The sequence below is a fragment of the Ixodes scapularis genome, unplaced genomic scaffold (assembly GCF_016920785.2).
Source record: "Ixodes scapularis isolate PalLabHiFi unplaced genomic scaffold, ASM1692078v2 PGA_scaffold1__304_contigs__length_218370807, whole genome shotgun sequence".
NCBI lineage: Eukaryota > Metazoa > Arthropoda > Arachnida > Ixodida > Ixodidae > Ixodes > Ixodes scapularis.
The window spans coordinates 92,963,495-93,024,442 of NW_024609846.1; the positions used below are offsets into that span (position 1 = coordinate 92,963,495).

A 60,948-nucleotide genomic window follows, 5' to 3' on the forward strand; every position below is an offset into this window, starting at 1 on the left:
GCTTTCATGAAATCACAACGCACTACCTCCTCTCTCGTCAGGTCTATCCGCCAGCCGACAAGTCCCTTACCCTGGAGCAGGCCCATAGTTGGCGCCAACTCCAGACGGGCACTTTTTCTAACTCCGCTATCCTCACCTGCACCTTCCCCTCAATGTACCCCACCTCGGAATGTACCCTATGGGGAGACAAAGGCACTCTGCCCCACATAATATGGGCTTGCCCACGAGACCCTTTTCCCTCAATCCCATCCCATGATGAGTGGGAGACCTCGCTCCGAAGCTCCGACCCTGAGGTGCAAAGCGCCTTGGTGGAAAGGACTGAGGAGGTCGCCGCCACGACGGCCACAACGAGGACCTCACTCCAAGGAATTCTCATATTTCGTCAATAAAAGTTTTTTTCTCTCTCTCTCTCTCTCTCTCACACGCGAAAATATAATTTTAGAGCAATATTGACGGCGCGAGACACGATTTAGTCGGTTGTCAGCTCCTTTCCACTTCTTTTCTCTCAGCATTTCGGGCGCGTGGAGTAGAGATTAATCGGCTTCACCTTCACGTTGAGGTGGAAAGAACAAATGACCATCTCGTTCGGGTCGAAAGAGTGAATGACCATTCCGTGACGTCATGGACTTTGCGCTCAGAATTTCAAATAAATCTCTCACCATCAGTATTTCTTCAATTTTTTTTTCGCATAGAATTATTTTTTGACACGCGTGTCCCAACCAAATTGCTAAAAAATGACTTTTTTTTTTCTTTTCTTTTTAGGGTGAGCACAGTGAAAGTAGCGTAGCGCAGAAAGTTGGCCTTTGATTGGCCGAAGGGCAGAAACTCTATGTATGTGGCCAACAAGCTTCTCTGCGCTGCGCTGCTCTGCGCTCGGTGTCAGATTATAACAGAGTTTCTACTGTCTGTCTCGGCCTGTAAGAACCCTGCTCAACTCCTGTTGTCTCAATGCTGGAAGCTGTAAAGTGGACTGGACACTTTCGAGGGGGTATTCGTCCATCCATTTGCCTTTCTTGATTTCTCGGGTGAACTCGAGGTCCAGGTGGTGCCATCGGCTTTCGTTTCAGCTGAAGGAGGGAAATAATCGCTTCTCTTCTGAAAGTCTGATGTGCCATTGCAAGCTCAGTCCGCTTCTGAAGCTTGCGGTTCTACGAGTCAGTTTGCAGCGACAGCCACATTGAGCGTATTTGTTCCACTGCCATTTCGGTTCCACGAGTCAGTTTGCAGCGACAGCCACATTGAGCGTATTTGTTCCAGTGCCATTTCGGTTCCACGAGTCAGTTTGCAGCGGCAGCCACAATGAACGTATTTGTTCCAGTGCCATTTCGGTTCCACGAGTCAGTTTGCAGCGACAGCCACATTGAGCGTGTTTGTTCCAGTGCCATTTCTTCACGCATACACAGCATGCACCCAAGTTTCAACACCGACGAAGCCTCTCATCCGGGACTTTCACTCTTTCTATCGGCCCAGCGAGGGGGAAACGCCGGTAGCCCTTTTCCCTTTTCTCTCTCGCTCTCAAAATGGCGCCACCCACGATAAAACGGTCTATAGCAGGGGTGGCCAGGCTGACCCGGCCTAAGAGCCGCAAACAAACCCATAAAGCTTCCAAGAGCCGCGGGAGGGGGGGGGGGGGGGGAGCAAACTTTTATCTAGAGCGATGAACGAAACTCGAACTACTTTCAATCTATCCGAGTCAAAAGCAGTCCAACTGTACAGGTACCAAGCAGTAGCTCAAGACTACCAAACCGCTACCTAGCTGTCTTTCGATTTAAAACTCGTTCCTTTTCTCTTTTTGGGGAAGTGCTCGTGTGACCGGGAGGGTGGTCGGGAAAGGGGGGGAGTCGCATGCGGCTCGCGAGCCGCAGCTTGGCCACCCCCAGTCTATTAGCGATGTGCGCGGCCAAAAGCGTCGCTGCGGTCAGCTTTCCACCATTGGCCACACCATGGGCATATGAGCACTGTCAGATTGTCAACTTTGAGGGCGTTAGTTTCGGATTGCGATGGCTCCTAGCTTCCACGGTGCTTTTTAAACAAACCATTGAACTCGTCGTCGCACCCGATGGTAAGTAGCCAGAATAATAACTGGTGACGTCACGGCGAGGCAAATCCCAGTCGTAACGTCACGGAGGGAAACCATAAGAGGGCGCCACTGAAGCATCTCGGCGCTAATAGTATGGGCTCCCGAAGAGCAACGCGCCTACGAAGAGCAACGTTGAGAACGGCAACGAGGATGTCAGCGGCGGTGGCGGGCGGCAAACACCACCGTTTTTGTTGTGTGCTAATTTCTAAACAGCTCGCTTGTCATCCACCTTCCCAGAGTGGAATGGTTTAATATTTTTTTGCATGTCAACGTATTCTTAAAAACATACAACACTTTAAGACAAGCTTCAACGAAATATATTTCTACTTGAACCACTTATAATGTTTCATTCAAGATAGTCCCCAAAATGTGTAACTACGAAACAGACTATGTACACTGTGCGACAATGTCACCGCGAACACGACGTTGGTCGATTTTTTTTCTAATTTTACTTTGAAATGTTATTTCGAAGTAATTTCCCTACACACCCTACCCCCCAAGGGGGGGGGGGGAGGGTGTACCCCCCCCCCCCCCCCCCCTAATTACAATCTCTGGGGAAACCCCTGTTAGAAAGTACCAAATTGTACCGCTTAGGGAAGTGGCCCAGATGAGCACTTTCAAAGACACTAATCAAATTGATGGCAGTCTTTCGATTCTTTGGGACAAACTGCAGAAGCCGACTGTCGCTTGTTCGCGCTAACAGTGTCGCGGTCCGTACAATAGGGAAGTTTTTGGAAAACGTAGGCAAGCACCTTGAGTAAGTAACTTTGAGTAAGTACCCAAAGCGCTTGCCACGCTATTCTAAAACTCCGTTGTGAACTAGATATTTTAAGGAATGATAAATCGGACAGGTTGACAGGCATATGATTGCGACTTCATTTTCTTACGATTTCAAACACTGAACCGTCGTGCACACAGGAAAAAATGAAACCGCAAAATGCTATCGCCTTGTTGAGGAAGTCGAACGGTGGAATTGCGCCATCGGAAATGCGACACTCCAATTTTGATAGTCCGCAGCTGGCCCCTAGCCCGCTCGGCACCACCGCCTGCAAGCTACTGCAGAGAGAGCAATATCCTTGTCAAGGCCTCATCCAGTTTCATCACTTTGATGACGCTGTAAATTTTCGGGTGAGCCCTCCCTGACACAGCGTTTATCTTGCAGTGCCATGTCTCCAAGGTTGTTTCGGGCTAGGGAAATGTGAGGTCTGCAAGGCGGAGGACAGACATTGGACTCCTGAACCGACTCGACTGTAAACGAACAATTCAAACGAACCGCACTAACTGATAACGAACGATGGTCGAAGTGGGAAGGTCGTTTTGCCACCCCGGGAGAGCGAAATGGGAAAGGATGAAAGGAGAAGGTCGTTTTCAGCCGGGTCGAAACGGGAAGGTACAAACAGGAAGGGTGAAATGGGAACCAACCTTTTGGCATACCCCGCCGACCTGATCTTTCACTCTGCTATAAACAGCGAACCAAAAAATGAAAGACGTTTACAACCCCTTGTAACGCCGAATTAGAGCGCCTCTTTTGAGGAGGAGGAGGAGGAGGGAAGGGTACTGTGGAGAGGGTATACCCCTCCCCGTTCCTCCTCACCTCCTCATATTCCCTGCTACTCCTCCCCCTCGTCCTCCCTCCTCCTCCTCCTCCCGCGCGTTGCATCATGGGAAATGCCCCATAATGCACCGCGCGGTAACGCCGACGGTGCATTGTGTGTCGATCTCAAGCGATTTTTTTTTTCATACAGTCAAGTTGATTGATGACAATAAAAATATATTTAATTATCTGGCTAAGGTTTGACAGCATAAATCAAGGGCCGACCATCTTAAAGATATACATAAGTAAATGCACCCCCAAATTATCTAAAAGACGCTCTGCAAATGTTTTCCGGGGTTTTAGAGCGCAGCTCTTAGGCGCCCGTTTCCGGCTTGAGCGGCGTCGCCGTCGGCGTAACCGTAAATTGACGTGACCCCCGTAAAGTCAGGGGGGTCACGTGACCTCAGGCGGGTCATGTGACCCCCCCCCCCCCGAACAGGGGGTCACGTGACCTCACGGGGGCCAAGTGGCCCCCGTGGCGGAGTAGCAGGCAGAATGACGGGGTGAGGAGAAGGGAGGAGGGGCATACCCTCTCCTCAGTACCCTTCCATCCTCCTCCTCAAAAGCTGCTCTCTAATACGGCGTTACAGGGAGTTGTAAACGGCTTTCATTTTTACCCTCGATGGTTACGTGTACCGGTGATTTGAGAGAGCCTTTCTGATTTTGAAGCTGATTTAAAGGGCATCTGACACGCCCCTCAAAAATATATATTTTTCATGCTAGGCGATAAAATGGTGTATCAGGATATCACCAAAAATTGTTTCACTTTAAAGGGATACTGAAGCGAAACTTGAAATACACCTATTATGGTCAGAAATAGGTTCAATATGATCAATGATATTCATAAATCATAATCGCGCGTTTGTATTTTGAACGGATGGCTATATTTTTCACCCTGATGGGCCCGATTGGGCGCGCGCTCAAAAATCGGCCATCGGAGAGCGCGATGCGTCTTGGGATATTGGGCGCATTCGTGACGTCACTTGTGCCAGACGGTAAAGGCTACGGCGTGAATGTTGTGGTTACGAGCGTTGCCACTTGGTGGCGCGTCGACGATTTACGACCTGTGACAACGTGGCCGTTTGAGATGTGCAAGGGCTGCACGCACGCTGCACCACGTCAAGTCGGCAACCACGGCAGCACTGACAAAACCAGCTCTGAGGCCGGATTCTCAAAGCGAACTCGTGACGGAGAAAGTGCGTACGACAAATTTGAGAGAAAACCCGTACTCTCGAAACGAAATTGTCGTAACCTTTGCGCAGGTTACGACAGAATCCTACGACAGCTCTGAAGCTGTCTTACGCACTTTTTACGATCAAATCAACAAGGCCGACAGCGTCGCTCAGTTACTTGGAATCGGCCACCAACGGTCATTTATTTTTCTACATGCTCTTCTCGTGCGTCCCGACTTCAACCAGCAAGAAAAAAGGAAGGAGTACTTAAAACAGACCACGACGATCAAGAACGTAGGATCCACAAACACACGAGAAGAGCTACAACGGCCACGATTCTGCCGACCGAGCGAGCTCGGCAGAATATAGTAGGCCTTAGCAGCAACATCGACTCGGCGCACCGTTGCTCCGGCGGTCCTTGGCCAGGACCGTCTGTCCATGGCCGGCTGGCCTGCTGAATGGAATATGCCCGCGCGACCCTTGTGGACCCTTACCGGATGAGTAGTTTGATCCCTGAACTAAATTTCAGAGGTCAATATTTTCCCCTTGTCATCTCGATCTCCTTGTTTTCCGAGACAGCGGTGACGAACGCTGTCGTCGAAAAGGGACTCTCATTGATTCTATCTCCTTGTTTTGTGTGATATAGAGCTCAAATAAACGCCATACGGATTACCTTCGCAACTCAGTATGTACACTTTGTTATTAGTATGCCATTTTTATTCTGACTCGACGCTACGTCACTGTCGAGCTATAGCAGTTCGTGGGAGCTACGCGATGTCGGTCTAACCTTTCTTTGCCGAGTGTCATGTCAGTATCGAGTTGCAATCGTAAAAGATCGGTCCAGAAGCGCTTACCGAAACGCGGTCTAACAGAGCGAATCCAGCACTTCGATCAAACGCGCGTGTCCGCTCCGAGTGTGAACAGGTATATTTGCGTGGCTCTTGCTGACACCCTCGTAGTTCAAACATATCCTTTTTAACGTCGGCTCGCAGCTCGCGACTCGCAGCAACTAATACCGGCCGTGCCAGAAGCATGCTCGGGTCGTGTCGTGCAAAGAGCCGCAACGAGAACGAGCTCACTGTGGCCAACTACGCTTTGGCTTTCTCCGCCAAGGCTTTGCAAACGCGTTCAGGCCTAGGCGAATTCTGCCGGCACGCCGTATTGCCGCAGAACGGCGCTGCTATTTTGGCACAAGTGATGTCACGAGAACTTCCCCCCATCCACCAGATGAGAATTTGAAATCGTTTAATTATGTTTAAAATTAGTTCTCCTGTGTTTTACAGCGCAATATTTATATTTCCGAGGTGGTGCCTGTCCCTAGCCCATATTTATGCAACAAGATCGGCGCTAACATTTCATTTCACTACCCCTTTAAAGTTGCGTAATTTTAGAGCGCAGCTCTTAGGGGCCCGTTTCCGGCTTGAGCGGCGTCGGCGTCGCCGTCGCCGTCGGCGTAACCGCGCGGTGCATTATGGGTAAATTTCCCCGCTAAATCTAGCGGAAAAATTTCCCCGCTAGATTTAGCGGAAAAATTTCCCCGCTAAATAGCGGAAAATATTCCCCGCTAAATCTAGCGGAAAAATTTCACCGCTAAATCTAGCGGACAAATTTCCCTGCTAAATCTAGCGGAAAAATTTTTCCCCTAGATTTAGCGGAAAAATTTCTCCTCTAAATCTAGCGTAAAAATTTTCCCCGCTAGATTTAGCGGAAAAAAATCCCCGCTAAATCTAGCGGTAAAATTCCCCGCTAAATCTAGCGGGAAAAATTCCCCGCTAAATGTAGCGGAAATTTCCCCGCTAAATCTAGCGGAAAATATTCCCCGCTAAATCTAGCGGAAAAATTTCCCCGCTACATCTAGCGGAAAAATTTCCCCGCTAAATCTAGCGGAAAAATTTCCCCGCTATTTAGCGAAAAAATTTCCCCGCTAAATCTAGCGGAAAAATTTCCCCGCTAGATTTAGCGGAAAAACCCCGGTAATTCTAGCGGAAAAATTTCTCCGCTAAATCTAGCGGGAAAAATGCCCCGCTAAATCTAGCGGAAAAATTAACCCGCTAAATTTAGCAGAAAAATGTCCGCTAAATAGCGGAAAAAATGCCCCGCTAAATTTAACGGAAAAATTAACCCGCTAAATCTAGCGGAAAAATTTCCCCGCTAAATCTAGCGGAAAAAATTCCCCGCTAAATAGCGGAAAAATTTCCCCGCTAAATCTAGCGGAAAATTTTTTTGCTAAATCTAGCGGGAAAAATTTCCCGCTAAATCTAGCGGAAAAATTTCCCCGCTAGATTTAGCGGAAAAATTTCTCCGCTAAATCTAGCGTAAAAATTTTCCCCGCTAGATTTAGCGGAAAAAATCCCCCGCTAAATCGCGGTAAAATCTCCCCGCTAAATCTAGCGGGAAAAATTCCCCGCTAAATCTAGCGGAAAAATTAACCCGCTAAATCTAGCGGAAAATATTCCCCGCTAAATCTAGCGGAAAAAATGCCCCGCTAAATCTAACGGAAAAATTAACCCGCTAAATCTAGCGGAAAAATTTCCCCGCTAAATCTAGCGGAAAAAATTCCGCGCTAAATCTAGCGGAAAAATTTCCCCGCTAAATCTAGTGGAAAAAATTCCCCGCTAAATGTAGCGGAAAAATTTTTCTGGGGGGTCTCGTCACACCCCAAGGTCATATGACCCCCCCCCCCCCCCCCCCCCGCCCCGAGAACAGGTAACCCTCAGTACCCTTCCCCCTCCTCCTCAAGAGCTGCGCTCCAATTCGGTGTTACAGGGAGTTGTAAACGGCTTTCATTTTTTTTAAATAAAAAAATAGAAATACGAAGCCAATTCAAAGTCCCCGCCAATGCCCTTTGACGTAACAATGTACCGCAAGATGTCGGGGCGATCAGAAGGGAGGCATCGCCGGAAGTCACGTGAGTTGTGTGGTGATTGTTGAGTGACCCACGTGCGACGTGGCTGGCACGAGACACGTGCGGACGGCTCGAAAAAAATGCAGGAGATGAAGACGTTTTTCTGCCTGGGAGCCTGGACTGGATGGTCGCTCATTTCACAGCTGTTGTGGGCACCCCAACCTTGGAAACTCGACAAGTTGTATCACTCCTCGTGCTTACCGCGACCGCGTGTAATATCTTTTTTTATATATTTTTGTTATTCTCCGCACCTCCGCGAGAAATCCAAGCAGACAAGGTTTCCTTTATTTTTCTTTTACTCACCTATTGTTGCTGTAACGGTAGAAGAAGAGGAGTCAGTGAACCTAGTAAACAAGTTCTGCTCATGTTCTAGACAAAACACGTACTTTATGCTCGACGTTTACTTGTACTTGGTACACTCACCAGTTCGTATTCTCTAGACGTCAAACATCTTCAGCCTGGAAAGTATCCGATGATTCGACGACCTCGGTGCCTGAACTTTCAGCAATGCGATCGGGCGTGTCGTATGTTACTCTGCAAACGTTCTAAATTTTTTTTTTTTTTCAAATCTCGATTGCTTGTTTGGCGCCCAGCATGGCTCTGTACCATCGGACTGATGGCATGCACTCGTACACTGGCTTGTACTCGCAACGCTTTCATCATTGACCTCCATCACGTCGGTCCACTGACTCTTCCTCCTCAACTTTTACAGCACGCAAACTAACCCACGGTGCAGTGATAAAAAGCTAGTGGAACTGGAACTTCGTTTTCTACAATCGCTCGTAAAGAAGACCAAAAATAATAAAAAAAAGTCTTAGCACGGTAGTGGGGAGCACGAGGAGTGAAACTCACGTGACCTCCGGCGAACACAATTTTGTGACGTAGGTCGATGCCTCTTTTCTGACCGCCCCGACAGATTGCGGTACACTGTTACGTCGCAGGGCACTGGCGGGCACTTTGCATTTTTTTGGCGTGTCAGAGGCCCTTTAAATACCTGCGTTTGTGACACATGAATAACTTTTCAAACGTGGAAGTCTGTAATTGCCTCTTTTATGTGATGAATTGCAATTTTATGTCTATGGTCGGGACAAAAACAAAATATACAGCTGCTCGGAGCGAAATTAAGATGATTACGCATGCAGACCTACTTCGTTCAATTTAACAAGAATTATCAACTCGCAAGGGTTGATAATTTGCTTTGATTGCTTATTTGCAAATTGAATTGACCGGCATCTTGCCAAGAAGAAATTTATCACTGTACAAGAAAGTGTTCACTTGGGTATGCGCTATTTTAGGCCACCGTTCTCGGGGTGCGTTTAAAGTGAACAGTCTTTATTACTCCTTTCTGTATCATTCTTCGCCTACATCACTCTGGGTTAAACAAACAAACGTCGTGATTGCTGCTCAGTGGTTCTGTCAAAGGTAGACTGAAACCTAAAACTTTCGAGATATTTTGAAAATATGTTTGCTTTTATATACATGGTGAAATGTATTTCGTAAACAATATTTCACGATACATAAGGCGACGATGTGCGCATTTTATGATTTTATGCACTGTAATGAATACCTTAGTTCAAGAGCACAACTACGCTTTAACTTTTAAGACTGCGACGCAAAGTTGTACCAATCGTGGGTATTTTAGGCAACCTAACTCACTTCGTGACAACCTTTCGATTCAGGTAAAATATATAGCTGAGGTTAATAAATTGATGTTGAATCAAAAACACGACCTTTTGTATGTTAATCTAGATTTTCTTTTACGGTTGCGTCGAAATTAAATTACGCAATTTCTCATTTTTGGTACCCGAAAATAAAATTGGGTTTGTACAAACAATAATAATAATAATAAATCTATATAGCTACTCGTTTCATGGTGGAAATAGTGCCTCTTGCCTAAACAACAGGGAAAATATGCCCCCACTACAGCGGTTCAAACCGGTTTGAACCGTTATTTTTACTCCCCGGAACTGAACCGGAACTGAAATGAAAGCCGTGAACCCGAATCGAACCAATAAAAATTTCGGTTCGACAATCTGCCGTCAGAGCCATTCTCGTTCGTGCACGCGTAATTTACCGGGCCGTGCGGCTTGCAACCGCGACTGCGCGAAGGCCTCTAAACCGACAGTGCATGCTCCCTCCTGTCGGGAGATGCGCGAAGCCCGAGTCAACTTTTGCTACAATGGCTGCCCTTGTCCAGTCTTTTTCCTCCTTGACCGCGAGTAGCACTTCTTACGGCTCAGGTGGCTGAACGCAACGGTCACAGCAGCGTTTCCATTACACCTGCATTGTCGCTAAACTCGTCGAACACAACGATTCTTCGTCTTATTACATAATGGGGGAGGCCGAAAGATTGCCGCGAAGTTTTCTCACAAACTCGTAGATTCGTTTATCTTCCTGACGTTTTTCATTGAATGGGCAAAAGATCCCCACCACTCCCTTGGAGCCGAACCAGAGCAGCACGAGAGAGTGTGCGGAGACGACCGTGGTTTGTACATGTGAAGTCACGACCAAGATTATCAGCTGCGACCAACATGTTTGATGGTCTCTAAAAAGCACGGCGAAGCCAACACCCTCGAAGTTGACAGTCTGATATCGCGAGGGGCGAATTCAAGGGAAAGAGAGAGTAAGGATGTCCTTACCCCTAATTAATTTATTTATTATTATTTTTTTACGAATCAATGCAGGACAAAACACCCTCCAATTTTAAAGCGGCCACGAGATCAACATCCCCAGAAAGCTTATTCCATAAATCAATAGCACGTAGAAAGGAGGCTTGTTTAAATATGTTTATTCGGACATGCATTTGAGTAAGCACTTTCAGGTGATGCAAGCGCTCTGAACGATGGCATTTCGACTCTACATAATTAAAACACTTGATTTTCAAAAGATCAATATATATATGAAAAAAAATGAAAACCGTTTACAACTCCCTGTAACGCCGAATTAGAGCGCAGCTCTTGAGGAGGAGGAGGGAAAAGTACTGAGGGTCACGTGTTCTCGGGGGGAGGGGGTCACGTGACCTCGGGGGGGGGGGGGGGGCACGTGACCTGGAGGTGTGGTCACGTGACCTGGGGGTCACGTGACCTCGGCGAGGAGTCACGTGACCCCCAGAGAAATTGTTCCGCTATAGGTTTTGCGGGAATATAGCGGGGAAATTTTCAGCTAGATTTAGCGGGGAAATTTTTCCGCTAAATTTAGCGGGGGAATTTTTCCGCTAGATTTAGCGGGGAAATTTTCCCGCTAAATTTAGCGGGGAAATTTTTTCACTAGATTTAGCGGGGAAATTTTTCCGCTAGAAATTTACCCATAATGCACCGCGCGGTTACGCTGACGGCGACGGCGACCCCTCTCAAGCTGGAAACGGCCGCCTAAGAGCTGCGCTCTAAAAAATTAGCCGCTGACAGATTTTTCTATTTTTAGGGGTTGCATGTCTCCTTTCTTATGGAACGCGCCGCAAGTGAGTGATTTTTTTAGAGCGCAGCTCTTAGGTGCCCGTTTCCGGCTTGAGCGGCGTCGGCGTCGCCGTCGGCGTAACCAAGGTCACGTGACCCCCCAAGGTCACCCCAAGGTCATGTGACCCCCGAGGTCACGTGCCCCCCTCCCCGAGGTCACGTGACCCTCTCCCCCGAGGTCAGGTGACCCCCCGGAGCATATTAAAGAATGAGGGGAGGAGAAGAAGAAGAAGGAGGAGGAGGAGGAGGAGGAGGAGGAGGAGGGGTCTATCCTCCCCTCAGTACCCTTCCCCCTTCCTCCTCAAGAGCTGCGCTCCAATTCGGTGTTACAGGGGGTTGTAAACGGCTTTCACTTTTTTTTTCAAGCTCATTTGAGAGAGAGGCAGTGGCGTAGCCAGGATTTCATTGGGGGGGGGGGGGGAGGTTCATCGGCATTCCCCCCCCCCCCCCCCCCCAATGACGCAGGGTGAGCTCGGCGGTACGAACGCTCATGCAAAGATTAGGGAGGAGCTGTTGAGATAAAACGGGTAAAGCTGCATTGTCATTTTTCAAAACGGAGCGGGCTTCAATTACAGGAATACGGGCGTGGTGGGTTCTACGTTCGTCGTACTTGCGGCCCACCAACTCTAAAAGCTTCCTCACAGCACACAACTCCCTCCGCTTTTTGAGGTCGCACTGAACTACCAACGCGTTAAGGCTGCAGGCAAAACACAAATATACTGTCACAAGAAACAAAGCAGAAAATTTTTTTCTCGACCCTGAAAAGGACAAATAACCACACACAAACACTAGAGGCCCATAGGGCGAAGGTGATCCTGAACAATCATAAAACCAAAATCTACTATCTATATTACAGGTTTAACAAATTCGTGCACTTTTTATGGGCTGTTCGCTGTTCTGACGCACAAGAGTTTATTCTTTGTTGAAAAATATTTTAAAAATTGTCGCATTTGACATGCCAGACGTCTTGAGTACGGAGATATTTCAGGAACTTCACATGCCGTTTTTAGAGCGCAGCTCTTAGGGGCCCGTTTCCAGCCTGAGCGGCGTCGGCGTCGGCGTCGGCGTCGCCGTCGGCGTAACTGGGGGGGGGGGGGGGGGTCACGTGACCCCCCCTCCCCCAGATCACGTGACCCCCCGGGGTCGCGTGACTACCCGCAGGTGACGTGACCCCCCTCAGTACCCTTCGCTACTCCTCCTCAAGAGCTGCGCTCCAATTCGGCGTTACAGGGATTTGTAAACGGCATTCATTTTTAAGGGGCTTTTTAGAGAAACCGTCGTGCTGCGTCATTTCTGGAGCTCCAGTGGCCAACAAGGCCATCTCTTTGTTTTGAGGTACCGCGTATTCGAACTCGGCGTGGTGAGCGTATGAGAGTGTATTATGTGCCGCATGTATTTAACCGCCCACCAGAATCAATGCTCCTTATAACGTAGAAAAAAAAAACAAAAAAAAAACAACTTAGGAATGCGTTACGGAACTTAAAGGAATAAAGTCAAATTTTAAAGTGCATTGCTTTTTTTGTTTGTTCGTTTTCCTTTCTTTTTTCCTTTTTTTTTTTTTTAAACGTTGCGATTGCATTGTGCCAAAGCTGTTTGTTTACTGTGTGTAGGTTTAGGTTAATATGCACTTAGGTTTCAGAGAACGGGTGTGCACCCGTTCTCTGAAACCTCAGATTAGATAACGAAGATTAATTGAAAGTAATTTACATTCTATAACACGTGTTATAGAGTGTGAATTGTTTTCAATTAATCTTCTTCGTTATCTAATCTATCTGATTTCGTCACCTGCCGAGCCAGGTACACAAGCCCTTGAGGCTTATTCCGGCTCGCTATTGTATTTTGTAAAATGTTTATTCTACCAATAAAGCTATGTTCTATGTTCTTTGTGCTACAGAACCAGATGCCGAAGGAAACAGAGTCTTATCTTTCCTAGGCCGCTTTATCTTGCAGTGTAGTCCAAAGGCAGCTGCAGCATATCCACGGGGTGATGAGAAGTCATCAATCCGAACTCGTCGTTCCGTCACTCGGAGGAATGACATGACACACCACACACAAACCACACGTCGAACGTGGAAAGGAACTTGACTGCCCTAGCGTCCATGCGTAGTGAGAGTATGGAGGCTGGTCTTTTCGGAGTTTCTGACGTCCCGTGCAACGAAGAGATTAATCTAATAAGGAATTGCACCACCTCGACATGCAAAACAAAAAGCAAGACGGACTTCATCGCATCCGTAAGCGACCATCGAGACGGGCGTCTCGATAGAGGGAAATTTCTCAAAGTGATGGAAACTTCGCCAAAAATAGGGAAATTTTAAACGTCCAATGCAAGAGGAAGAAACGTGAAACGCCCGTCACGTCTGCGCTGCAGGCGGTCGCCCTCTGTCCGGACCGTCCTATTTCAGAACGTCACTATCGACTCTGCGCGTAACAACGGCGGAAGCTGAGCGCTCGTTCTCTTCACTACGACGGTTGAAAACATACCTGTGAGCGTCCACTTCGAATGAGCGACAGCTCGGTCTAGCCCTTTTGAATGTTCACCGCGACATTGTGAAGTTCAAGTGGAGGACGTCCTGGATATTGCTTTCCATGAACGCTGGCGGCTTCATCTTAATGTGTAGGAGCTTGGCATAAATGAGATGATCAAGAGGGCTTGTAAATTGCTTTCTGAACTATAATAGTCACAGCTATCTTTTTATTCGCGGTAATTTCTAGTCGAAAGCACGTAATTCTGATCGGTACAGAAGGTGTGCGTGAGCGCAGCGCCACCCGTTGCTTACAGTGCAATTGTTTTACAATTCATTTAATATTTCTTACATCACTTACATCGTTTTGTATTATCACCAGGTATTCGTTTTATTATGTTCACTTTGGTTTACTTAAATTGTGTATTTCAGTTCGGATAATTTGTTATACTTTGCCTTGAAATTGCCATCCTTTAACCCGCAAATGTTTCGAAATATCCGTTCTCTATATATCTGAGATGAAGTTCCGCATCCCATCAAATAAACATCAATAAAAATATTGCCCAGTTTATTTATCTGAGCATTTTCTACTCCAAAAACATTTTTCCCGGAAGCATAAAAGTTGTGTATAGTCCGCGCTCCCCCTTAGCTCCGTGCCCCGTGCAAAACCGACTGCGTGAGCCGGGGAGCGACGGGCCCCCGTTGGGGGGGGGGGGGGGGGGGCTTTAGCGTCTGGGGGGGGAGGTTGGAGGCCCCCCCCCCCCTACCTACGCCGCTGGTGGGGGGGGCATGCCCCCACTGGTTTAGAACCTGTGGGGGCGACTGCCCCCCCCCTGCCCCCTCCCCTTCCCCCCCCCCCCCCCCCCCGGTTCCGGAGCCCCTGCAAAACACACACGAGCGCTGACTGCACCTGTTTAATCAACGTGGAAATGGGAGTCCGCTTGGCGTGCCGTGATTGTATAGTGGTTAGTACCTTGCGTTGCTTGAAATGGGACATATATGCACACTACGGACCTATCACAATCAGCCAACCCCAGGCCTTGCCGCCACTCACATAAACGGTAACTTCTTATCAAACTAGTCAATGGACATCATAATACCAACTAGCCCAGCATTCTGTTCCGATCGATTTCAGCATTGTTTTGGGAGCAATATCATATGGCGACTATCATCAAACGAAGTTTCTAGCGCGGATGCGTCTAGATTGAAACACCGTCCACTCACGCTTACGGGAAGCCTTCTCTGGAGCCTCTCGGCTCTCGTTAACACAGGCAGTTTTGGTTCCTGCTTCGATAACCTGAAAAAGAAAACATCGCCAAATTGTAGAATGGCGGCGACTGTGATAAGACGGAACCTAGGTCTTGTACCCCCGATGAGATCACTTAATTATCGTCGGCCGCATGCTTCCGTGCCGCCTCTCACCACCGCGCGATTGTCGAGCTTCACCGCTGCGCACTGGAGCGCTAGGTGCAGCCGCTGACATGGGTGAGGGCCCGGGTTAGCACAACATGCTCACCAATTATGCTCAGTACTATTCCAGGTCTACTCTTTTTTTGTGTGTGTGGTAGGTTGATCTTTAATTCTAAAAAATCTGGGCTGAAAAAACAAAAAAAAAAGATGTGGGTTTATACTCGGGTAAATGGTACTCGAAGTTGTTCCCATGCAGCTGGCGATCGAAATACCAGAGAACTTTGACTTCACTCTAGTTCCAACGCCGCTAAGAAGCAGTGTCACTTGCACTAGTGTAGGTTTCCATAATACTTGGGGGTGGTTGTTTTAGCAGTTCATTATATTAAAGTCTCAAATAATTGGTAGGTTTATAAAACCGGGGGTACATATTTTTGTTGATAGACGAGCTGGTTTTGTGCAGGCATTGTACGGAACTTATATATACAGGCTAAATAAACTGTCGGCTGTAATAAAGTGGGAGCTCTATGTTCCTTTGCCGCCCTATCTATTCTTATTACAAAAGCAGAAGTGATATGCTCTATACTTCGTTTCAGCTTCGGTCCGAGCGCGGCCGATGTTATGAGCCGAAGGGCCAATCAAACAGCGAAAGAGGCACAACGTCATGGCGTGCTCTCTGCAGTTGATAGGACCAGCCGGTATTTGCCGTATCTCTGTGCGCGCTCCTCCTATCAAGCGCAGAGAGCACGCCATGACGCTGCGCTTTTTGCGCTGTTTGATTGGCCCTTCGGCTTATAACATCGGCCGCGCTCGGACCGAAGCTGAAACGAAGTATAGTATCAAAGAGGAACCCCCAGTCATTAATAGACGTTGACATCTGCTCCAAAAGGATCACTGAATGCTCCAGACAAATGTTTTGCCTGTTACAGAACCTGCAACAAAAAAGGTCAAACGCCGCTTCCATGACTGGGATCTCTGTAACTACGTATGTTAAAATTATGTTTTTGTTATCATGAATATTGCGCGCCTATAGTGTCCCGTGTCGAAACTATTTCATATTGTCAGCATCAGTTCTTTCATTCTCATTAGACGTGCTTTGTTGAAACATGCCAACATGGCACAAGGTGGATGAATGCATCCACCTTACATCTTTTTTTTTTATTTTACTCTAACTTTGAATGTAGTATTTAAATGCTTATCTATATGATTATTTATTTTGTTTTTACTCGTTTATATTTATTTACTTATTTTCTGGCCCTCAAGACAGCGATAGATGCCCGATCCGGCCCCTTAGCCAAAAAGTTTTGAGACCCCTGGTCTAAAGGGTTAGAGTGGCGATGTGGGTGAGTTGGTTCATGTTTAAGCAATATGTAAAGCAGCGCGCAAAACAACAAGACGGGAGAAAAGAGGTACACAGGACGAACGCTGAATTGACAACTAAATGTTGAAAAAACGCCCAACGAAGTAAACTACCAAATCACCATCGCGCCATCACGTGTCCAAGTAGGTTATCTCTTTCTGTGCAAGAAAGTTTGGCTTCGCTGTTGTTTTTTCCCTCCTTATTTATTCCATCAGCTCCTCTCCCAATGATCGTGATGTCGAAAATATGACTGAAAGAAGTGAAGCAATGCATGGGTAATTGACTCCTCCTCGCCCCCGCCCCCTTCGCTTTTCATCGAAGCGACCAGTCATGCTGCCGTGTTCTATCGTTAATGCACCGGCCTGCTGTCCAGTGTAGACCCTCCTCCAACAACTCAGCGGAATATTATACACCACGCTTATCGCACATTACACATACTTTTTTTTTTTGTGTTTCACAGCTCAATGGCTCCTACTCCCCCCTTTATCGGTGATTCTAGGGCAATGTTGGGCCGCTTTTCGGGGTTTATCGGTCTTTATCGAAAATACGGAACCCTTGCTATGACGGTTCCGTGTTTTTGGTGGTTTATTTTTCTTCAAGTACGGGGGTGTTTCATGGGGTTTACTATTTTGTCCTGATTCAATGGTTTCCGTCATAAATTTTCGGTATCAGACAAAACATCGGTGTCTGTCGGGACTCGTGTTTAACAAGTTAGGGCATGGAATTCCTTCACCTCCAGAAAACTGACGCGTGACCCAACTTCGAAATCGTCCTTGTACCGGCAAGACAAAGAAACGAAATAAGAAGCCTTGTAAACAATCTGTTGGGGGCTGTTTTTTTTTTTTTATTATTATTTAAGGACAGTTTTGATTCGGGGTTTATGGCTTTTTTCCGATTTTAATAAATTCGACTCGGGGTTTAGCTTTTGGGGTTTATCGGTATTTACCAAAAAACACGGAACCCTAGCTACAACGCTGCTCGGTTTTTCATGTTTGTTGTCATAGTTATCGCGTGGGGTTTAAAACGATCGCAATTCTTACGAATATCCGTGATATACGTGTACGCCGTATTTAGCGAAATCGAAAGCAATGCATGGTGTCTTATCTTCAATAAAAAAAAAACATACGAATAGTAGTAACAATCATACTTTATTTTGCCCAACGCTGTACACGCTCCTACATGGAACACACAATTGCATAGGGTGCTCAAAACCCAATACCTAAAAGCAAGAACTCAAACCATCACAAATAAACTAAGCAGACGCCAAATACTCGGATAACTTGGAATGTCCCTCGGTTGATATACAAAGACCACTCACTCACCAGTGAGCGATATTTGTTGATTTGTCACTGATAGACTCAGTGGCTCGACATTTTGGTGAAACACGGCTAGGGTATGAATGACTGTTTTTATTTGATAATCAACATGACATTTGTTTTGAAGCTAAAATACAAATAACCGCTTTGAGGGATTCGTGTGCGTTGAAGGCCGCAAAAAGGTGTCCTAGTTCGCGATTTTCCGGCACATGGCGAGGCACCATGACGTGCTTTGCAAGATAAGAAGAAACAACAACTATATTTTGAGTAATAGTAATTATGAAATAAATCGAGTACCAAGCGAATTGTCGACTCGTATTCGAAATTTTCGCTAGTTCATGGTCTATCGATTTCACTAAATAATTCCTTGGCCAGCAGTGTGTAAAACTTTCCAACATTCGCTATACTCCGGCGATTTCTTCAGGGTCCCCGATTTGCTTGAAATTTTGCTAAACTCGCCAAACAACATCGCTAAAATAGTATCCCAAATATTAGGTTAAAATAATTTTTTTTCACGAAGGTATTGCATTTACAATTTTGGTCCTCACCGTGTTTTTCCAACTGAAAGTCTCTACTGGCAACAACGAAAAAGTGACGTCAGTGGAAGTGCAGGGGTTCACTCTTTGGACTGTAGAATTTGTTCCCAACTGATTTGAAGCAGTTTCATGGAGTCAAATGAATGCTTTGGAAGCTCGCTCCAGACCCCGCGCTCCAGCACGGAACAAATGATTGGCATATTCTATTTTTTAGACTGCTCGCTCGACTGGCAATCCTGCCCGCCAACGTCACGGCACTGAAAAGTGCGGGTATATTTGAATGTTGGTTTTTGCATCATTTTCATTTGCCGATGTCGCAATAACTATTATGAATTTCGTGATACTTAACAGCATACCGGAAAGGGTAAAGGCCGGGGAGTCAGAAAATATAGTTAGTTGAGATAGCTAAAAAAAAATCGTCGGAGTACCCCTTTAAAACCGCGTACATACCGTCAAAATGTCCCTTCAAAATTTTATATATATATATATATATATATTGGTGGCTTTGCATTTTTGCTTTTTAAGTCGAATGACTACATATATGCCGCCGGGAAAATCTAGAAGTTTCTATGGTCTGTCGCAACATAAGATCGGCGTACGCGAAGCAAAACACCCCGAAAGGCAAACGAGCGCAGGTTGGGGCCGAAGCATCTACTGCTGATCTCATGTTGCAACAAACTATACGGTAAGAATCTGAGGGAGAGGAGGATATGATATCGCGCGGGGACAGCAGAGCGCCGAGCTTCGATAATGATTTGTGGGTAGACGCAAAACAGAACCAGCTGCCTTCGTCTCTACTACGACGCCTAGAACGCGTCTCCGATTGATGTCTTCAGCGTCGTCCTATTCCGCCCTTGCATCGGAAAAGGTCCCGAAGTGGCAACAAATGACGTTAGAAAAGCCGGAGTATCGTGCTGTCGGATGCCGCGATCTTGGTGGTTGAGCGTAGAAGTTTTGGAGAAACAAAAATATGCACGAGAGAAGCCGGGTGTCGCTGTCATCGCGGCATCCGAACTCCTGGCTGTCGGAGTTTCCGTAGACTGTCCAAACTGGAGCGCGTCTTGCAGCATGACAGGCGTCTGCCATATATATCCACCATCGCTGCTAATATGACACCCCCAGGATCTCGACCGGCGACATGACGCTTCTATTTATTTATTTCAAATACCCTCAAGGTAAATACATTGAAGCGGAGAGCGAGCTATAAAATATTTACAATGTGCACATATTCGTAAGAATATCCTTAAACAGGAGAGTATCAGTGATGTTCGCAATCGAGGCGGGAAGGCGGTTTCAATCCAAGGACGTTTGAGGCATGAAAGAATATTGAAATAACGATGTTTTGAAATTTCGAATGCCGACCATCAATGCGAGCGGAGATGTAGGATGGTGGGTTAATTAGTTTTTGATGAAGGAGAGCATGCATTTTGGTAGAATATTTTATGAAAAAGATACAAACGAAATATTTTACAGCGATGAATAAGTGATGGCAAACCTAAAGTATTTTTCATTGTAGTGACGCTGGCGGTGCGGTGATAGTTTGTCAGAATGAGACGGGCTGAGCGGTTTTGAATGGATTCAAGTATGGTAATTAGTGACAAGTGAGCAGGGTCCCATACAGCTGCAGCATATTCCAATTTTGGACGACTTAAGAGTTTTGTACATGGTTAGTTTCAGTGAAGACGGAGCGAGAAAGAAATTTCTTTTCAAGTACCCTAACATGCGGTTAGCACTGTTAACTACGTATTCGACATGTATCTTCCAAGAAAGGTTAGACGTTATGTGAACTCCAAATATTTATAATCAGACACTGCAGCGAGAGGTTTACTGTTAAGGTGGTAGGTATGACACATATTGAGAACGTGATATTCTCATTGATTTGCATTTGTCAGTGTCTAGTTCCCTTAGCCACTGGTTACACCATAGCGTTATCAGATTAAGGTCAGATTGTAAAAGGAAAGTGTCAGATATGACGTCATTAGGCGGAAATAGAGACAGCGTAGTCTCTACTCACTGTTCGAACGCCAAGCGCCAGCGTCCGGCGTTGGAGCTCGAGACGCTGCACGAGGAACAGACGACGCTCTCGGTACTCTGATTGGAGGGAGACGGTGGGCAGAGACAAAGGCCTTTGCTACGGTCAACACGACGAATCATTCTAATCAGAGCTTGGTGCTCCGACGTCCCGGAGCGCTCTCATCTCCTCCTCTCCCTCTGCTTTTCACCCTTTCCAATGTTTACAAATCCACAGCCCAGTGTGCGATCTCTACAGCCTACAGCACGCCCGTATTCGTGGCTTCCGAAAGCGTGCGAAGCACGGGCCATATACAAACGAACTTTGAAGATGGCCACCGGCCAGAAGCCCATCTCTAGAATGGTCGATCTATACCGTGACGCGGACAGCCCTGGAGTGCATATGTGCCACCTTGAGGAAGGATGGCCTTTGGCGCACCCGTCTTCTCTACTCGACGGATGGCGTGCTCAAATGGAAGCGTTAACAAGAGCCGACACGGGGCGTGTTCAGCCCCAGACCCTAACGCTCGAGTCCCAGGAACCGGTCACCACGACCACTCCGTCCGGACTGATGGTCAGCGCGGTCACCTTGTTCTCGTGGCCGGTCAGCGTACCTAGAAGAGGTGAAGGATGTGATTACACGGCGATCGCAAATGGCAACCACACTCCCGATAAGAGATTGACAAAGACAACCGCGGTGGCTGGAACATGTGAAATCGCCCCACGCCGGTCAGACCGTTCCCACCTTTCTATCTCGGGGGTGCTTCGACCCATACCAGAATATTAGACCTGCGCATGACGTCGTCGTTAGGAGATCCCAAACGGCAAACACGCTGAAGATCGCCGAGAGTCGCGCCGCAAAGCGTCGCCCTTGGCTCGTTGGGAGACTTCGAGACGGTGCAAAACGCGAGGGAGGCGGCACTGCGTGGATCTAGTAATGTCTTCTGGAAAGGGGGGGGGACATGCGCCGTGATCTTCCGTCGAGCTTTGACGCGCGTATCTAACGAGACTCCAAGATGCTGTGGAAGGTAAAAACCTCGCACTGGAGGCGGGGGATATCTGGAGGACCTTTCCTGCTTGCGGACAGGTGGAACATTTGGGGTGGTTATCATTTGAGCCCGTTCTCGTTTCGACCTTCTCACCTGGCCCTTCTCAAAACAACCATTCTCAAAAAAGATCTTCTCTCTTGGACCTGTCGCATTTGGTCCTTTCCCGTTTCGTCTTTCGCATTCCAACCCTCCTCATTTGGGCCTGTTCTCGTTTCGCCCTTTTCACCTGGCCCTTTTCAAAACATCCATTCTCAAAAATATCTCGCCTTGACCCGTCGCGGTTGAATCGTCTTTTTAGGGTAATATTAATACACTGATATAATTTGTTTGTGTGTGCGTGTGTGTGTGTGTGTGTGTGTGCGTGCGTGCGTGTGTGCGTGCGCGCGTGTGTGTGTGTATGTGTGTGTGTGTGTGTGTGTGTGTGTGTGTGTATGTGCCACACTACAGGAATACTCTCTCCGCTAAGGATTTTAACAGTGCGTCGAGGTCGTCGTGAAAAGCTACTAGCTGGCAATAAAACAGACCAACTATTTATCGCAGCCAGATCATATTCCGAAATGTCACGTTGTTTGCGGTCTCTCGACTTTGGACAACGCCACCACTTCTATAATGCAGTGGTTCTCTAAAGGAGGTCCGCGAAGGCCTCCTAGGGGTCTCTGCGAAGCCCTGTCTCATCAGTCAGGCACGGCAAGATTAGGTGTCTTTCTTCACGTTGAGGAGACACGTCCCAATTTTCGGGAGAGTACTCTCGTGTGTATGTCAAGGAGATAAGTCCATTTCATACTAGCATTAGTTATATCCATTTATTAAATCATTATTATGATAACCTATACCTTTCTATTCCTCTCACCCCGAACGGGGTCCTCCATCATCTCCGCCTTTGTACAAGAGGTCCGCGAAACATTAATGGTTGAGAACCACTGCTATTATCTATGCTATTTTTGTTCAAACAAAGTTTAAAAATTCAATGCTCATCGTTCTTTTTTTTTTTTTCTCATTTGTGTAGAGGAAGAAAAGCAGGCGTCAATGTACGATTCTTAGTGCGTACCTCTACACATAACATATATCTGATGGTATGTTGGGGGCCCAAGCAAGGTAAGGCTCATTAACAAAGCCGCAAACGTATAACGATGTTAGAAGCATGCCGAACTAGTGCCATTCGGTCGTAGTGCGAACGGGCGAAATGAGAATGGGTCCAGTTGCGAAAAACACAATTCGGATCTTATGAGAAGGTTTAAACGAGAAGGACCAAATGAGAATGGGTCGAAATGTGCACGGTTCAAATGCGAATGGGACGTTTTGAGATACACCCGAACATTTGCTATGCAAAAATATCGTAGGAAAACCTAGCCTCAATTAAAAAAAAAACCGAATTGTATACTGTGTGTCGATATAGAGTTAAGTCTTCTCGAACTTGAAGTGTAAGATCATTGTTGTCGGCCACTGAAGCCATGTGAACTGGGCAAAACTTTGAAGGCTCTGTGGTCCCATCTAACAAAACTCGTGCGTAAAAAAAAAAAGAAAAAGAAGTTTGATATGATCAGATAGGATATAGGAGGTATGTATATATCAGAAAATGTTGCTGAACAAGGCGTATTTGACACGCGTGGGAGAAGATGTGCCCCACACACTTTGAGCGGTGCTCGAGAGCACGAAAAACACTCGCGCAAAGCGGCACCATGTACCGCGGATGCACCTAGACGACAAGGCCCTGTGCATGACGTCATGGTTGGTGGATCTCCGACCCGACCCAAGCGGCGCCGAATCTGATCGAGAGACGGGCACGTCTTTGCACCGTCGCGTGCTAGCGTCACGCTCGCTGCGAGACGCTGCAAGACGCGCTGGTGGCGATGCTGACGCGGCACGTAATCTTCTAAAGGTGGTATTGAGCGGGCGCGCCTCACCGATGCGCCTGGTGGACAGCGTGTCCCAGACGTGGACGTCTTGGTCGTCCGAGCCGGCCATGAGCAGCCGCCCCGAGAGCGACAGGCCGCAGCAGGTGAAGGCACTCGACTCCCGTGGGTTCTGGTAGCGGCACACCTGCTGGTCGCTGCGGATGTCGAACAGGCCGCACGTCTTGTCCTCCGACGCCGTGGCGAACGCCTGGCCGCTGGCGTGGAACTGCGGCCCCCGTCCCACAGAGCGGGGGATTACATATGGCGCTGAATTTCGGAATGGGACTAGGCAGCCACGCTTCAAAAGCGACTCTTGCCGCTGTCTATGGAAAATGCTTTATTTGGGCGCCACTCTGGCAACCGTTGGCTCTCCTTAGCGAGGTTGGGCTGTCGCACTATACTACACACGCCATAAGCAAGGTGGCGCCTCTCAGAGGCCGTACTTTGGTGGGGTGGGGGGCTATGCAAGACGGCGGGACGAAGGAACCAAGACATCGCCGCCTGCTACGATTTTTCAGCGCCACGCCGCTGACCAATTGCAGGAGGTGGCGATGTCCCGGTCACTTCGTCCCGCCATCTTGCATAGCCCCCGCCCGCCCCCCCCCCCCCCCCCCCGCCCCACCCCCCGGCAGACTTCTATTGGAACGCAGATTTTCCTGCCTGTTGTCGGAAGAGATCGGCACACTTTTATCGGGCAGAATGCATACTGGGATGATGCGGGCAGGCTACAGCAACCGTGTCCGAGCCTGCATTTTTCGACACTCACACGAGGGCCTCATTCTCATGTTAAGGTCCGTTCACATTCCTGCAACCGAGTACGACCGAGAGAGGCTATACTTGTTGAAACCCCTTAAAATTTCTTAGGACGAGAAACACACTGGCACTCTGGCTCCATTTATGCGGTGACCGTGGAACTGCGAGCGAAGGTTTTGCGGGATTTCCGAGGTCAAATGTGCGTAACCCATATAAGAAAGGCTCGTTTATAACGTTGACAAAAGATTTTCGAGCCAAGAAAGAAAGGATAATACGCGAGAGAAATAGAAAATATTTCGGACCGCCAAGTTTACACTGCTACCCAATGGATGGCGCCAGTGTGTCCTCTCGTTCAGAGCCGTACTCTCGTTGTAAGAGGTTTTAAGGCACCCAGTTCTAAGAGGTGGCAAGAGTGTGAACGGGCCTTTAGCCTTCAGTCGTTGTGAGATGTCGTTGAGCAATTATAAGGGAGAGGCCCTCACTGAACAACCTATAATGTTGAACGCATCCTGACGTGTGCTTGTCGTCTGCAAAAGTCAATAAGTTGCTGCTGCCAACTCATACCTACGGGAGCATAAAAAAAAAGAAGGGGTGAGAGAGAAGAATACAAACGGTCAACTTAAAAGTCTCAGCAATATGACGTGCTCGTTTCGATCTAGACGAGTATCACACAGACGTGCTGTCGTGTCAAGACTGGATTAACACCCGTAACCTGGAGTTAATAGCACCAGCTTGACACCGTAGTGCTGTATAGGACGCCACCATAAGGCGTATCTTCGCGCTGCCCAAACCTTTACGCAAAACATTTGACGTTTGACGAGACTTACAACTACGACGCCACCCGTCGCTGGCTCGAGTGTCGTCTCTCTAGTCCTGCCGGTTTCCAAACTCGCGGGACTAGAGAGACGCCCGTAAAACAATAATATTTCCCGATTCAAGCCTCATTGTTCTTATCGTCCGTAAAACTAGAATATTTCCCTGTCCAAGCCTCATTGCCCTTGTATGCGCTAAGAGTGAAATTATCATTTGGGACGGGTTCGAGTGACACCAGCAGTGGGTTAGCAGAGCACGAATAAGGATACAGAGATATATAGTCGGAGTATCTGAAATGGTACAAAAACTTCTACACTGAAATTATGTCCTTTACCATGCACAAGTAAGTGTTCACGTAAAGAGCGAGAATTGTATATTATGTATAAGCCGGCAGAAACACTAAATAGGTCTAAGTTCAAATAAGCACACATATGTTTTTTGTTTTTTTTCGAAGGGTTAGCAGATTTTTTATTGCACGTCACTCCCTACTAAAATGCCTCCGTCCCGTCGCCGTGTGCAGTATCCGACGTTGGTAGTGTGCTTTTGGCGGTTTGTTTAAGCTGAAACCTCGTGCCTGCTACAAAAACGTTCTTTTAAGCATCCCCTAAAAGGTTACTTCGTAAAAAACCTATAAAGTTTTTTTTTTTTTTATTCTTTGTTTTTATGCGAAAGAGTTCCTCATCGTCCAGTTGCCTTTCTAATGCGCCAGGGAGCGATAGTGCTTGAGGCGAAGCATTTCTTCACGAGCCGAAAGACTTCTCGGGGCGTCGAAAAACCTTTCAAGACCTGAATTTTTTTAGAAAATAAACTTGCATTGGGAAAAAAAGAAAAACAAATTCTATACTACCCCAGACTTCTAGCAAGCTCAATATTTTTTTTAATGTATATTGCAAAATGCCAAAACACAAATGGCAATTTTCTTCTTTTTTTTTTTTTGAGGTTGCAATTTACGTTTTGAGATGCACGTCACTAGCAAAGCGAGCATAAAGTGTATACGTTGCGCTTTTACTTACGTAGACCGAGCTCACGTCTGCCGTGTGTTCCCGGAACGTCTGGCGGCACTCCTTCTCGCGAATGTCCCACAACTGCAGGAAACAACGGGAGAATCGGTGGCCGAGTCGGTCAACGTGTTCGCGCACCGCAACTCGGAGCACGCGGAGCGAAAGCTTGCGCTGCAGAACCCAGGGGTTCCTGGGTTCCATCCCCACCCCTGCCCGTTTCGATCTGAATGAGCCTCGTACCGGCGTGCGGTCGTGTAAGACTACTGCGTGGCGCACGTTGAAGACCCAAGGCTGTCGTACTGCGCTGGCTAAATTTATCATGTTAGAACTTCAGATTAGGCGAGTTGGTAGTTCATGCTGGTCGACGGTGCAGCGCACTAAAATAAACTGTCACTCAAGCTTTCACACCCCACACAACTGGAAGATAACTCTTACAGCTTACTAACAACTTTATATTGCCGTGATTGACTTTTAGAGCGCAGCTCTTAGGGGCCCGTTTCAGGCTTGAGCGGCGTCGGCGTCGCCGTCGGCGTAACCGCGAGGTCACGTGACACCCCCAAGGTCACGTGACCCCCCGAGGTCACGTGACCCCCCCCCCCCCCGAGATCACGTGACCCCCGGAGGTCACGTGATCCCCAGAAGTCACGTGCCCCCTTGAGGTCACGTGACCCCCGAGGTCACGTGACTTCCTGAGGTCTTGTGACCCCCAGAAGTCACGTGACCCCCTAAGCTCACGTGACCCCCTGAAGTCACGTGACTTCTGGGGGTCACGTGACACCCCTAAGGTTATGCCCAGGTCACGTGACACCCCGAGGTTACGTGACCCCCTGAGGTCACATGACCCCTTCAGGTCACGTGACCCCCGAGGTCACGTGTCCTCCAAAGGTCACGTGAGCCCCTGAGGTCACGTGACCCCCTGAAGTCACGTGACCCCCTTGAGGTCACGTGACCTCAAGGAGTCACCTATCCCTCAGTACGCTTCCATCTTCCTCCTCAAGAGCTGCGCTCTAACCGGCGTTACAGGGAATTGTAAACGGCTTTCATTTTTCTTCTATTTCGACTTTAATTTGAAGAAGAAGTAGAAGCAGAAGTCAATCACGCAATACAAAGTTGTTAGTGAGCACTCTGTGAGAGTTGTGTTCCAGTTGTGTGGGGTGTGAAAACTTGAGTGACAGTTTTTCTAGTGCTCTGCTACGTCGACCAACATAAATTCGTTACTTAGAGCGGAGACATCAGGCATCCATTGGGGCTGACTAACTTCCCGGTGATCCTGCAGGATCGCGCGAAGTCTGAGTTATTTTTTTTTCGTAAGCTTTTTTGTGGACAATTAATATGTTTAGGATAAAATAATAAAAATTATTATTCGTAATAATAATAATAATATTAATAAAAACTAATATCAAACGAATTTTGTTGTCCTGACTGTTCGTTGGAAGTATCCATTTCAATAAGGACGTCTGAAATTCGTGTTTATTTTTTGTTTTTTTGTTTTCGGTAGCCGTTGTGCGATGGACTTTACGGCCATTGAAAGAAGAACTGTTCGTTTTACAAAGCCTATTTTCGAGACGACTAGGAGAAGGTGGCAGTCGAGATCTGCGATAAAACTAGACGGAACCAATATTCAGTTTTATACACTAGTACACAATGATCTAAACAAGGCTAGTGCCTTGTTTAGATCATTGTCCCGTACGGCTGCAGTGCCAAGGACACGAGAGCGCCAAGAAGACAAAGATAGGAGATCACCGCAACGCGCTTGGGGTGTCCTCTCGTCTTCTTGAATTCTGACCTCTATGGAACTCTCCTAACTGCAGTCTGTGGCAAGCTAAGAAAAGCGGTAGAAATACCCCCCCCCCCCCTCCCCCCCTCCAAAAAAAAAAAAAAAGCCCTCCGTTCCCTCATCCCTCCACTTTAGCAGAGTGAACACCGGAAAGGAGGAAGCCATCAACGTGGCTGGATGAATGGATGGATGTTAATGGCCGTACCCTTTGTAACGGGCGGTAGCTTGCGCCACCTAGCCACCGAGCATAGAGCTTTGCAGTGGTGCCAGTTTGGCGGTTTTCGGAGCTGTGTAGCGCGAAGAATAACCGTTTTGCGGATGGCAATTTTTTTTTTTTTTTTTTTGCATTAAGTCGCGTTACCGTTTTTCTTGGTGGTCTCAAATGCTCTCTAGCTTACACAACTGTATCGTAAATATAGGTTGATTTCGGTGGTAAGATACAGTCATCTTTAGCGAGCAAATTATTTTCAGTGAGCATAACGCTTCCTCTGCCATTGAGATATCGAGGTCGCGAACATAGAAACATGCTCTTATCTGATTTGTGAGTGAATGTATGAATTCGTCTTCCAAACCTGCCAGATGAAATAGGCCCAGTAAACGACGCGTAAGAACTCGGAACAAAAAGGGGCTATCAAATTCTACACTTTGAGGCTGGTTACTGGAGGTTCCAAGTGACGTCAGACGACTCAGATACTTCTACTGGAACATGAAACATTTTTAAACGCACGTGGATTTGATCACTGAAGCTTTGAACTTCCACCAAATGGGACGCAAAAAATAGGAACGATGGAGGTGAACGTCGGCAGGTATATGGCAAGACAACGTAGCTGGTGACGCGTGGTAACAGTAGGCTCACGCAGTGAACATCGTTTTGTGCATGGAAGCGGTCGAAATAAAGCAGGAAAGCTCTTGTACGGGTTCTCTTATTTGTTGTACAGTTTTTAGACCTAATTGTACCAGTAACAAAGTCATTCTTGTACTGCGCTTGAAATTTAGCAGTTTTTATCGGTTTTTCAAGATTTCTAAAGCGTTTTCTTTTTAGTTTACAGCATTAGTAGAGTTTTGTGAGAGTTTTTTTTTTCTCTTTTCTTAACCTGCGACAGACTATAGCCTTTTTTTTTTAGTATTAGATGCATTACACGGCTTTTCAGGAGGCCATGTGAAAAGATACGTTCGTACCCTAGCCGTGTTGTCCACGGATCCGGTGACGAAGCTGGTCTTGTCCGGGTGCAAGGACAAGCTGATAACGTCGCCTTCATGCGCCTCGTAGGTAGTCATCTTGACGCCTCTCTCCAGATCCCAGAGAACGCTGCAGGAAGTGAGAGAATCAAGATTTACCGAATATTTCTGCAGTGTCCAAAATCAACCGAATATCAGCGCAAAAAATAAAAATAAATGCAGTGTATCAGGCATTCCCAGTTGAAAGAACATTTATTTGCCCAGGAGATCCAAACTTAATAATATGTAAAATTTGAAAACTGCAGAAAATTTACTGCTGGCTACCTTGATCCTTATACAGTTCCCCATGTAAGGGAAATTTTCTGCAGTGTACACTGGCACTCGCTTTTCTTTTTGTCCAAAGAGGAGTTTCTTGTGACTATTTTTATTATGATACTTCTACGACGTCCACGAGAATGTTCATTAGACACAAGCTAATTATATAACTCTTACATCTTAACTAAGACATATTGGCATATTCAGTTCGAGTAGTACACAAAGTTTAAAATAAGTATATAGTCTTATTTTATGTGCACGTGCGCACGCGCGCGTGTGTGTGTGTCTTTGCGTTTGTGTGTGTGTGTGTGGGGGGGGGGGGGGGGGGGAGGGGGAGAGAGAGCAATATTTTGCGAAACCAGATTTGACATAATTTTTGCTTTTGAGTGCGCTTTTCCTAGTACACCTGAGGAAGTGGCGAAGCCACAGTCGCGGGGGCAGTGTGGCTTGTGACACTTTTCCGTAAACGCGTGCTCGTATTTTTTGAAACAGTCGTAGTTCAACTCAAATATAGAACATACGCGTTAATATTCTGAATCACAAGAAAAGTGCGCAGCGTTCTGGGACCACTGTGTAGTCGCAGACAGAATGAAAACGGCAGGGTGCGTCTTTTTACAGCGCCCGGCTTCCTGCACGCCTTCCATGCCTTCCGCCTTCCTTTGCCTGCTCCCACGGGCTCAAAGTTCACGAGACTCCGAAGCGTTGTCGACGGTTAGGAAACTCGTGTTCGAGGCGGGACAACCGAAGCTCATTTTTGCCGTTTTCACCTGGTCAGTGACTTTAGCTGCCATCCGCCAGCCGTGCCACCGTAATCCTACTGCCACGTACCGTCATCGGTGCTACCATCCGTCATCTAGCGTGTAAATGCACACTTCTAAGGCACTTCAGACGGTCCGCGAAAAATCACTTTCTTATCGCGCCGCAGTTTACTACGGAGGTGCAACCAAATAATAAAATTTTACAGTAAAAAAATCTATAGGTTTTTTTTTTTTTGGGGGGGGGGGGGCGCGGGGTTGGGGGGGGGGGGTGCAAGTTACGTTATCACTTTGCAGACGATGCACGCGTACAGAGAAGTGCTGCCGACAGATGGCGAATGCCGCGTCGGGGGAGCGCCGACCCATTCGGGTTCTTTTGCGAGATCGTCTGCCATCCACCGGTATCGGCTGGCGCTCCTTCGACGCTGCGTACGTCATCTGTCGGCAGCACTTCCCTCTACGCGTGCAGCGTCTGCGAAGTGGCGGCGTAGATTGCCAAAGAAATGTTTTGTTTTTCTTCTTAAACTAGGTAAGTTTATTTCTTTCTTTTTTTTTTTTTATTGTAAACTCCGCCACTTCTTTTGCACGTAGGAAACCGATTTTTGCGGGCCGTCTAAAAAGCCGCAAAAGCGTTAGTTTACATTCTGTCTATCAGCCAAACACCATAGGTAAACTGCCAAGACGGCAGTTGATCTATGGTGGTTGGCGTTCGCCTACCACTATTCCTTAAATTTGCTGGATCGGCGGCATACATTTGGCTGACTGCAGCGGGTCCGGTGCTCGACTCTTTACAACACTACACAGAAGACAATGATTGCGCATTACGTCAGTGCTAGCTGATCCCTTACTCGCCCCAAACGGCAAACTCGCTGAAGTTTGCGGAGAGTACGCGGCCAAGTGGCAGACGCCTGCGTTTTGGCATCGCCGCCTGCTAGCGTCGCGTTCGTTGGGAGACGCTGCAATTCGCGGGCGCGACGAAGCCGACAGAACGGTAGGCGATGCTGCGTGCAGGCACGTAGCCAGGGGGGCGGGGGGGGGGGGCGCCCCCCCCCCCCACCCCGAAATCCTCTATTTTGCTGGGGCCTCCTCTCCCCCTCTCGCCCTCATACAGCATTTTGTCATGGGCGCCCCCCCCCCCCCCCCCCCCTCCCCCGAAACAAAATCCTGGCTACGTGCCTGGCTGCGTGGACACACTAGAGTGGCTGACAGAATGAGAACGGCGTGTCTTTTTAACGCCCGGCCTCCAGCAAGCACACCCTGCATTCCTCCGTGCCTTGGCTGCGCGCTCTCGAGGTGCGCAAGACGCTGAAGTGTTCTTGAAGGTATGCGCCGAGAAACTGAGAGAGAGGAGCAGACGAGAGCGCGCGGGGACATCAGAATGTCGAGCTTCGGTTTGAATGATTAGTGGGTAGACCTAAAGCTAGCTACCGTTGTCTCTCTCCACTGCACTCGTCGAACCTGTTCGAATGCGACAGTCAAACGCCGACCGCCGGCATTCCGCGTCCTAACGCGTTCAACAAGTTCTGTGGACACAAAGGCTGCCTTTCACGCCACTGCACTCGTGAAACGGGTTCAAATGCGAAAGCCTGACGCTGCCGTTCCGCGTTCGACGAGTGCAGTGAAGACAAAAGCAGCTAGCTTTAGGTCTACCCTCTATATCATTCAAACCGAAGCTCGACATTCTGACGTCCCCCACGCGCTCTCGTCTCCTCTCCGTCAGTCTGGAGGCGGGATAGCTGAAGCTCTTTCCCTGCTGCTCTCACTTTGTTGGCGACTATTGCGATAACGTTAGACTGCAATGGTTCTCAAACTATTGGTCATCACAAACCTCCTGACCAACATAGAGGTCGTTCGGGGACCCCCGTGCATTCTGTATGAAAGGCCTTGCCCGATGGCATTCGAGGGTTATTTTTTAGAGCTCTTTTTTGTACTTGGCGCGAACGCACGTTCGCGACCGTGGATCCGCGCGTGGTCCGCGGATCATGTTTTGAGAACTGCAGCGTTAAAAGTTAAAAAGCGAAGGTCTCCTTTACGGTGCGCAAGTGAAAGAGGGGAGGAGATGAGGCGCGGGGAGGGGTGGGGGAGTGACTTCTTTTCAACCGCGCATCATCGCCTACCCTCATTCACTCGCACGCCGCATAGACACTGACAGGATTAGAAAAGCAGTAAGGTTCTTCAGTCCACCTCCGCCATGAGCCTGCTAGCTTCGCGATGACTTTTTGGCGTTTGTCAAGCCTCGAGCGTGCATGCGCAGCCAAAGTACGAAGGAAGGCAGCTTGCTCGTGCTAGAGTCCGAGCATCCGAGAGACAGACGCGCCCTATCGCTCTCTACCTGTCAGTGACTATAGTAGACAATTGCAAGCATGACGCCTCTGACTGGTGCCCCGTGATTGCAAGCATGTGCAGCACGCGCGTGAACGTAGCTCTAGCAAGCTTGCAATTGCACGGGCTCCTCCCCACACGAGCAGAGACACGGCTGCGGCCAGTGGCCTTCTTTGCAATCGTCTACACGGGTAGAAACCGAGGGAGAGGAGGAGATGAGAGGGGACGTCAGAATACCGAGCTCTGATTGGAAGGATTAGGGACGCAAAGGCGGCACTTGTCTCTATACCATTGTTTGAACGCGTTCGAACACCGAACGCCAACATCGGGCGTTCACGCGCGAGGAGCCAACGACGCTCTTGCTTACTCTGATTAAAAGGAGACAGCGGATAGAGACAAGGGCAGCTAGGGTTTTTGTATACCCACTAATCCCTCCAATCGGAGCACGGCGCTCTGACACCACAGCGAGGTCTTATCTTCTCTCTCTCTCTGTTTCTTAGCTCCGGGCTTTCAGTGTTCCTGCCGAGCACGCGCGCTCGTGCTATTGAAGCGTCGTTGAGGGCAACATGCTCATGCCGATAGCTTCGGCTTCGCTCGCGCGACGAGCGAACCAAGCTACAGGAGGCGGGGCTCACACGCGGGTGTCTCCGGAGCCCGTGATGACCTGCGAGTCTCCCAGGAAGCGGACGCTGGACAGGTAGCCGTCCATGCCGGTCAGCTCCCGGCGCACTTTGGCCCCGGCGCCGCGCAGGTCGTACACGGTGCACATGTTGTCCATGCCGCCCACGGCCGCGAAGTTGCCGTTGTCGTTGTACGCACAAGCCATCACCCAGCTGGAGCGCAGAGGTATCACCCGCATCTGGGGCCAGAGAGAACAACGGACCAGATAGTTGCGAGAACGTGGGCGCGAGCCGGTAGTGCATCCGCCATCCACAAAGGCGCCCTTTGTTGTTTCGGCCCATATTCCTTCTTGCGTTTATTCGACGCTGTTTTTGCTGCACGTGAATACTGAGCCCGCTGGACTGGTGCCGGCACGGAGGACAAGTAAGTGCAATTAGTGTTGTTTTTATTATTTTTTTTTTTATCGCGAGGCTTGGAAGTGTGGTTTGCAGTAGGCTTTCTAAGAAATCTGAAGCGCCTACTTGAAACAACGGAGGCAGCTCGGCGAACGACGAGGCTGACATTGTGTTTCCACCGAACAATCTGCACTGAGCATATATCTGCACTGTAAAATGGACCATGGTGAATAGACCCTTTTTCAAAAGCCCGCGTCAACGCCTGTCCGCCATTGATCGATCACGTACTCTGAGCATGTACTGGACACGAGAGCTGCGTCAGAGTTCGGCAAGCACTCAGATCCAATCGGACGCTTTAAGCAATGGCGACCGCCATTCTTGCTCGATAAACTTTTCAGGCTATTTCGACCAGGTGAAAACACAGCCTCGTCATTCGCCGATCGCAGCGACTGGCTCTCCCAACTGCTTCGAGGGAAAGTATAGACCTTTTCTGTGTACTCTCGCCCCAGCCACCTAATAGGCGTATCCGGTATGGGCGACGAAAAAATAATCCAACGTTTCAACCTGCAAATAGTACAAAAATAAAGGGGAGGCAAAACGAGAAAGTGTGACGGTTACGCTTATATCCTAAGTGCCTTCTATTGGCGTGGAAAAGGCAAAACAATGTTTTCGCCCATACTGGAAGTGACGTCAATTCAAGATGGCGGCGCACTTTGGCGTTCTGGCGTTGAAACATCGTACGAATAAGGGAATCAACGGATTGCGACGAAACTTTGCACAAAGATGCCTTTAGGTGGTGCGTTATTCTCTGGAGGAGGGATTATTATCGTCTTTCTTGTCCAACTCGCGTGAACCTTCGCATTTATTGCATTATCATTATATACTTAAAGATGCGCAGAACACCCTTGTTGGTGTTAGGCTGGTGGCAGCTGATAAAACCCGTTTGCTCTAATGACTTCTAACTTCTGGTTAGCTCAGTTGGTAGAGCGCTCCACTGAAGATAAAGAAGACTTTGGTTCGAGCCCAGGGACCTCTCGATTTTTTTCAGTCGCGCACCAGTCAGGATAGCTATGTTTGGAGGTTTCTGTTTGTCCCTCCTCCGCATTGTTCCCCTTCTCCAGGGATCATTATCGTCGATCGACTCCAGTTCTCGACTTCTGTGGATCCACGCAGCACCACCTAGTGCGTGTCGCCGCCAGTGCGTCTCGCAGCGTCCCACAAGGGACGCGACGTTCGCAGGCGGCGACGCTAAGACGAACGCGTCTGCCATGAAAGCGGCAGCCGCGTTCGACAAATATAATTTTCTTACTCGATGACAAGTTTGTTCCACTGAAATAAATGCCACGGGCATTAATTTCAGTGAAGCGTCCAGAATCGTATTTGTTGGTTTGACAAATGTTAGGCCTAGGTGGACGTGGGCTCACACATGCTAGTTTTCACTTCAAGAGAAAAGGAAGTCTTGCGCATTGTTCATACGCCGAGCGAAGTAGTTCTTACAAGATTTGGTTGTCGGACGAAGAGGGGATGTTTTTTGTCGTTTGAAACGTGTACCTCTTGATAAGATATCACATATATAATCTAAAATTCACCTATTCATATATCGTAATACTCTACATAAAGAGGGAAATTAGAAATGCTCCGCGAGGAACCGGAGTTCTTTTTACAACGGTTCTTGAGAGGAAAAGAGTATAGAAGGTTTTTGTTTTCGTTTGATCTTTTGGTCCTAACGCCTTATTCTCAAATTTGCAGATTCTGTCACCACCGCCAGAGTAACATTCACTCGGTGTTTCAGCTTTCCGCGGTGCATAGTTGAACTATTATACCTCAAAAACGGGGTTTCATTGACTCTATCCGACATCGTACTTTTATTCCTGAATAACGTGTGTGCAAGAGTTCCTTTTGTTTAATTTTCAACGAGCAAAACTTTTCCAATCTTCAGAAACTCTTTCTCCAAGGAAAGCAACGTTTTGAACATTGAACATGCTATAATTCGCCATCGAGGTACCGAAGAACGTTTGAAATTATGGACGTTTTCAAACGACGCGGCAACTGGAGAACTCACCTTGTTGCCTGAGAAGACGTCCCATATGATCAGTTTTCCGTCGAGCGAACCGGACACTGCCTTTCTGTAACAAGACGCAAGGGGATTTAGATGAAGATAGTGCGTGTACCCATGCTTTCGGCGCCAAAGCAATAGATAATCAGGTTGCTGTAAAAGGCGGAGGGGGGAGCGTCAGGCGAGAAGGAAAGATAGATAGATAGATGAATACGGCTGAGCCCTTTGGATCGGGCGGTAGCTTACGCCACCTAGCTATTTTGTTTTATCATTTAAGCTTAGAATATTTAAATGTGAAATCTATATTCACTCCGCAGTGCAAAGAAAGTGAGGCGATGAAACCCCCTTGCCATCAGTGAATAAGAAAATACCTAGTTTTCTCTCGATTTCTGCCACCATTCACTTAATCTTTGCTTGGTAATCTCTACAGTCTTGAAATCCACTCTCCCTTCGCTGTCTCTAAAACCCAATGACTTTATTAACTCTATGTTGTCTTCGGTAGGCATAGGGTGAAGCCCTTTACAGTAGAGTATCAAGTGCTCAGCCGTCTCGTCCTCCTCTCCACAAGCAGTGCACACTGTATCCATTTTCTGGTACTTCACTCTGTATGTTCTGGTTCGCAGAACACCCGTCCTTGCCTGAAACAACAACGAGCTTCCCCTAGGATTGTCATAAATGCTTTCTTTGGCAATAACTGTTTTGTTTAATCTATAGCTTTCCAGAGCCGTCTTTGTCTGCATTCCCTCTAGCCACCGATCTCTTTCTGTGGCCTTAACTTTCTTCTTAACTGAGACTTGCTCTTCCGTATCTTCGTTATGCGGAGGGCAAGTTCGTCTGCTTCTTGCGCAGGGGGTAGCGGTGACGTCAGAACGTCGATCCCTGATTGACTGATGGCGACCCCCTATCTGAGCGTCGTCTGCTCCTTTGCAACGTCGTCTGCTCGCAACGTCGCCTGCGTCTGTCTTACCTTTCCTGCGACTTTCGAAAGTGCAGAGGCCAGAGGCCAGGTTCACAAAACGATCTTACGCCAAAAATATGCGTAAGACAAAACTTGAGAACAAATTCGTTTTGACAAAACGAAATTTTCGTAAGTTTTGCGCAGCTTACGACGAAATCCTACGACAGCTCCGAAGCTCTCTTACGCATTTCTTATGATCAAATCAGCATGGCCGACAGCGTCGCGGTCGGGACGACCAACCGACGTTTATTTTTCTACGTGCGCTTCTCACGCGTCCCGACTTCAAGCATCAAGAAGAAAGTAAAAAGTACTTGAAGCAGACCACGACGAACAAGAACTCTGGATCCACAAACACCCGGGAAAAGTTCCAACGGCCACGATTCCACCGACAACGACCAAGCGAGCACGGCAGATAGGCCTAGCAGGCACTCCGACTCGGCGACCGTCTGCCCGCGACCGTCTGCCCGCGACCGGCTGGCGTGCTGAATGGAATATGCCCGCGCGACCCTTGTGAACCCTTCCCGTCTTATACTTTGATCGCTGACCTCAATTTTAGATTAAGAGGTCAATCTCTTCCTCTTGTCATCTCCTTGTTTTCCGAGGCAACGGTGACTCTCGCCGGTAAAAAAGCGGTGAATCTCCGACAGACGCAGGAAAGGTAAAGCAGCCATCGCAACGACTAGCGGACGTAAAGCAGACGACGTTAACTGCGCCAACCCGCCGACGCCTTTAAAGGGGTTATGACATGAAAATTAAACGGATAGATTATTCTTGAAATAGAATGCTCATAGGCTACTTAGTATATACACCAAGTTACGCGATTTTTATAGCTCTGGTAATAGCAATATTCAATTTACGAATTTTTATCATTTTCATCTGGCGACCAGGCAACACTGCCCAAGTTAGTCACACCATGGTGTCCATAAACCACGTGACCATGAACACTCTCTCATTCTAGGCGCCCCCATGATTGCTCAAGCTCTCCTCGTCGCGGTAAGATCAAAACCGCTCACACAACTCGGTAACCCGAAAGCTATTCTCGCTCTCACCCCCAGCCCGTTGACCTTCCACCCTGCATGCGCCTGCGAGATATTCCGGGACGACGGTGACCACGGCGAGTTCGTCCGTTACTCGTCGTCGCTGGAGCTGGTCGCCAGCGGGTCGCAGTCAAAATGAACAGCTTCCAACACCTCTTGATAGCAATCACTTTCATCGCTACTGCGATCAATGTCGAACACTTCGACAAGGCGAGCGATGCCGTAGACGTAATCGTCACGGACCGCATGTTCGAAACGTGGAAGGTAAACGAGGAAGCTGCTCGATACGCCAAGAGAGCCAAGACTGTGAGTGCGTGCAAGGAGACACCGCGCTGGAGGCTGGCTACGTCATCAGCCTCCAGGTCCGCCCGGATCTGCCCCTCCGAGGAGCCCGCATATAAATCGATTTATCCACGAAATTATCGCGCCTTTTTTAAAACAAATTTAGCAGGATTATAGGAACATACAATGGGTCCTAGCAGTACCGTTATCTCATATTTTATTTTTGACGTGTCATAACCCCTTTAAAGAGTGAGAAGTCTCGCCGCACACGAAAGGAGGGAAAGAGTATTTGGGAGGGAACTTGCAGACACTAATTACCCTCACTCTCGGTTCTTAGCAAACAAACCTCGGCGCCTCGGGACACCTCGCCAGTGAGTCCTCTGACTTCCCTCCTTGATGCGCGTCTGCTAGTTGTTAGACAAAAACAACGTACCGCTCGAATTATTTTGTCTGCCCTCTCTGAAAGGCGAAGTCGAGTTCGCTCGACTTCCGAAAGTCGCAGGAAAGGTAAGACAGACGCAGACGACGTTGCGAGCAGACGACGTTGCAAAGGAGCAGACGACGCTCAGATAGAGGGTTGCGATCAGCCAATCAGGGCTCGGCGTTCTGACGTCACCGCTACTTCCTTTCTCATGCGGAGAAGACGAAAATGAGCCCACTTGCGAGGCGTATAGCCCAAAAACTTTCCTCTTAATTTCCTAGTGCGCTGTCTCCACTTTGTTTCTACACTCCTCATGTATAAATAGCTGAAAACCTTTCGTGCCCATTGCTCCCCATCCATTTGCCTCAACCTATCCTCAAATTATATCTTGCTCACCGCTTCCCTGCTTTCAAATGACGCCCATCCCATGTCTCCTTGTACTCCCTGGTTTGGCGTTTTGCAATGTGCCCCCAAAGCCAGTCTACCTACTCCGCGCTGTTTTATTTCTAGTCTCGCATGCACTTCGGATTTCATGCATAGAACTGCGTTTCCAAAAGTCAAGTCAGGCACCATGACCCCTTTCCAAATCTCTCTCACCACCTCATACCTGTTGTAATTCCAAAGTGCTCTATTTTTCATTACAGCTGCATTTCTGTTGCCCTTACCTATTATATACTTTTCATGCTCACCGAGATATTCCGCACCATCACATATCCATACTCCTAGATACTTGTATTTACTAGCTCTCTCAACTGTAATATTCTGTATCTTCAGCCTCTCAACTTCATCCTCGTTAAAAATCATGACTGCTGAAAGCATCTTGAAGGCAGCGCCCTGCAGGTGTCGTAAGGCGAACCACGCCTCGTTTCTTTTTGTATTTTGCGAGAAAAAACAAAACAAAAAAGAATGACCGGTTGCTTAGCCTTCTTTTCTGTATTGGGTGTATGAAGATGCACTGAGAGACTGGGAAAAGAGGGTACGTCGTAAATAAAAATATATTACAATTTCTTTTAGACAAGAATTAGAGGTGAGTTTCGGAAAGTATACTCGCGAATCTTTGAGAGCCCCACCTCCTTTATATCCTCTTTATGTAATGTTATGTCGTTTATCTCTCAGTCTTGGCAGCCGGTTCTGGCGTCGAAGGCGCTTCCTTCTCTTTAGAAGCAGCGCTCTGAAACCGGAAGTGCATGATTGCAAAAGCTCCGTGTCATTCGAACTTCCGAAGTTGAGATCCAGTATTAGTTATGTTAAACCAGCGCCGTCTCTCGTATACTGTTACAATATTCAGAATTGACCAAGGCGGAAGACTCGACCAGTGATTTCTTCTCGCATATTTTTGTGATGTCGGCTTAGTTTTTAGACATGAACGGATAGCCATTTTTGTGACCGAATTAAAAAGAAATGAATCGAATAGTCATGACTTTCGAACAGCTTCAGCGAGAAACGAATAGCTTCAAATTTTGATATGATAGTGCTTTTCTTTTAATTGAAAACCTGCGTTAGAAAGTGTTCTAATGGTAATATGGTCCTTGTACCCACTGCAGGGCGGTAACAACTACTTTACATAGGAGAATACATTCTACTTCGGTCATTCGCGCTATAGACAGCGCGCCTTCATCACCGATTCCTCCCCGAGTGGTTTGGAAACTCCAGACCGAGAGAACGCATGTGCATCGCGCTGCATCGAGGAAGATGGCTGCAGCCAACGCACCGAGATACCGGATTTGCCGAGACAGCAGAGACGGCTCTCTCCGCTGTCTCGATGGGTTTCCACGACGATAGACGGTGGCAGCCGCCCCTCCCAATTAAAAGTGGAAAACCCGAGCCTCCGCGCATCTCTCCGTTCCAACTACGCAAAAGTTGTCGACGCCAAGACCGTTGGTTTTTCGCGGAAGGGCCGCGGTCAGCTACGGGCCGGTCGGAAGACCTTTGGCCCGCGTGCTCGGGGTCTGGAGACTCCCGATATAAATCAAACTTTTCCCGCAAACGTAATCCCAAAAGTACATTTTCATTTCCGTTCGGCTATCATTTAAGGCTTTTGTGTGCATCTGTTTAGTATTTAAATCAAATGATCATCGAGCAATAAAGATTTATATCAGTCTATACACGAACAAAAATCAGTTCTCTTTTGAGGAAATCAGCACGTCGAGCTTCCTTTCTACCTTTCACCTTGTTCGTCAGTTACGTGACGCAAAACAGAACGCAAAAAAACGCAATCTAGAAATGTAATGTTCTATTACAAGCAAATCAGAGCTCGAAAAAAAAAAAGAGCTTTTTAAATTTAGAAATGAAGCTGTTTTTGTTCTAGCATGACAGCTTTCACATCAATATAAAATTATTTAATTCAATCTCAGTGATCAGACGTATCTATAATCAATTGGCCATGTTTAAAAATGCATCTAGAGATAGAAAAAATCGCTAGTTTCTCACTACAGCAATTTAAATCAAATTGTTACGATTTAAATCAAATAAATCTAACTAAACTGACTGCGAAAAAGATTTTTTTTTTTTGTTGAAACTAAATGCAAGTGTGTGAACCAGACTTAGATGCAATCCGCAATAATCTTCACCCTCCTCTCTCTCTCTCTCTCTCTGTCGTTCTCTATCTTAGTAGTGCAGGAAAGACGGCACATTTCGAGAAAGTTTTGCGCGTACTTGCTGTCCCCGCAGAAGTGGGCGGACGTCACTTTGGAGATGTGTCCCTTGAGCACCTTGCGCTGCTTGAGCCTGAACCGAGCCTCCTTGTCCACGTCCTTCAGGGCCTCGGCAAACGTCTTGTCGACGGCTGCTTGTTGGGCTTCCTGGAACGTGCACGCGGCCGCCGACGCAACATAAACAACGCCGGCTATAAACGGCCGCGGGGCTCCCACCCCTCCCACACTCTCGGTCCGCGATGGTGTGCTGGCAGCTCAACGTCTACAGCAGCGAGTAACTATCCTTTGTCTTTGACGGCGGCTTGATACGTTTCCGAGCCGCCGCCTGGGGCTCCGACGCCAAGCGATGACCAACGGATCCCCAATAGGCATTTTGCTAAATTTATAATAGGGGACCCGCTTTGGGTTCCCCAATCAAACTTAGGGAGTCGTTCTCAGCGTCCGACTTTGGTCGGCGTTGCCGCGTTTACTTTGGTAGCAGACGGAATTCGAAAGATGACGACTGTCGTTGGTGGCTTCATACGCTGCGTTATCGTTCCTCCATAAAGAAGACGCTTATTTCGTTGCAATGGTGACGCTGACAATAGCAACAGACTTGATCGTGCGGAGGGAGACGGCGAGGTCAGATGCTTACTCGGAATGTTTGCCGTGTTCTTTAATGGGTAGAACGTGAACAACTAGAGTTCGAAACGGGGACTTAACGCTGATGGCTGATTTTCTCCATTGCCTAATATTTTGACGGGCCTTACACGAAAAGTATGTTTTTAGCTCGCAATTTCGACAAAGTTTTTTTTTTTTTTTTGTACTGCAACGTGGGGCTAAACTACCGATGTGCCGAACCATAAGACTGAGTCAATAAGTATTTATTAGGGTATTTTAGCCAACCGTTACCGTGTTCCGCGTACCGGACTATACCGGGGCCTTTGAAGCATGCTTTTAAGCGCGCCCAGCGGTCATAGTACCACTTGGGCGCGCGCTCAAAAGCATGCTTCAAAGGCTCCGGTAGTCCGGTAGACGGAACACGGTAACGGTTTGCTAAAAGTCCCTATTGTCCCGGGGAGGGGCAATGGATGGAAACTGCCGTGGCGACACCGTCGTGTGAAGGTGTTTGAAAAGATACCTCGAATCACTCGCTCGCTGCCAGAGATCACTCCGAGTGTGCTTATCATCGCTGTCCAGTGATAGTTTAAGAATCACTCTAGGATCACTAGGAAAGAAATCACGTGCATACACACACACATACAGATACACCACGCACACACAAACACACACACATAGTGGAAAGTCTTCGGAGATGCATTCTATACTCAATTACTTTTCCTGGCAATGCTGTCAGGTTAATTGGAAAAAAAAAGTCTGAAGCCTAGCTTTGGTTTTCACATGCAGCGCAATGCTAAACGGAGTTTACTTATTGTTGAGTGGATGCGCTAAATAACATTATGAGTAGAGGTTAATGCGGATGATTGAGACGTTGTCTGTCTTTCTTCTGCATTTCGCACGTTTTGTGCCTCTAAGTTTCGCACACCTCCTTCAGGTCCTATAATAGACGTTTCTGTTCGCATATTCGCCATGTTGTATTTTGAAGTAGCATGGTTGAGGGAAAATGTCGTTTGTAAAGCGCTAGAATAAAAAAAAAAATAAACAAAAGGTTTATGCCGCTAAATTCTGTTGCTTTCCCCGGCTGTTCTTTTTCTTTTTTGACTATTATTAAAGTTCTGTAGAAAGTCGTTTTTCGTTGCCTGCGACGGCCTTCAACGCAACCACTGTAACAAGAAAACGTTTTTTTTTTTTTTTTTTTTTTTTTTCGCTGGCAGCTGGCAAACGCTCTGCGTCGAAATGTTTTTTACGAGATCCCGCGCTGATGGGATCTCGTTATGGGCACGCGGGAGCGCACCTATAAAACAAACAAAATAAACGCAAGCTGTAGAATTCGCCTTGTACAGGCTGCCATCGTTGTTTACTGGGCTCCCGCGGGTGATAAGCGCCGCGAGGGGCTCGGAGTTGGACTCTCGGCGAGAAAGTCGGCGAGATGGCCGACCACCGCGCTTCGGATTGGCCAGCACCAGAAGGTCAGGCGCAGTGCAATGGCCAATTGCATTGGTCGGCGACCTGGCCGACGTTTCCGGCCGAGTGTCCAACTCGGAGCCCCAGGTCCACGCACCAGCGTGGTTTACACTTACCTTGATTTTGGTGCGGAGGTCCTCCAGTTCCTTCTTCAGGTCGGCTAGGTCCTCCTGAAATGTGGAGGATCTCGGTTTCACCAGGATTTATTGAATTCCCTCTAGATGTACGTTTCTTTGCTACGGTTGTCAGGATTCCCTATACGAAGATGCTGGAGTATCGTCGATTTCTTCCTATGGCCATCGAAAGCTTAAAGAAACCTCGGGGGGGGGGGGGGGGGGGGGGGCTATTATCATTATGAACGTACGCCTCTTACTTCGTGATTGGTTCTTGGACGTTCTGATGGGCTAATTCCGCCATCTGATCGGCTGAGGGAGCGATAATGAGATGACTCTCCACGTCCTGCAGTCGTCAGACTGCTCGTATCAAAAGACACGTGGTGGTCGCTCACATTGTCCGAATTACCAAAAATTATCCTAATGCAACTCGCGCAGCCACGTGTGACCTCACACGTATCTGTGACGTCATGACCCTATCGACCCGCGAAATTTGGCGAAAAAGTTTCCCGGGGAAAATTCCAATGAAAACACGTGACGTCACATGACACGTGACGCTACCGACTAGACCACGCACACACGATTGCACGGCTTGGGAACGAGCGCGGGTCTATGTGAAAAGGCTTTGCGTACGGGGCCCGATAACGCTATCACGTTCCACTCTTAAAGGAGAAGCTTAAGCGTCCCCCAAGTTTTTTGCGGGGGTGACTAAAGGTACGCAGCAGCGGTAGGTCCTAACCTCGTCGTCTTCAAAACTGTCCCCCAACCAGACAGATTTCTGCCGAGTACTTTCATGTTCGCTTCATTCGTGACTTTCGAGCATGGCTGCAGAGAGTTTCTATATGACCAACGTCATACAAACACGCCTCAGGGACCGGACTGTCTTTTGAATTATGTATTAGCAGCAAGGTGGAATAAAATCACGATTAAAAAATCAGATTTATTTGGTTTAAATCAGATTTATTTGATTTAATTCAGACAAGATTTAAATCACTTCAGCTAGAAAAAAAGTGACTTTTTATCGCTAGACGTGTGTTTTTTTAATGGTTGCCTGATATAAATATTTCTTGCTCGACCATTCTTTGAATCATATACAAAATAAATGGCCGGGAAGCAAACAGCGATAGAGAAACGGTAAATAGAAAATATCTTCAATACCGTTCTGGTGAAAAGTGTTTGATTTATATCATTGCGGTCAAATCGGTGCGATTTAAATCCTAATTGAAATCACGATATGAATCCTGATTTAAATCCCAATTTGATTCATATTTGAATGCGAAAGCATTAACTGTCTCAAGGGGCGAGCCGACGTCATCAGCTTTGAAACCATGCAAAACGGCACCTTAATGAAACCACGCGCAAAGCTAGCCAACGGCACGTTTTGCACTTTGATCCCATTGGCTGGCGCGCGTCGACGAGGCTCCCATTGGCCGCTGCGCGTCAGTCTGTGTGGTGTCATCCTGACTGTATCACACTGTTGTGTTATCACTGATCACCGCGTTCTCTCGCCTCTTATCGGTTGTACGGCGCGTGGCAATATATGCGGCGCACGGAATAAACCAAGGGGTTCGTACTGCTGGGAACTGCGTTGCTGTGTGTTCCTTCCTCGCGCCGCAAGGCACCCAACAGTTTGAACGATCGCTCAGCCGATGGCGCTGAGTGTCCGCGAGGCAGCGGCTCCACCGTTTCACGCCCAAAGTCAGCGCGTTGTACGCCGCAGATTAAAGGGAGCGAAGAGCGGCGTGAGTGCTTTCGCATTCACAACTCATAAGAAGTGCTTAGGTGTACCTCGAGCCTTTTATTCTCGTCCCATTAGCAATGTGACCGCATGGTATAGTGAGTGTTCTTCGAGCGTTTGCTAAATTCCGTTTCAGCGTAACTTGGTAAAGGGCGGAAGTTACTGCCTCCGTAAACCAACCAGAAAAAAGTGAACGGAGTGAATTACGTGACAGTTCTCCATGGCGGGAGTGTGCACTCCAGTGGTGCGTTGTCACGTTCATCGTTCCGAGGCCCCGTTTGGTTCACAGGGGCCGTGGATTCGGCCTTTGTTGAAACGCATTCTAACCGGAGGGGAACACCTCGAGGCGCTTGCATAGTCGCTCGAGCATCAGAAAGCTTTCGTAGATCGTATTCGCCGTCCCGCAACGCTCTGCGCAACCCGCCCCACAAGATTCGGAACCCCGCAGCGAAGGGTATATCAGTATGCACCTAGCGCACTAGCAGCGTCTCCGTTGAGGAGAGCGCATGGAGGGAGAAAAACTGCACCTCCCTATTATTACCGGGTGACTTGGTCTGAATCGCATGAAACAGAGCCTTCGAGAACGTAGTAAAACGATGCTGCAGAGAGTTTTAGAAGATCCTTTGACGATGACTCCGATAAGGATACCCGATACCCCGCCGCCGCCTTTGCGCAAACATCGTATCGTTATCGGAGGTATCGGAACGAACTACCAAAACTCTCTAATAAGATACTCGCAACACGTTACCTCGTGCGCTATCCGTGACAGGAGAAGTTTAAGCCCTATTTTATAAAGTAGTTTGGGTCTGGGGGCATTTGGTTCCAAAGGAGAAGCGGCGATGGAGCATCTTGCGATAGTATAATATGCAATTAAGATATGTTTAACGCTGCTTTTTCTACATAAAGTATTCCCACTAGAACGTTTTAGTTTATGCAATACCTTTTATTAATCTTTTGCAAACTTGGCGCTCGTGACAACACTTTCCCAAAATTGGAATCGCCCTAACTAGTGGCCAAAACGTTAGGAGGATCCAAGAAGAAAAAGAGTATATCCAACGCGGATCTTTTGTTTAAGGAACGGCATTCTTTGAGTTTTTGGGTGTACTTTTAGACGACCAAAACAATTCGATGTTTTATAATGTGTTATATGAGGCCGTTGTCTTAAAATTAATTTCTGGTCGTCTTTGCCTTTGATCGCATTTCTGATAGTATATTTCTACGACATGAAACCTAAATAAAAATAAAAAAAAAACAGAAATTTCCGTACAAAAAAAAAGGACAAGGATCTTGTTTGCGTGTGTGCGCGTCGGTCTTGACTTTCAAGGCAGCCAAGCATACATTTTAAACCTTTTATACCCCTAAGGGTGTAAACTATTTCAGAGACTCCCAGCCTCATGACAACACCTTTTCAGCACCTTTATTTCGAGTAAAACACCCTTTTAGTTGCTAAATAGAGCGCTGTTGTATGAAACCCTTCACCTCTATTTTTATGGGTGTAAAAAGGGTATAGAAAGGTGTGCTGCTGGGGGCGGAGGAAGGGGTGCAAGTGAGCTTACACCCGATTCGAACAGCTTCAAGGAAGCTTGTTTTAGCGACTGTATCGGATTAATGGTTGACCAGTGCTTCTGACTTGGAGATACATTGCTTGAAATTCGAGGTGTTACGCTTAATGAAAAATATCAACGAGAACACAGCAACGTCCTTGTGACCAATTCGTAATCACGAAGGCGGTCGCCTGCGATATGAGAGTCTTTCAATCGTCGAGTATATGGAGTGGGGGAGCAGTCGGGGTCGTGATTCCGGAATCGCGTAAACAGTTTCTATGCTGCAGTTATGGTTTCTGTGTGCGTGCAACTGTACGTGGTGCGCACGGCTTATAAACGCGTTGTTCATAAAAATGTCTCTGCTGTTAAGACTCGCCGGAACCCTGAAGCCGGGATCACACTGCTCATACATCATGCAAAAGACAGTCTGCTAACACGAGTCGCCGCAGTATCCGTGGTTCGAATGCCGCGTGCCAGGTTTTTCCTTGAGCTAATTGCCAGGCGGCATTCGAAGCACGGATCTCGCGGTGACTCGCGTTCGAACCTGTGTGCAGACTGCCTTTTGTATGGTGTATTACCAGTGTGACCACGAGTTTAATATCGCGACTCCAGTTCACTCGAGGTGGCGCCACTGGTTTTCCAAGATGGCGGTTGTAGTGAGGGTCGGAGATGCGTGGCCGCGGCTGGGCCGTGCTGGGTGCTGGCTAGTGTGCTGGCTTCACTGAAAGACAAATTATTTTCTGCTTATACGAAGAAGCTAGGGTGTTATGAGGGCAGGTGGTCTCTTTATCCACAATACAAAGACGGTGTTTCGCGTACTATATACGTCAGAAGGCACATTATAATTCTTTAACGAAACCGAAACTAACCTTTATTTTGGATTAATTTTGGATTCTTTTATAACTCAAAATGTGTCTCACAGCGTAATTATTGGGTTAAAGAAGTTGTTCGGGGAAACTTTATTTTGTGACATACGCGCCCGATCCAGGCACTTCAAAATAGTTTGAAGAGTTTATTGTCCCTTTAATGTAACATGGAATACTGCATTTGTTGAAAAGATCATGTGCTGATATTTGTGCGTCCTCGCTGCCTTTTCTTGCTCAAATAATTGCCGTGTGAAATAATGCACTGCGGGCCTTTTAATGGGTTCTGGGGTATTTAGATGAATGATAGCTTTCACCAAGGATGGGCAGTATTTCAAATAGAAGTATTTGAAATACGTATTTCAAATACTTTGTGTATTTTGCATTTGTATTTAATTACAAATTGGGTAATGTATTTGACGTGTGTATTTAAATACTAAAACGTGGGTATTTCAAATACAATTGTAATTAAGTACAATTTTTGTGGGCGAAAATACATCCCTCAAATTTATTGTCACTGTCCAGAGCAGGAAGAAAACTACGTTCTGCACCGAATACACTGTCTCTCAATCAAGCACAAGCGTTTAGTGACTTTGCGATTACGGTGCTAGTCCAGGGCAAGAATAGTGACGAAATCGGCGTTCACAGGCAGACTGGCTAAATAAGTGCCTGTGACAACTTGTGATGCTTTCCAGCCTGATTTCCATCCATATTTTTGCCTGGAACATTCTAAATGCGCGGGTCGTCCAGATTTTCGTAACTAGTATGAGTTGCAACAATAAAAAATTCTCTAGCTAGTGCTGCACGTCTTGGTCGTCTCGGTTCTTTGTTGGTCTATACCAAAATGTAATAGACAAAAAAAAGCTGCTTGAAGCTCTGTACTTTTTTCACCTATTACGTCCAAGGTGATTACATTTTTTTTTTTTGTGATTATATTTCTATTACGTTACTAGAGCCTCGCACACTAGCTCTCGAGTGTGCGATGGAAAAGTAAAATGAGATACCCAGAAACCCGTTGCAGGTGCCCTGAAGTCGCTGACGCAAATTTTGAGGAATGTATTTGGAAAAGTATTTGGAGGAGACTAAATACATTTGGTTGTATTTGTATCTTGTACTTAAATGCTTTTTTCGGAAATGTAATTAGATTTGTAATTAAATAAATTTTTGACGAAGTATTTTGTATTTGTATTTCGATACATATTTGCATGTATTTTGCCCATCCCTGGCTTTCACATTACTACCAGTACAAGAACAACAGAATATGTAAACAAAAAGTTTACATTAAGAAACGCTGTTCTTACAACAAAAACCCAAACACGGAATATGAGCTGAAGTGTGTGTGTGTTTTTAAAGCAACGCGTGTCGCATAGGACCTCATATTACATCCAGTGTGTGACGGTTTGTCTATCATGATATCAATGTCAGTTTTTCAATGATAAGAAGAAAACAAAATGAGACCTTTCTGGAAAGACTATTATGGTTAAATGGCGTATTTTTGTGATCGTGACGTTTATTGGGGCCTACATTGTAGAAATTATTATTTATAATAATAATAAAATTAAGATATCTTAATACGTAGTTCTTCAAGCTCTAAAATAATTTGTTGCTTATGATTAAGTTCAAACCCGCGAACAATTATGACAACCAAAAGTGTGCAAATTATCATCACTGATGCCAATTGCAGCATTTTAATTAACCAGTTATAAAATAAAAATAGTGTAAAATCAATTAAAACATCTGAGCTAATCTGTAAAATTGCATTAATTGTGGGTAAAGCATATGTGCTATCAAAGTCGCGACTTTTGACAATAGGCAAAACTTCCAAAGTCGTCGCGAATATCCTCCCAAACCCTAGAACATTTAGTTTGTTTAATTTTTACGCGCCGTCGTTTTGCCAGAGTCAGCCTTTCCAGTTCGAAGGAAAGCCTACCTGCTTGGACGTCTGCTCACTGCAGCTCACTTTGTAGGCGTTGGAAGCCGGTCAAACAGTAGTGTGTTTCAGTATGGCGTATAGGAGCCAACGCTAGCGCTGTGTGTTCCACACTGCGCGTGCGCAGAGCCCATAATTGAGGTCTTGGATTGGCGCATGGCGATGACGCGCATGCGCAACGTGGAGCACAACTCTCACGCAAACGCACGGGCTTGCGTTTGCTCCTACACGCAATACCAGAACTCTCTAATAAAGTATGCAATCCCACACCGGCTGCAGCACTACGTTGGGACAGTTAACCGCGGGAAGGCGGGCAAAGAGCTGGGGCGGTTTTCTCGAAGCGATGGTAAACCCATTTTGGTGAACCACGGTGCCTAGGACGGGAAAAGTACCTAGTTACTGTTATAAACGGCTGGATATAGAAGAACAATAAGTATTTTTGATTGGGCAATAAGATGCGCCATCTATCGGTGAAAAAAGCCAGTCGTTTTGTTTATCCTCTTTTTCCGCTGGTTGTCATCGATCTAGTATGGTATTTTGAGTCAAAATATAGTAATGTTGTACTTGAAGACCAATTTATTTGCTTCCGATGGTACGAAGAAATTTTAGCTACTATGCTAGAGTTTGTCGACGAATATTCGAAAATGTAACAAACTTTTCCTTCAATATGTTTCGCCATAAACAACGCATAACTTTCCCGTGTTTCTTCCAGTCTGGCAACGCCGGTGCTGTAGTCTCGTTTTCGTTCCTTGCGACGGACGTTTCTGCGATTCCTGCTGATCTGAACTGTTTGCCCTCTCTTCCGTTTGCCCAACCGATTCACCGGTGACGAGAAGCTAAGCTTCTCGTCACCGTTGAATTGCTGGCCACCGGGGATATGTAGAAACCTCAATGCTGTCGGCATACTGTCGGCGCACTGTGAACAAAAAAACAGTACAATGTCTCAGCTGTTCACCCCGAACGAAGACTTTATTGAGGATAACCCTTTTTCTCCGCAAAGTAATCGCTGCTCACGAGTTGGCGTGCATAGTGTAACAAATTAAACGTCTTAGTATAAATATGCACCAACACTCGTTCGCAAAACATTTTTTTTACTCACCGTAAAAACACTTGCAAGGCTTATGTACCGTCACGTCTTGGATCCCGGACTGCTGAAGAGTGATGATGCGTTCGCGGAATGCTGCCGTCGTTTAGTTTAGTAGTCCCTCTGAACTATCGCTTTGCTTGACGTGGTAATAGGTTGATGGTGAGTCATTAATATAACAGCCAGATCGAAATGAATGTTCAGCAGAACCAAGCAGAACTATTAGCCCTCATTAAGCGACGCCGCGGCCATTTTGCTTCTAGTTACTGCTCCTCCCTCGGCGCCCCTGCTCTCCCAGTCACGTGACCTGGAATTTCCCCTTTTAGGGACAATAGTTAACTTTAAACCACGGTTCGCGTTCGAGAAAACGGGCCCTGGAGGTGGGAATACACTACTCCAATATTTACGAGTCTTTAGCCCAGCGTGCGATCTCCTCAGCCCAGCAGGTGCACGTTCGTCGCTTCGGAAAGCGAGCAAATCACGCGCCATACGCACGAACGCTGAAAATGAAAGCGGCCAGCCCTTAAAAAAAAATAATTATTAACTTGCTACAAAATTTCTTAAGAAAACAGTGTATATACGGGCTACAGATATTCTGAAGAAAATGTATTCGTCTTTCTATCCACTGTCGCTTTTGTAGGCTTTCTATAGACCTTAGCGTATAGAGTTTGGATATACATTTTATTGAAATCGTATAAAAAAACAGAGAGAAATCTTAGCAACGTTTCTATCCTCTTTCCAACAACAAAGAATCAGTTCTTCGCAAAAAAAAAAAAAAAATTGAAATTTGGAATATTAATTTTACGTTTGTTACGATACATTCCTGGAAACACGGACTCGCCATTTGCCGTGTGCACTGTGGCCATCAAGTAAGAGGAGCTAAATAGACTTTCTCGGTCAGCGATAGTTTTCTAAAAGTTGTTTCATTCTGGTTGACAGCCTGTGCGACAGGGTACAGATGAACAGCGGGAGAAGCCTGCACACAAAGAACTGATCTACAGAAAGGTCATGCCTGACGCGTCGTAATAATTGGCATCTATCAAAAAGAAGCAACCATGCCAGATACCTGAAAGCTTGGGGTGAAGGTGATTCTTCGTGCGCAGTTTCTATGCAGTTTTATTTTGTTTGCGCAAGATCCGAACGCTAACAGTCGCCTGACGGAGGAAGCTTTTTTCTGCGGTCTCGACTGGTGCTAGTGCAGAATGGATCAGTAATACCAGCCTAATAGACCACCACAAAATGAATGAGGTTCGTCTGTTACATTTTTGGCGGTAAGTACGTATTGCACTTCTAAATTGCATTATGTAATCTTTTCACGTTTGTATGAAAAAAAAAAATGAAGGCTGCTTCTGAAAAGGTTGTTTTATTTCAAGTGGTGCATATCGGGAATCGCTGCTCTTTTTTAGTGATTGTCCTGATCTTTTGAAGTACAGTTGTGCTTGAAACAAGTCGTCGCAATAACAGTTATAACCACCAAAATACACCGAGCAAGAAGTGTATTAAAAACAGCCTCCACAAGGCAGGGCGGAGGTCCTATTTGAAATAGACCAACGAATATACAGCTAGGGAGGAAATGGTCAGAGAGATTCCAGCGTACAGAACACTTCGGCACGCTCTATGTCTCGTGCCTTGTAATCTGACACATTTTAGCTGACGTGCAATAGGTTGGATATAAATTATGAAGCAAATCGCGAAACAAATCGTAAAACGCTATTTTTCCTGCCGCTCTGTCCGGCTCTGTTGACCTTTCTTTGCCATGCTTCTTTCTTGCGGGAAGACATAATATCCGAGGCCTTTTTGCCTGCTGCTGTTATTATAGCTCCGTGACATACAACATGTAAAGCCAACGATTGAAAACCATGAGTAAACACCTGGCAAAATGTCTCGTGCTAACCCGAAAACTTCCAAACGCCGGGCGCGCATCGACGCGGCCGGAAAACTGGGGAGAACTACAAGTACCAGGATGCACCGGGGCAGCGGTGGCGTCGCGCAGCTCCTGGTGAGATCGGTCTATTGTGATCCCTCAACATTCTGTCGCGTCAGCGTTTTGGCGCGCCGTGGCGGCCGCGCTGGCGTAGCGAGAGGTGGCACTGCTTACCACTGTGAGTGGCTTCCTCCTCTCCCCCTTTGGGGCGATTTCCGTAACGAACCCCCGCACAAAGGAGATCGACGTGTCGCTCCTTGATTGGCCACTTCGCCCCCGCCGTTATCTTAAAACCAGCGGACAGCAGTATCTCCGCTCTCCTCTTCCTGGGATTCGGCGGCGGCGACAACGGGGAACCGTCCGGCGCACCGGTGAGCGTTTACCCCGTCCTTTGTACCTTTGTGAACTACCGTTCGGCCGTGGGCGATCTCCACACCGACGGCGTTCACCAGCTTATAGCCGCTGTGTTCTTGTTCTTTGTTTCATTGTAATTAAACAGAGTTTATCACCATTACCAACGTGACTGGCGTCTGTTTGCGCTCAACGAGCAGCATGCCACGCGAGTACGAACCCGCTTCGCGGTAGAGCGTCCCGCCACGAACGTGGTACTCCCAAATGCAGTGGCCCCAAGGAGAACAACAGCACATATGCAGACGTCACAAATACGCACGCCACGGAGCACTCATAACAGTAATTCGGTAGTGTTCACTACACTTGAAAGGCAATCCTTGAACGAGCACCATCCCGGAAGATAAAAAGATTACAAGTATGCTGCTTTTTTTTTTTCGCTTATAATATGCTATACGAAATGTGTTTCATGAGGGTTTGTTAGCTACATCTCCAGCTACAAATCAGTGCAAGACGCGATAATTATTTGTCACGGTTCAAAAAAGCAGCCTCCGGGGGTAGGCTCAAACTGGGTGTTACGCCGGTTCTCCGCACTGCATCTTCGATATTAGTCTATAGAAATTCTATAGAAATATGGTGACAGGAAGTTTATCCACACGTGGTTATAGAAGTTTGATAGCAGTCCGATCGCCTGTATACTCAAGACTTCGGTTGAAAAAAAGAAGTCTATAGAAAGCCTATTGAAAATTGTCGATACGACGTAAGTGCGCGCAGCAGCACCAAGAAGTGCAACGTCACGGCGCTCGTCGGTTTTACGCGTTTGCCATCACCGTGAATGCGTCGTGATTCGTGCTTATTATTTTTTTTTTTTTCAGTGCGTGATTCGAACGCACAAAGACGACGAGCTCCATGGTGCTGCACTTTTGGTGCTGCTTGACTGTTTCCACCGGGCGTCGGCTTCGCTGGGACTTGGAGTGAAACGGAGTATGGGAACCGATATTCGTTGCCTGTACGGCGTTACGTTCTGCCGATGAGATGGAGCTTCGCAGACTGAAAGCTACGACTTGTCTGCCAGCTCTGACAGACTGACAGCAAGACGAACCTGTCAGTCTGTTGCAAAACAAAGGGAGGAGGTATCGCCTCCCAACGCCCAGCTCTAGTTTCAACCTTCCACAAAAGTACGCAGAAATGCCGCAGACAAAAAAAAAATAATATGAAAAAAAAAATATTACGAGCATCTACGGCGCAAAACAGAGAACTGCCACACACTCGGGTGTTTTCCTTTAAATCTGTTTTGAATGGGCGCTGTATACGAACACGTTCGGTTTTTGTTTATCGGACTTTCTTAATCGACTCGTTCACACACTTGCGTTTCACTAAGACCGACTGAGACAAGACCGGTTTTTAAACATCTTGGGACGGCTTACACCCGCTGCGCTGCTGCCGCGCTGGTCGTAAGCTGTCAAGAAAGGCATAAAAAGCGTTTTAACCTCTCCGGTCTTAAGAAATCGCAAGAGTGTGAACGGGCCCCTGCCTGCAGCTCGCGACCGTTGCCTTTCGCAGTGCTTTGGATGCGCACGCGCAAGGTGCACGAGACGGCGAAGCGTTGTCGAAGCTTTACAAGTGGCGCGGCCATCTTTTTTTGCCCAGACATCGGCCAGACGGGGCGACGCATTAATGATCGAGCACGGGAGCACGCACCATCGGTAGAAAATAAATATCACTCGCATTTGCCGATGCACTGCAACATTTGTGGCTGTATTCCGCCATTTCATCAGATAAGGACTCGCGGGAGAAGACGTAAAACTGTTGCTCAAAAACTTTTAAAAATGTTTTTATTAAAAAAAATATACGGGAAGATCTATTGGAGGGCCTTTCGGGAATGCGTTAGCATGACCCTTGAAAACGCCGCACACGTCCCTTTTGGGAAACGCTAACGCTGACCCTTCACTTTTTTCTTGTGACTTTCCCTTTTGCTTGCTCTTTTTTTTTTTTTTTGCTGCCTCTTTTTTGTTTTGTTACGCGGTCAGTGTTAGCGTTTCCCAAAGGGGGACCCGTGTGTTTCTCAAGGGTCATACTAACGGATTCCACCAAAATCCACCAGTGGATCTTCCTGTAATTTTTTTCGCCCCCTTTTTTGTACTGTGTCTGTCAGAGTACGTCGACGCCCCTGGATACGGTCATCCATATCACTCGTCGAAAGCACCACATTTATACCACTCGTGGACGGAACCGCGTACATATCACTCGTCGAGTGAACCGTATCCAACGTTTTCACTACACACACGCATCATAGCCCACGCACCGCCAGTACGGAAACCCAGAGCGAAGAACAACCGGCGACGGCAGAGTGGCAACATAGCACGCCCGCATTCCACCGCGCCGCGGCGCGCGCCTCCTAGATAACAAAGCCGTAGTGCTGAATGAGATGGCGTCATCGGAGAAGGCCAACGCTAGGCACAGATCAACGTTCCGCTCAAACTTGACTTGAAGCCGAGCGCTGACGCAGCACTCGTTTTTCAATCTGTGTCCAGGGTTGTCCTTCTCTGATTGGGCCATCTCATTCAGCACTACGGCTTTGTTCTCTAGGCGGTGTTGCGCGGCGCCTCCTCCTCTCTGGCTCCGCGCCAGCTGTGCGCGTGACTTTGCCGAAAACGAAAGAGCTTGTTTTGACGAAAACTCGGCGGTGTCGGTCAGTTTGTCAGCGCAGGGGAGAGAGGGAAAAGTCGAAGCGTGCTCGCGTCAGCGCTTCCGACCAATGGGAGCGTCGGACGCGACAACTGACAAACGAAAGACATCGTCAGGTTTTCGTCAAAGCAAGCGTTAAAACAAAAGTGGCGCTGCACGTGTCAGTGACACGTCAATTGTCCTTTATGGAAGTGAATTTCAATTTTTGCATGATCGGATACCGACTATATAGCTATATCTGTTGCCGCTTTGCGTATGTGTATATGCTTTGCTTTTTTCCTGAGTAAAAACAGTTGGAAGTTAGCGTTTGTCATGTTTACTTTGTGTCCCCGTCTTTTTTGCTGTTTCTCTCTTGCTCCTCCTCTTTCTATATATATACATATATTATCGTAAGTATATTTGCACATTTCACGACGACTCTTTTAAACCAGTCTTGATTTTGGTTAATTCAATGATTAATCACGCGTTTTTTTTTTTTTGTTAATATTATTTGCGAAACCAGTGGTATATATTTTTCTTTTTTTTAATTTTCAAAACTCGAAGAGGGTTTTCCATCCACGTTTCGCACTACATTTTTTTTGGTCGAAGTCTTCGTTCCGTTCACTACTATTTGCAGTTCTCATGAAAATAGAAAGTATAGCTTTAACTTAAGTGTATCTGCACGTAGGCACATCCTTCAATGAGTATCTAGGTACGTACCTGAGGCGCGTCTTACCTGAGTAACTGTATCTTAGATACTCTGCTCAATTAACTTTTACAACCCTGGCAGTGAGCATGGCGTTTCACCGTGCTCCAATGCATAAAAACAACTTTTTTTTTTTAAGTTTGAACGATAGTAAGTATATTTTAAGCGTCGTCACCTGCCGAGTTTCATCCTTAAATGGCAGCGATTGGTTCTCCCAAGTGATTTGAGGAAGAGTCACTTCATATTTCTCAGGGTCAATTCAAGAAAGGCAAGATGTGGCTAGATACTCTATATATGTGGCGAGCCTCGCACATAGTTCCCCAGCCAATGCGAGTACGGAATCAGCCGATTAGGACAGCGAAAGAACGAATCACAAAGCAAGAGGAGTGAGCATTAATTATGACAGTGTGTCGGGTGCGGGAAGCAGCGATCAATCGACGCGCGCATCAGCCACCAAAGATGGCACTCACCATGGTTAGTGCGTTGCCGGCGAGACGACGGAATCCCCGCTTCCAGCTGCGGGAGCGAGACAACACAAGGTACTACACCGGGAGCAACAGGCGGTAACGAGACAGTAATAGCTGCGCATTGAGAGAGCGGACGCGGCGAACGGCTGCTCCTTGCTCGACGGCAACTTGCGCTGTTGCTGCGCGCGCGCGAGGGTCCGCCGTCGGTGGAACGGCGTCGTCGTCGGCGTGTAGTCAACTGCGGGGACTTTGTTAGCCGCTTCCCGCTCAGCGTAGCGTGTCTCGTGCCGCCTGGGTGACCGTGCGACGCCAGCCGCTTCGTAACGCAATTAGGGCCGCCGATATTGTCCTTTCCTTTGGCTTCGCTCCCGTTGCACCACGCGCCCAACGGCCGAAGCCTTGCAAGTGGCGCGGCGATCTTTTTCCCAGACGGACGACGAGGTCGCGGCGGGTGAGGGAGGGAGGGAGGCTGGCTGCACCTGTTGGTGATGTAGCTGATGCGGCCGTCCACCTGTTTGCGTGCGTGAGCTCGTTGCCTGTTCGGTGTGGTGACTGCGTATGCGTGCTCGATTTATATTTCATTGTTTGACTCTTGAGGAGTTTGGTCACCACAGTAGGCCAGTGGCCCGTACCCGTACGTCTGTGGCACCATGCAAGACATTATACACACACTTACACACGCAGATACACATAAATAAATAAAAACAATGGAACTGAAATGGGAAGGGGGAGGCAAAGTGACAGTCTGGTAAGCGCGGAGGGAACGCACAGAGTCCCTACAGAACTGCAATAATGTGCTCAGATGGGTCAGTTTGTACATTGCAAAGAGTATAAAGCGCAGAAAAAAAAAAAAAAAAAAAAAAACACGGACCGAGACACGAGACGACACAGGGCGCACTCTCAACTGAAGTTTATTTGTAAAAAGCACACGCTATCATTCCCAACGGGAACGCGCAATCATCAATAAATCCCTGCCCAGCTCACGTTTTAAATACTTATACTCGTCCGTAGACACGGCCAAAGACGTTTCGCTGACGCACTTGTTTCCCTAAGCCCTGATCTCAAAACCCTCGTGTAGTTCGCGTGACACCTCGTCTTTGTATTTTGCCAAAATTTGCCCCCAGGACTCCTTTACACTGATCTCGCCTTCCAGGCTGACTGTCGGCGCGTTTGTCAGTAAGCGCCATATCTGAATAGTGGGAGGCACTCACTTGATCGAATGACGTTTTAGCAAACGCCCACGTTTCACCGAATGGCACTTTAGCGAATAGTCGGACGCCGCAAAGCGGCGTTTTCGAGTAGCCCAAGCGGGTTCACATTTTTGTAATGAGCCGTTGCAGACTGTCGCCGCGAAGCGGCGTAAGCGCAGCGCGGTGCCCCGTTATTCGGTCAAATGTCGCTGTTCGCTAAAACGTCATTCGCTCATGTGATATGGATCCCAGAATAGTATGGATGAACGGTACGGTGACGCTCTGTGCGCGCAAACAGGGGTTAAAGAGCGCCATCACGGCTGTGTCGAAGTTCATCACACAGGGGAGGGAGACGCTGGTCAGGGCCACTTTCCGTCGGAGCGCCAAAGTGTCTCAACCTGCAGCTTTGAGCAACTGGGGAGTCCTGGTAACAGGGAGGGCGCTGGGGAATCTGCTCGGGACAGCGTATGCAGTGTGACGTTGTATAGATCTCTAGTGATGCAATGAGGCTAACTTGTGAGGGGTTCCATATTGTAGAACAGTACTCGAGCTGAGGAAGAACGAGCGCAGTAAAAAGGTTCTTGAGGGTACCGGCTCCGGCACCCCTAGAGGTTCGAGGGATAAAGCCTGGCATCCCCTGGCTCTTGATAACGCCTCGTTGATGTGTGTAGTGAATTCGAGTCGATGGTCGAGCGTAACGTTTGATGACTGCGGTGCAGGTCGTCGCCAGCAATGGTTAGTGCCGGTTGCTCATCAGGTTGTTGCCTGTGGGAGACCAGCATGGCAGAGCCTTTGGAAGAGTTGAGCGTAGGGGCTTCCCCAGGAATTAAAATTAAGGGGGGGGGGGGGGGGGGGGAGGGTCTAAACTTTTAGGGCGGGGGGGGGGGGGGGGGGGGTTAGAGGGGGCAGTGTGAATAGAGGAGTCGTTGCGAATTAAGGGGGTGCCTTCACAAAAAACAAAGGGGGAGGGGGGGAATCACTGGTTGAGCAGCAGAAGGTTTATCACTGACAAAAGCTAATTGTTGTGTGTATGTTTATACAGCAGGAAGTTAGTCTTCCTCAGTGGGCGTCTGGTGTCTCATCTGTAGATGAGCAATTTAGCCAGTGCGGTACAACCGCTAACCTGGGGTCTTAAACTTGCACCACGCAGTATACGAGGGACGTTCATGAAGTTCGTATTATTGTCACGAAGGAATAGAGATTCAGCACTCGAACTCGAGTAGAAGCTGAGACTTTGTCTACATGTTCGCCACCAAAAGTCACCCACTTTTTCCAGCGATGCACCATATGCCGGAGGCCATTGTTATAGAACTCCAAGTTTTGAGTGTTCAGGAATCGCTCCACTTCAGCAATCACTTGGTCGCCGCGTCCTTGAAATGCTTTCCTCTTATTTGGCCACACTAAAAGCGTCTGCGCCATTTAACCAAAGTGTCATAAACCGGAGCGTTGTCCCCGAACAACGCTCCCAGATTGGAATGAATATCCTTAGCATTGCTTCCCTTCAAATGAAAAAAAAAAAATAAAAAAATAAAAGATCACTGCATGTGTTTGGCACCGACGGGCGGTGCCATTCTGTTTCGACTACCTAGCGGCGTTCCGAGCTACTATAGCATGCGATGTTTCTATTGTGCGGAAACTAGAGGGACGCGCGCTCATGTTGATGCCCGTTTTGTTCCGTTTTCTTTTTCATTTTTTGTGCCGATAATACGAACTTTATGAACGCCCCGATACACGAACGCACGCCGGTACGATGCTCATCCAGATTGAAACGGGCAGCGGTGGGAATTGATATGAGATACCATTGGTGTATACGGACCAGGTCCTGTTGCAGCTCCCGATAGTGCCTAAGGCCTAGGGCAGGTTGTAGCAGTGTGACATCATCGGCGTAGAGAAATGGGGTAGATTTTAAGGAGAACACCAAGTCGTTCACGAAAACATTGAACAAAGTCGGGCCCAGTACGCTGCCCATGGGCACCCCAGATTGAACGTTTCTATGCCGGACGGATTGATTATTTTTATGTTTTAGCTGTTTCATTTTGTAATTTTTGCTCCTTTGTTCGTATTCGTTCCCGTTCCCCTCGCTTCACTCGAGTAGGCTGTTAGAGCCCCGAGCTCGGGCCACCTAGACAGAAAGCAACACCAACTAGTGCAGTCAAGGCCTGCAAACATTCTCTTCCATGAAACGTCACCATACTCGGACGATGCCAACTCAGCAATATGACTCGAGCCTGTTGTCGAGCGTCCTTCGACGCGTTCATTGGACAGTAGGCCCAAGCACCCGCGTTTGATATGTCTTGGTTCAATCTCACTGTGATGATTATAATAAACAAGCTTTGACTCCGTTGTAGAAAGCCGCAGCGCTGAATTTCTTACGTCGCCTACAGAGAGCCAACACTGCAGGACAAAGATTGGACACTAACGCATGCAGCGTCAGCGTTCGGCTGGAATTCGCGTTCGGTCCGTGAGAACACGAGCACTCGCCCAAGGCTGACACATTAACGCTCGTGACCGACGCGTGACAGGCGCGCCGGCCCTCATTAGGTGAATGGAGAAAACTCCGGACTTTCAATGTGTTGGCCCAGGCCTCAGAGATAAGACTTATGTTTCCAAAAACCTTTCTCTCTCTCCCTTTTTCTCTTTTTCTCCGTTGTTGGATCGGAATTCCTCGAACGCGTTCCTTTTAGGCCTCTGGCGTTGGCAGAACTGGAACAAACACGTGCTACACTCAATGATCGCCCACCTCGTGTTTTTTGCTCTTTTATTTTTCAACCATGAGTGTGCGTTCATTCTGGATTTTACAATATGGTTCACGCGTCCCCTCCCCCCCCCCCCCTCTTTACCCCCCCCCCCCCCCTTCCCCTTTTCCCTTTTCCGTAACCTCCACAGAACCCGGAGTAGTTTGCGCAGTAGTACGCAGAACGCGCATTCGCCCGGAATATCACTGGCGCATATCACTCGCAAATCACTGGCGCGGGAATACTGGCGTATTCCCGCGCCAGTGATATTCTGTAATAACCGTGGTAATGGTCTATGACTCTATATATATGTCTTAAATACAGACTGTGTACGCACGGCTCGTAATGAACTCCCAGTGGCTCCAGGATTAACGGTTTGAGTTGAGCTAGTTTGTACATGGTCATTCATGGTGGGGAAACAGCTTGGACACTATCGATTATACAGAGACAGGACAAGACACACGTGGCTTTGTGTGTCTGTGTCTTGTCCTAGCTGTCTCTGTGTAATCGTTTAGTGTTCAAGCTCCATAATATGTATTACCCTGCACTTGATGTGGGGCTTCCTTTTAATAATAAGGTCCTCTGCTCGCGCTTCTTCCGGTGGCTCATGTTAACAAAATGGTGCATAATAACAGGAAGACAAGGGAGTACACATGACGAGCGCTAAACTGCAGCTGAAAATGTGTTAAAAAAGCGAAGCCCCCCAGCAACAACCGCCCCCATCTCTTTAGGCGGTGGTTGTGGCTGGGCTTCCTTATTGGTCATGTCTTTACGTGAACAACTAAAAAAGGAAAAAAAAACATTTTTGTTGTACAACACAAAGTCGACATATCTTAGTATAAAATAGTTATTGATTTGAATAAATTACCGGGGCTGCATACAGTGCCATATATGACGCGAAAACAGACTTTTGAAGAACATTTCCAAAGGCTGTCTAGAACAAAATATTTTAAGCACTGGTTTATAGCCGCACCAACACCCTGCACGAAACGTATTTA

General features: G+C 47.5%; 1 protein-coding gene across 1 annotated transcript; it reads right to left on the reverse strand.

Annotated features, from left to right (window-relative positions):
- Positions 1–20,801: 20,801 nt before the first annotated feature.
- LOC8042832 (guanine nucleotide-binding protein G(I)/G(S)/G(T) subunit beta-1) lies at positions 20,802–59,184 on the reverse strand. Its single transcript, XM_042290269.1, has 9 exons — positions 59,032–59,184; positions 42,758–42,811; positions 40,579–40,724; positions 35,232–35,295; positions 32,789–33,012; positions 28,762–28,891; positions 25,818–25,889; positions 23,248–23,464; positions 20,802–20,908 (listed from the first exon to the last, which is right to left on the reverse strand). Exons 1-9 carry the CDS (start codon positions 59,182–59,184, stop codon positions 20,802–20,804), a joined length of 1,167 nt encoding a protein of 388 aa, XP_042146203.1.
- Positions 59,185–60,948: the final 1,764 nt, after the last annotated feature.

Coding starts and splice junctions, on each gene's coding strand:
- LOC8042832 (XM_042290269.1), bottom strand. CDS start 59,184: ATGGGCAGCGTACTGGGCCCGACTTTGTTCAATGTTTTCGTGAACGAC. Junction 40,725..42,757: donor ACCTCCGCACCAAAATCAAG/GTAAGTGTAAAC, acceptor TGCACGTTCCAG/GAAGCCCAACAAGCAGCCGT. Junction 35,296..40,578: donor CACTTCTGCGGGGACAGCAA/GTACGCGCAAAA, acceptor GTCTTGTTACAG/AAAGGCAGTGTCCGGTTCGC.